This window comes from Elaeis guineensis, chromosome 6 (genome assembly GCF_000442705.2).
Source record: "Elaeis guineensis isolate ETL-2024a chromosome 6, EG11, whole genome shotgun sequence".
Lineage (NCBI taxonomy): Eukaryota > Viridiplantae > Streptophyta > Magnoliopsida > Arecales > Arecaceae > Elaeis > Elaeis guineensis.
The window spans coordinates 7,592,879-7,664,967 of NC_025998.2; the positions used below are offsets into that span (position 1 = coordinate 7,592,879).

The 72,089-nt window shown below is 39.9% G+C and overlaps 2 protein-coding genes and 1 pseudogene across 2 annotated transcripts; 1 reads left to right on the plus strand and 2 right to left on the minus strand.

The window, feature by feature from the left end:
• Positions 1 to 8,215: 8,215 nt before the first annotated feature.
• LOC105047449 (nuclear pore complex protein NUP35) lies at positions 8,216 to 11,391 on the minus strand. Its single transcript, XM_073259041.1, has 3 exons — positions 10,646 to 11,391; positions 9,054 to 9,165; positions 8,216 to 8,589 (listed from the first exon to the last, which is right to left on the minus strand). The coding sequence occupies exons 1-3, from the start codon at positions 11,236 to 11,238 to the stop codon at positions 8,512 to 8,514; spliced, it is 783 nt and encodes a 260-aa protein (XP_073115142.1). The 5' UTR covers positions 11,239 to 11,391; the 3' UTR covers positions 8,216 to 8,511.
• A 21,402-nt stretch (positions 11,392 to 32,793) lies between these two features.
• LOC140858709 (DNA damage-repair/toleration protein DRT102-like) lies at positions 32,794 to 33,330 on the minus strand (annotated as a pseudogene).
• An 18,482-nt stretch (positions 33,331 to 51,812) lies between these two features.
• On the plus strand, positions 51,813 to 53,888 carry LOC140858433 (GATA transcription factor 9-like). The gene is made up of 2 exons (XM_073259042.1): positions 51,813 to 52,322; positions 53,006 to 53,888. Exons 1-2 carry the CDS (start codon positions 51,993 to 51,995, stop codon positions 53,729 to 53,731), a joined length of 1,056 nt encoding a protein of 351 aa, XP_073115143.1. The 5' UTR covers positions 51,813 to 51,992; the 3' UTR covers positions 53,732 to 53,888.
• The last annotated feature ends 18,201 nt before the right edge of the window (positions 53,889 to 72,089 follow it).

A 72,089-nucleotide genomic window follows, 5' to 3' on the forward strand; every position in this document is an offset into this window, starting at 1 on the left:
GTTACAGGCCAAATTGGTGAATTTAATAACTCAGTAGAGGAAAGAGAAGGAGTTTGAGAAGCTGAAGGCCGACTATCAGAAGGAGATGGAGTCGGCTGAGAGCACCGTCACTGAGGAGAAGGAAAGGATGCTGAAGTTGATGAAGGCTCCAAGGAGGCCTAGAATGCTATCAAGGAAGCCGAGGGGGCGCCAAGGAATCTGAGAAGACCGCCACCAATCTACAAGAAAAATTGATAGCGGCCAACACTCAGGCCCAAGAAGCTGCTTCTCGGACATTGATCGAGTTTCGAAATTTCAAGGAGTACGAGGATGAGCTAGCTGAAGCCGGTGCAGATGCGTACAAACTCAGATTCTTGGAACGTAAGAAGCAGGTCTGCCATCCCATGCCCAAGGTAGACTTGAGCTCCATTCAAGCCGATAAGGAATCGAACGAATCGAGTAATGAGGAAGCGGAGGCCGAGAAGGACCATCCCCAACCGACTTCTTAGATTTTTTTGTGCTCTTTTCAATTTCCTGTCATGACTTTTCTCCTTATTTTGTAATAATTTTTTCAAATAAAATGAAACTATCATCTCCTTGCATTATCCGACTTGATCCCTATGCATGTCTTTCTTCTTTATTCATCTAGCAATTTTTTTATAAAATTGCTAAGTAATGAAGTCGATAATAAGCAATGCAGTCAGTTGAAGATGATAGACCGAGCAAGTCACAATCGAACTAAAAGATTTGATAAAATCTTTCAAATCTTGTAGTCAATAATAAAGCAAAATAGTCGGTAGGGAGCAGCCAAACCGAGTAGGTGGGAGCCGAATTAACGAACTTGAGAAAATTCACAAAGTCGTGTAGTCGATTTTTTTTTGTAGGTAAACTCGATCAGACTAAAGTCACAGTCGTAGATCGTTCACCATAGATTGTCCATTAAATAGGAATTCAGAAGTGATTTTTGTTAGGATCAGTAGATCTTTGGCCAGTCGTGTTGAGCTGACTTATCATAATTTATTTTCATCGGATCATATGACGAATTGCAATCTTTGTGCTTATGGCGCTTGGACCGTTGCAAGCGCGATGGCGGTTGTCAAACCATGCGGCTCCGATAATCCGACATTAGTCGATTAACGTAATGATTTCACCTAGATCCTGCATTCAACTTAATGCTGCAGCTTTCAACAGGTGCGCTCACAGTTGAGGGATCCACCCATTGTTAGGAACGGCCTACTCTTGGCTTGTTAGTCGAGTATGAGCTGACTAGCGCTTCGTCAGGTACAAGCCGATAAGAGAGTGGTCATGTCACAGTTCTCCGAGAATTTGAACTATAAGGCACAAATTTACAGAAAAAAAAATCTTTTTATTGATAAAGGCATTCTTATTGATAATACACCCGTAATTCTCAATATTCCAAGTTCGAGGGATTTCGATGTCGTCCAGATTCTCAATTTTATAGGCCCCAGATCGGAGGACTGTCGAGATTCTGTAGGGACCTTTTCAGTTTGGAGACAGCTTCCCTTGCTCAGTGGATTTGGAGATTTTTGCCTTCTGAGGACTAAGTCCTCCATTTGGAAGATTTTTGATTTGACTCGGAGTCGTAATATCGAGCTACCCTTTGTTAGTAGAAGCCATTCTTAGTCAAGCTCGTTCCCAAGTTTCCTCGAGAAAATCCAAGTCAGCTCGTCTTTTATCCGAATTGGTCGATTCCTTGTAGTGTTTCATTCAAGTTGAAGGTAAGCTGATTTCAACTAGAATTATAACTTTAGTCCCGAATGCTAACTTGAATGGAATCTCTCCATCGGGATCTGAGTAGTTGTTCGATAAGACCATAGGACACTGTGAAGCTTGTCAACCCAACTTCCTTTATCTTGAATGATTCTAGTCTTCGGCCTTGGAGAATCATCTTGTTGATCACCTCAGCTTTCCTATTGGATTGAGGATGTCCGACTGAAATAAGCCTATGGATAATATGATACTTCACATAGAATTTTTCAAATTTGGTATTGTTGAACTGTCGCCGTTGTTGGTGATGATCACTCGAGGTAGACCGAATCGATAGATGATGGATTTTCATAGAAAATGATAGTCTTCTGCTCCTTATCTGCACCAATTGTTCGATTTCGATCTACTTAGTGAATAGTCGATGGCCACTATGAAAAATCTCCTTTGTCCACTAGCAGGCGGAATGGATCGAGTAAGTCAACACCCCATTGGTCGAAAGGCCAGAGTGTCGAAATGACCGTAAGGTGGTGGGACGGAAGTCTCTGAATGTTGATGAATCTTTGACACTGGTTACATTTCTGCACCAAGTCATAGCATCCTTCTGCATGGTTGGCCAATAGTATCCTTATCAGAAGATTTTGTAGGACAGCGACTTGCCCCCCAAGTGGTTGCTACAAATATCTTCATGCACCTCTCAAAGTGTATAGTCGACCTTGGAAGGTCGGAGATACTTGAGCAAGGGTAGAGACACTGACCTTCTATAGAGTTGATCGTCAATGATCACATATCGAGTTGCCAATCTTTTTAGTCAGCATGCCTTAATAGGATCAGCCAGCAAGATTCCATCCATCAAGAATTTGATGAACGGGTCAATCCAACTCGGCTTATGTCCGACTTGGACTTGGTAAACTTCTTTCTCTGAGTTAATGCTCGGACTCTCGAGATGCTCGATGAAGATTTTTTCAAGCTCGTGCAATCAAAGATAGCGAGACGAGATAGACAGTCGGCTTAGACATCTCAGAGCGAGAGATGTGAAAAATCTCAAAATAGCAAAATACAATTGTAGAGATTTAAGCTTTTGTAGATACCTGGAAAGAATAGATCTCGGGCCATATATTCTCCTCAGGACTATTCGACGACGAGTTGCGAGTCGATGAATACCCATAGGTACTTCACATCGAGATCTTTAGCGATCTTAAGCCCAACTATTAAGGCTTCGTACTCCACTTGATTGTTTGAAGCTTGAAGCCAAATTGAAGAGCATACTCGTCACCATCCCGTCAATATTGATCAAAATCAGGCTTGTACCGTATCCTTGAGCTTTTGAGGCTCCATCTACGTGTAGAATCCATGTGGATTCTTAAGTGTCCTCTGGAGAGTTATCTCTGACTTGGTCGTTGTTAGTTTGGGTGCACTTGATAATAAAGTCTGTGAGAATCTGAACTTCATCAAAGTTCTTGGACAAAAGAAAGGTCGAACTCGATGAGTTCAACCGTCCACTTCGTCATACTCCCTGAAGTGTCCGATCTGTGAAGCACAGTCCTCAAGGGAGGTCAGTCAAAACTTTCATCGAATGAGCCTGAAAATAAATCCATAATCATTGAATATTGTTATAATTGCGAAGACGACCTTTTCAATCGAGAATATCTTGTCTCAACATTGTGTAGCACCCAGCTTGTGTAGTAGATGGGCCTCTACACTTTATCTTCTTCTCAGACTAGCACCGAGCTGATGGCTTCAAAAGTTATCGATACGTACAAGAGTAATTCGTCATCAGTGCTAGACTTTGCAGGAGCGAAAGAGAGCTAAGATACTGCTTCAACTCATCGAAGGATTTTTGACATTTCTCCATCCAGATGAAGTCCTTTATCTACCGAGGATCTTGAAAAAGGGAAGGCATCACTCTGTAGACTTGGAGATGAACCGGTGGATGCGATACATCCTACCAATCTCCAAATGTCCTTTCGAAAATTTGAAGACTTCATGTCGAGAACCGTCTTGATATTTTTGGAGTTGGCCTTGATGCCTTTTTTTGTCACCATAAAGCCGAGAAACTTCTCTGATGTGATGTCAAAGGTATATTTAGTCGGATTCAATTTTATTGGTGCTTCCTCAAGGTGTCAAAAGCTTCAGCCATGTCGTTGATATGGAGAGCAACTTTAGTACTTTTCACGAGCATGTCATCGATGTAGATCTCCATGCTGCATCCAATTTGATCTTTAAATACTTTGTTGATCAGTCTTTGATATGTTGCTCCGATATTTTTGAGGCTAAAGAGCATGACTTTGTAGCAGTATAGATCTTGTCGATGATAAATGCCATCTTCTCCTTATCCTTGTGCCATCCGCATCTGATAGAAGTCGGAGAAGGCATCCATAAAGCTGCGCAGTTGATGTCCCGACATCGCATCGACTAGTTGATCTATTTGTGGGAGCGAAAAACTATCCTTAGGACAGACTTTATTCAAGTCGCTATAGTCGATGCAGATCCACCATTTACCATTTGTCTTTTTGACCATCACGACATTCGTGAGCCAATCTGGGTAGGTCGCTTCATGGATGAAGTCGGCTGCTAGTAGTTTGTCAACCTCTTTATTGATGGTCTTCTGTCGCTTAGAAGCGAAACTTTTTTTTTATCTCATCGGTTTGTGGTCGAGATCGACATTTAATCGATGGACAATAACTTCTGAAGGGATGCTTAACATGTTTGAGGCAGACCAAGCGAAGATGTTGGCGTTTCTTCTTAGAAAATTAATCAATTTCTTCTGCAGTTCCTTGCTTCGTGAAGATCCGACTTGAATGGTTCTAATCGGATCTCCATTATATAGGTGAATTGGTAGAGCTGCTTTGCGAGTTCTCCTCGGCTGTCGACTTCTCTGTGATCCAGTCCATCATCGATGAGGAGAGTCTCAGCTGGTCTTCTTCCATTAAAAGTGGTTAAGTAGCATTGTCGGACCAACTGTTGATCTCCTCGCTTCTCGCAAGGTCCGTTCCTTGTTGGAAACTGCACGAGTAGATAGTAAGTTGAGACAACCACTCGAAGCGCATTCAATTTGGACCATCCTAAGATGATGTTGTAGGCGGATGGGACCCAAACTACAAGAAAATTAAGGTGAACGATCGACTGTTGAAGTGATTGCCCGACTATGATAGAAAGTTCAATCTCGTCCTCTATTTTGATCGAGTTACCTGTAAATCCAACTAAAGGAACATTGACTGGTTTGAGAAGTTTAGCAGAAAGTCGTCCCATTTGGGAGAAGCAATCATAGAAAATCACATCAGCGAAACTTCCATTATCAATAAGACATCTTTTTACATCATAGTTGGCCATTGTCATTGATATAATTACAGCATCATTATGGGGAGTTTGGACTCCTCGCAAATCCGCTTCTGTAAAGACGATATCATTGTCAGTCCGCTGGTGCTTAGAAGTGCTTCCGCAGTTATCTGCCCTTGGAGTCGCAGTCCCGTTGAGATCATGTTGATCACGCCCGCTGTTAATTGGACGTGAGTCTCTTCCTCGAGTTTCGGACGAGGTGGATCAGAGGGTAGCTACGTAGGTCACTTCCATGCATACTTTCAGAGATACCCCCACCTTATCAGGTTCTCAATCTTGTTCTTCAGCTGGTGACACTCCTCTATGTCATGTCTATGGTTACGATGGAAGCGACAGTAGTGCTTTCGATCATGAGATTTCATCTTCATCGACAGGGGTCGACGAAGAAAATTCTCTCCTTCTATCTCCATAAGAATCTATAATCAGAATGTAGTCAGAGGGCTATAGGAGTCATACGTGCCCACAAAATTTTTGAGCTTCTAGCTTAGTCGAGAAGGTAGAGCCTCCTTCTCGGTGCGAATCCGACTAGGCTCCCTGGAGCCTCCTCCTTTTCTTGCCTTCTTCTTTTGGGCTTTTCCTCAAATTGCATCGATTAGTCATGGCTTCCTTGATGCGGATGTACTTCTACACGCGCTTGAAGAGTTCGACGTAGATCGAGAAGCATCTTGTCCAGAGAATAGGTGAACTTGGAGTTTCGAAGTCCCCGCTTCATTGCCGCAATGGCCGTCGCCTCGTCAAGGTCTTGACCTCCAGGTGGCAGTGTTGAAATGCACCACAAACTTCGCAAAGATTTTCCATCGTACTGTCGAACAGAGAAGAAGCTGTTAATGATTCTAGGCACTTTCTGATTTGTACCGAAATGTGCCACAGATAGTTGCTCAAACTGCTCAAAAGAGTTGATGTTTTCCAACTGCAGTCTCGAGTACCACGCTCACATGATTTTTTGGAGTGTAACTGAAAAACAATGCAGAGAAGGGCATCAAATGCTCCTTGTAGAAATATGAGAGTTTTATAGCTCTCAAGATGGTCAAGTGGATCAATGGAGCTGTCGTACAGCTCAATTTATGATATTTTGAACCGATTAAGAATCGATTCATCGAGGATCCATCTTGAGAAAGACGGACTCATACTGATGCCGAACTCATTGATCGGGTCATGATGGTTGGTCTGGAGTCGTTCTAAGTGGCGATCTATCTCTTTCAGTTTTCAATCAAACTCGTCCAGTCGTTGTTGTGACACATCAAGATGCCGCAAGTAACCTGAGGTAGAACCTTCCCAAAAGAAGATCTAGATGGAGACTGCGACCTTTTCCCCTTGTGCTGAGTTTGTCGAGAGGAACGTGGAGACCAGCGATCGTCGAAATCAGCATGCGAAGCACACCGAGACTTCGAACGCAATGGCCATCGGTAGGTGGAGAACTTGCTCGATGGGAGTGCCGCACAAAGTGGTGGGTTGGAGATCGCGGTCGGTGGCTGCACCTGAAAGGTGCATCATACGATGTGACCTCTTGCAAGCACTGTTGTTGCTGTTGCTGTTGGAGACCTTGGATAGCCTCCGACAAATGTTTCACCTACTGCACAAGGGCAGCAAATCAAGGATCTGCCATCATCGATGATCGTTGAGCACTCGGCTCTCCATGGGTCGTCGAAGGTGCGTCATGCCGTGATAAGCATCATGCTACGACTAGCATCGAGCAAAACCAACAGAAACATTTCGCACCTTTATCTTGGCCATGGAGGTTCTTGAGAGAGAAGATTTTTCTCTGCTCGATGCACTCCCTTCTTGGCACACCAAACTATTGCAGTCTTTCTCCGATATGTAGTTGGTAATCGGCTTAGAGCCGACTAGGAGCTACTCCTGTTGGGAGGTGACGAGAATGCAGGAAGGTGGTGTACCATCATTGGAGAAGGCACACAAAGTCAAGGTCGAGATCGAGGGCAGTGAGGTTGATCGAAGAAGGGTGATGCTCGACTCCGCTTGACGTCGGAGAAGGAAGACCTGCAAAAAATTCCATCAGAGGTGGCTCCGACGAGGACCCTTCGATACTCAAAGTCAATGAAATGCTTGAGAGATAAGAGCAGCAAAATCTCTAGGTTGCAAAATAATGTAAGCATGTGTGCGTACTTGGAGGGTCCCTGCTTATTTCTATTTATAGAGGGAGCAAAATAAATGGTGAGAGAATAGATGATCATGTCAATCATGTCCTGTCGTGCGGTGCCTCACGATATCGCATGGACGTCTTTAAATGCTGACGACAAATGTATCTTCTATTTGGCATAAGAAGATGGCGGATGCTACCGCACATGGGGTATTATAAATGATCCTATAGGCGCATTAAATAAATTCGTGATATCCCATCACGAGACGCTGCTAGCCGTTAGGATATGACGTCTGAGTGACATGCTTTGATGTGGCCTGTCAGAATGACGTGGTAGCCATGTTCGGTCCTCAGCTTAGTCGATTGAAGCCTGTGTTGTAGTAATCGATAAAATAAAGTCGTCGAGGTATCCCGTTGTCCACTGGCATAATCAACCATGAGCCGACTATGAAGTCAGTTACAAACCGAGCGTCGCTGAGTGCAAGTGGCTATGGGTGGCGCATTAACTCTAGTCAGCTTGATGCTGACTAAGAATGAGCTGTCCTTAGTCGACTGGGTGTCTATGATGGTGGTCAGCATCAAGCCTATCAGGTGGGACTCATCAATTCGAGTCGGGTTGAGCGGCAATACCTTAGTCGGTGTACCTCCTATAATCAGCTGAGAGTCGAAAAGGCTTGGTGGTCGGTCAGGCAACGAAGATCTACCCCGATATTATAAGACCAAGAAAGAGCTCCTGATAGGAGCAAGAGAGAGCTCCTGATACAGCATTTGTGCTGGTCTTGGGATGATAGGAGCAAGAGAGAGCTCCTGATAAACTTGGTGCAGCTGTTCTCCTTGTACTGCGCAACTTTGAGGGAAATGAAACCATGAAACCACCATGATTTATGTTGTTGCACTTCTCAGTCAGACATTGTTGGTGCATAGGTTCCACAAGTTTCACCCCAATCATGAGAATGCTGTTTATTTGTGTCCCATTCTTTCCAAGAGCTTTTCTAGCATCATATGGGTTCTGCTCCAGAAAGAAAAAGAGGAAGGAACAGCAAAAAAATTAATCAATGTTGAAAATGGCACTCCTGAGAGAATTCACGTTTTAATGGGAAATGCTAATCTGAATCTGATACATAATCCTTATTGAGAATGACAACAAAAAAGCAGCAACATATTATAAAAGGGTAAGTTAACAATAACCTATGATCTACTGGGGAATTCTGCAAATGGTAGAATTACCTTGATCGGGAGCTCCAACTACTATAAGTATGAATTAGAACACGACATTGCAGCAGTACAAAACAACTGCTATATTCTAGCTCACCACAACATCCTGGTTCACAAGTGGCAAAACTAGTTCCCTGAGAGACATGAAGACAATTCTACACTTGCACAGCAAATTGTTTGATGCAGAACAGAACCAGATATAACATAAGACAGTCCTGAGAAAGGTGGAAGAACTGAGAAAGGCCAAGGATGCACCAATAAGATATTGTAATCACATCATTTCTTTCTTTCAATAGCTTTTATAAGGAGAAACAAGAAGTGCTAATGATGATCTAATGATGGACACCTTTAAGCATGATTTACTAACATGTGTGGAGATACAGAAAGAATTCATGTTTTTGCACAGAAAAAAGGAACAATGCTTACTCTATACATATGCACATACATGGATGGATACATACACAAGCAATTATGCATCTGGTGTGACTAAATCAAGTTGAAGAAACAAATGCACTCTATGTTGCTGCAATAAAGCAGCTTTGCAGGTATAAAATAGTGGCTTATAATGATCAGCAATTTGCATGAAAACATAATTATTATTAGCTAATTGTTTCAAGCAGTGGAGAACAAATTATATTAAGAAATATTATCTACATATCATAAGTATCATACACGAAAAAGAACACAGTAGAATTACCTGAAATAAAATGTGTATCCAGTTAGCATCCCTTGGACCAGGGACATGTTTTAATATTGGACCACATTCCTCAAACTCGCATTGTACCAAGTTGGTATCACCAGGGGAGAATCTGGAAAGGGAATAACAAAGAGCAGCATTGAGTATCATAGATCCTATATAAGTTCAAATAATAAGATATGTCAAATATTAGTTTAGTCAGTAATTGCAAGATTTAGTTAACCCATAACAGTCGAGCATCTTCAAAAAATTTTATCCAGGAATAAGGTGCAAAATGTCTGATTTCTCAAAATTAGTTCAAAAAGTCTCATTTCTCAACGATTAGTTAGTCTTTGCCATTCAAGAAACAGACATTTTAAATGCCCCATGGAAACTAATTACAGCAGCAGCATCCTCAACCTCAATCACCAGGTCCACCACCACGTGCTTGTGTCCAGCACTGCTCCCACAAAAGAAGAGAAATATGGAACTTAATTTGGTTGTGGTTATAAACTTATCTTATTGTTGTTATCCAGGATGGAAAATCCACACATGAATATTAATCAGATAATGACTGCATTAACAACACAAGAAAAGGAAAAGAAAAATATTTTAGCTTACAGTAGGATGGACTCTATGTCAATGCCACTCATGTAAGGGGTAAGCCAGGCTGGGCATTTTTTTAATCATTAACATGGCAAGTGACAGATGAAGATGTATAATGATGCATAGAAAGTGTACGATAAAAAAATGTCATGCAGTCTTCTTAAATTATACAGGGAAAATAACAAATCCCTCTGACCAAGGAACAGAAATAAAATTTATGATACAATCGAAGATGATAACCAACTTTAATTGAGAGAGAAACTGATACCCTCCAAACCAGAATCACCCAGACAAAAGATCACAACTGCAGCTCTTACCATGACTAATGCTATCGAAGGGTGACAATCCTAGACCTCTACTAAACATGAACCATGCCCATTTTAACATTTTATCGGAGAGGTCTTCAGTGATACAATTTATTGATATTTAATGCTGGAGATTACTCAATCAAACAATATATGCCCACTGCCCAACAAGAGAAGCTGGTAGAGAAGTAGAAACACCAATGTATCAATATTAATAGAATTCTGGAACACCCTCTAACCTGATCAACAATTTCTGAAACCATAGTCCCATCAAGTGAAGGAATCAACAATTCCTAATCCAGAGTCCACCAATCCAACTCTCCAAGCAAGCATTCAACAACATATAAAATTTAACCTGGCTATACGGGTTGCTCCCGGTAGAATCCCTTCTTTATCTCTCAAATTATAATTAATCTCAGCAGAAGAATTTCACGTACATTGCTAAATTTCTAATAATCCCAAGTAATACTTAATTAATACTTGATATCTACTTAAATTCTACTTAACCTCAGCAAAAGAATGTTACAGATAAAGCTAAATTTCCCATCATCAATCAGTGCTTAATTTCAAATCAATCTTACCAGAAGGATGTGATAAGTAAAGCTAAACTTGTAATCATCAAACCCTGCTATTACATTAATTTCCAATTGAAATAGACTTGAAACACAAAATAGGCAAAAAAAAAAAAAAATGAAGCCATACCCAAAAACAGTGACCCACTCCTCGTTAAGCCCTCCATTGGGCACGCCGCTACTCTTCTGAACCTCCGGCCTCGCTACCTCCCTCGGTGGCAGAAGCATGAGCAACGCTCCTGGCTCGACCACTCCAGTAACTGGCGAACGCGTCCCCGTCTCGCCTTGCTCTCCACCTCCTACCCTCGGCCCGTAGATCCAGCTCGAGCTCTCGGGGCTCTGCGGCGCCGCCTTCTTCCCCTCAGAATCATTCACCTCTGCCCTAATTCTCAAACCCGAGGGAAAGGAGAGCGATGGGGAGCGGGAAAAGGAGCCGCTGCCGCCCCGGGGCAGAGGGGTGGGGTCCGGCTCCTCGTGCCGGACCGGGATGCTGGCGAGGGCGGGCTCGGGCGAGAAGTCGGCGCGGTCGTCGAGGGTGAAGACAGGGGGTGGAGGGCAGTCCGACGAGGAGAAGAACTCCCGCCAGAGGGCCGAGACTGCAACGGCCTGGCCCGGGGTGGCGACGCGGCCGCCACGGTGGGCGGAGATCGGGGAGGCGAGATCGCGGAGGAAGGGGGATTGCCTCCTGGGTTTGGAGCTTCGAGGCAACGGGGAGAAGCTCATCTTTGATCCACTCTTCGTCCGGCAAGAATTGAAACCTTAAAACTTGGAGAGGAACGGAGGTTGGAGAATTTTCGAATTTATGAGGGAAAATAAATTTGGCCTTCCATTTCTCTAAGACCCCAAAAGAGCCTGGCGGTCGGAAAAGCTCAGTTATGCCGCAGTGGCGGCTATATGATTCAATTGACTAAGTGCCCTTATATCTTATATTTTTAAAAAAAATTACAAAATTCTTCTGAGATTAGAGGTAAGTTTTACACTTAATAATCTTAAAAATCTATGTTTATCTTTCTGAATTTTCATTTTATCCAATACTTTAATCCAAGATTTAAAAAATTATTAATCAAACTATAAACCTTAAATAGAACTCAAATATCACATCAGGAAAAAATTTAAAAATAATTAACATAATCCTAAATGATATAACAGTTATCTAAAAATATAAAAAAATTAAAGAGTAATTTTAACCTTTCATATGAGGTAAATAATTTTACTAACACCATTATTTTTACTGTATGTAAGTATAGATTTTCATATCGGATGGTAAAAGCGACGCAAGGAAACGGGCAAATGCAACTCCGACAAACAGCCTTGCCATACATTTTCAAATGGCCAATACCAGCGCGACTTGTTGGGCACGTAAAGTTTGCTTTACAATGAGCGTTTGTGCAAATTGTGTTTTGGCAAATTGAGATTGTTTTGTGGTTACCATATAAGATTTAAGCCAATTAAGTGTTTAAGACCAACGAGTCACAAACTTTGTGAAGGAAATAGGGGGTACCTAGGATTTGATTTGAGAATGCTATGGATCAGCGTCTTAACAAACCAAAGAATCTGAGATCGCGGTAGCAACATGGTATTAACGTTTAGACTGGAACGGCCATTTTCAACTATGCTTTAATGACACAGCCTGCAGAAAGATTACGTTTGAATATCTTACAAGTCCACCCCATGAAATATGAACATTTGTTTAGCAATCTATATAAATTTGTTTAGCAATCTATATAAGGATCATCAAAACCGTGGACCTGTCACATACCAACAAATATATATATATATATATATATATTATATATATATATATCAAGACTAGAAAAGAGGGATGACTAGGAAGCACCGAGGCTAAACATATGCTCCAAAGATTCGGCAAAATACAGCAGATAACAGCGCGGGTACAGAAGGGTAAAATTCTGTTTATATTTCATCCTCTTTGAAGGTGGCAGTTAAAGTCGGACAGTTATGAATACCATGCAAAGGAGTACCCTCAATGGCAACAAAAGGCCAGCTTGCTGGTTTATTCAATTAAAATTCATCGCATTCTCCAGTAACCACATATTCAATTGTTTCTGGATACGATGTCCACCAAAGAGTTCCCACAATTATGAGAAACACAAGTAGTACAGTAAACCCAAATAAAGCACCTCCCTCCACTGTGACTAGTGTAACATAATTTATAAATTGACAAAGATAAGAGCCTTAAAAATGACCTCAACTCAATTTAATGCAAGTCAAATGCAAATGTCCAAATCAGAGTTTTCTCTAAGGAAGCTTTGGCGCAAACTCCATCCACATCCAATATATCCTTTCATCGAGGCACAGAAAGGCCTGTTTCTGAGAGACAAAAGCAAGAAAAACATTAACGCCATCATTTGGAAATAGAGCATCAATCAAATTGTAACAAACATAAAAACTTAATGCACTTCATGTGACAGCTGATTTGATTAATTATATAGAATTATGGGAGCACATAAAGCTCTTGCAAAGCATGAACAATTTATACCTTTTTTTTATATTTTACTAAGCTAATTGTTTAAAGCCCCTTCCAAATACATCCACAGTATATATTATTACCAGTCATATACAGTGTCATGTAAATGAGAACAGAATTGAGGGATTGACATGTGGGTATTTTATTGCTAGCCATTTCTAAAATAATTAAAGAGTCTAAAAAATTTCCAGCCAACAAAATTATGGTTACACGTAACTGATAATTATTTATTGCTTCAACTTCTGATTACTACTAAGATTTTGCTTTACTAAACATAAAATCAATAATTTTCGGAATTTGATTTTATCCTTCAGACATCCATAGACACACACACACACACATATGACGCACTTTTCATTAAATATCATTAGGTGAATGTTAGTTCTACAAGAAAACTAGACAATGCAGATGCCTATAACTAATGATATCTCTTTCTACCGGCTCTCATATTAGAGCCTATATATGCATTTCATAATATTTTTTGGTAGATGCATTTTGTAATCTTTCAGCACATATTACTGGAACATAACCCAAGGCTTCCAGTAGCAGAGAACAATTTAGTTAAATCACGAACCATTCATTTAGTAAGGGAAACATAACATTCCATTAATTCACTGGAGCAATATCAATTATTCCTACTTGTTGCAATTCTCTGATCATAATCATGTGCTCTTGTACCACCAGAATGATTCAACTTTAAAGCTTGGGATAAGCATTATTGCTTTTAGCAGGATCGCTTGGCTACAAATCCCAATTAACATGCATGCAATTACAATATAAGCTTATCCACTAGTTTGTGATACGTAATCAAGAATAGAATATTGGAACTTGATGATCTCCTTGCACGGCCATGTAGCTCAGTCAAGCATTAAACCAACAACAGCTGATATGCCTCTGTGAGTCCAAAGGGTAACAAAACAAAGGAAGAACAACATCTAATGGAAATGTTAGCAAGAATTAGATGTATCAGGTTTTTCTTTGAGATAGAACTTAATGTACTAGAATTTAGGAATTTTGTTTGGGAAACATCCAAGTCTATTTCATTGTTCTTCTTCTAACACGCTCTCTCAAGACCTAGTTCCTCAAAGGAAAACATTGGAGGAACCCATTATCCTGGATTTATGCTTTCCAAGACCAGATTAATAAAGGTTGTTATATTTCCAACCATATCTATAGGATCATCAACAACAGTTTCATGCTTTTATCACACTTGCTCAGTATTAGCCTATTGGATCTCCAGTTCTCTACTAATTACTTATCCTCCATAGAAGTCACGCTCAATAATCACTTGAAACTCTGACTCTTTGAGTGATACATGCAACAGACAAAAATTCTGACTGCTATCATAGTTGAGTTTACACAAGGAGCTTTCCACCTTGAAATTCATAACACGTCATAGTCTTTCAATAGCAATAACATGGTAGTAGAAACTAACTCAGAGAAAAAGCTGCAGATCATGAAATAACAAAGATTCATCTGTAAACTTCAATAATACAACTAAGAAAAATGCCACCCTCTTTTTTGGCCTGTTCAGTACGTAGGCATTTCAGAAATGCTAATTTACTTGTGAATCCAGTCTAACTCCATACAACAGTGCTCAACTTTCCTATATCATAGAACTGACATGACATAATTGATTTTGCATCCAGAGTGGAGAATTGCAAAGAATGCCTATATGAAGAATGTTGCAAAAGTAAAACCATTTCATGAAGTTGCTTGCAAGATTCCATGAGTTAATGCATCAAATGTAAATCAACATCCATACATCATCTTCTGAGGTAAATTGGCAATTATACTCCATTCAAGTTTTTAGAAAATGAATTGTACGAATATCCTAGAACAAGATTGTAAATCCTGTGGGATGGGGCTGTCTTAATTTTCTTATGGAACGAGATGCATCACCGTCTCACCCATTCCAACACTTGGGACAGAGGATGTTCTAAGACATCCTGATCAGGATATTGGGACGCTAGCAGGACGGCCTATTTCGACACATAGGATGGTACCCCATCCCAATGTCCCACAGAACATTCCACTAGGACTTAAATCCTTGCCCTGGAATGTAGAGTCACAAAACATGTTGAAATAAGCTACCAAAACATGGCTAGCTTCAAGGTTTTTGATATCAACCAATACTACCTAATATAGGGTGTCCCTACCAAACTGATATGGCACCAATTACAGGGGCTTGATACACCCATGTACCAAGACATGGGACAGCTGTTGTCCAAACTCCAACAGCATACAAATGTATCAGTATAGGGACATACAATACTAACCTAACTCATCCAATATGAGGTCTGGTGTGGCGATTGAAAACCTTCGTTAGCTTGCTTCTTGTGCAACTAAGGCAATGTTTGGTAGGTGGTATACCATGAAATAAGGGCCTTATCCCATGGTCATGCTGCCAAACACCTTTTTTCATCCATGGAATAACCTTACCTCAGAAAGTACAAGTAGGTGAGAGAGTTTCCACCATTTTGGTGGAAAAGGCTTATATTGCAGAATAAGAGAAATTATTCCCTCCAATTACATTTTTGCCCCTATCTCTAAATATACAAAAAAGTGAGACGACAATTTCATCCCTGTGATAAAATCCAAATCATCGCAAAACCTGATGCACATTAAATGCATGCACTTATCACTCCAACCAAATGCATAAAATTCCTACTCCATGGAACAATTCCTATCTCTCCAAACATATTGAGATAAGTCTCCCTCATTCCTTCACAATTTATTCTGTAACCAACACTACCTAAGAGATAACCCTGCAAATATGAACCAACAACAAGCTGATATTCCATTATAGGCACTACAATCGAGGATGCTTTTTATGTTATCATGTCCACCTAATTACAAATTTCTAGTAGCCTTCATCTTCAAGCCCCTGGAGAGCTTTTGCATGTTTTTTAAACCATTGGATCGACAGCCAACTCCCTACTTGCTTACATCTTTTGTCAATACGGCCAATAAATACTTCAAATGGTTATCAATAAACTCTCCAATACTTGAGAGCCTCAGATCATATGAGGAAAAGACCAAATTCAAAACCCCTTGTTTCTGTGGATAAAAGAACCAAGTGATTCTAGTCTTGATATCACAATATCTGCATTTTCTCCTTTTCCTGAATATTTTGCCATGCATACAGAATATGTCAACCATTCATGGTGGACAAAAAGCCCTCTAAAAGTCATTCCAACGAAAAGGAAGAAAATCCATTGCATGCCAAAAAAGACTTCAAAAAAAAAAGTCAATGAAAGTGATAAAACTTCACTAGAAATTCAAGAAATGAATATGTCACAAAATGATTCATAAGTGCATTAACAAAAACCAGGTATCATCCAAAGCGTGAAGAATGAAGCCATCTTAGAAGCCAAGGTGCATGCAAAATGGTTCTCATTTTTTCTGTGTTTGATAGCGGGAGCCTCGGAGGATCATAAGGAATCCTAGAATGCTGCGAAGTATGAAGTATTCTAACTTGTCTCTATTTGTTCAACTATGGTAGTCAGATTAAATATACATAAGAACAATACTTAGTTTCTAGCACATAGGAAAATGCTTTATTTCTAAAGATTGCAGTGATGGGCAAAGCTGCCACCCTAACAAGTTATTATGATAAAATATCCACACGATCTTGAAGATAGAAGCATGTCAAGTTTGTAACTATCTGCCACCAAGGCCCACCTTTTGTTTTTCTTATACTCATCCATAAGGATTTCATCCATAGCAAGAGCAATAAATAGTGCAACTTTTGATTGGTCAAGAGATCTTTAAATTAGAATTTCAAACTCGAAGGTCTATAATACAAGGGCATATCAAGAGAATGGGAAAAGAACGATATAGATACACACACACACACACACAATGCTATCAATGTACTAATCAGTAAAAAAATGCATGTAAACCAGCAGCATGACTGATGTAATAGCATATCGCAAATTTATAGGCTCATGAACAAGCAACTGACTTATGAAACGATACAACCATGCTTAACAACAGACATTACACATACAGATTTAGATATTTTTGAGAGTTCTACTGAGATCAATACATGAACAAAGTATCTTCCTATTGCAACTAGACAGCAGTTTTCTCTTAATACAAAGAAATTAATCAGGGCAACCAACATTCTAGACTACATTTGCAACTATGTCAACACAAGGGTTACTTAAGAAGATGCTGACTACAACAAATGGTGATCAATAATGATGTATCCTATCGACTGACAGCAATAAATGAAATATAAAATCTGCTGAAGAGGCTGTTCTTTAAGATGCTTTTTTATTGTCTTCCACATGGTGCTGAGAAATTACCATGCAGTTCCTCCAACCTAGACTCCTACAACTGAAAGAAGCATTCCTGTCCCCGCCCATTTCATCTAATGTCATTCACCTCCAGGGCAAGCCTACGAAAGTCCCTATCTTCTTTCTTCTCAAATGCACTATTAATGTTCGACTTACTGATCAACCCAACTCATCTTTAGCATGTGTTGTTCATCCACATCCATAATCCCTAAGCCCTTTCAACTCTTGATCAAGACATTGGCAATGGTCTCATATGAGCCAAATAAGAGTCGAGCTTCTCATCAGTGTATACTAAGCGAAAACAACTATAACAGAAACAATAATGAATCGCCATCACATTCCCTTCACTGTAAAGACCCCTCCTTCAGATATCGTGCAAAGCCAACCAATCAGATCCCAGTCAAATGTAGCTTCACTATGTTGGATCATATGCACTAAACTTCCCACCAAACAAATATCAAACTGAGTTACAAACAAAACTATATTTAATATATAAAAAAATAAAATTCAGCATCACAACACTCTAAAAGAAAAGTCTGTCAAATTAATAACTCACCAATACTACGAAATAAAAACAGCTAGAAATAAAGAAAGCCGGTGTCTTACTCCACCAAATGGTTAAGAAAGAAATTGGAGGTTAGAGAGGATCAGACTCCGGGGTTGGAACTGCAAAGCGTACCCTGTGACAGCGACCTTGAGCCCGCCCTGGAGTCTATCCCCAGTCGCGAGGTCAGCCGAGCCGAAGACACAGCGCTGTGAAACGGTTGGAGGGATTGCAACGAACCCATCACACGAGGAACCCTAAGAACCAAAAGAAATCAGAAAAGAAAAAAGAAAAAAAAATCGAGTACAGAGCGAAAGAAGTACCGATAAGAAAGATCTTGCCTTGGAAACGAAGGAATTGGGCGAGAGGGGAGATTGGGAGAGAGGGGGCTGCCGGGTTTCCTTATGGAAGACTTGATGAAAAAGAGGGCGGGTCTTGAGATCGAACGATAACGGAAGGCCATAGGATGGGGTTTAGATGAGGAACAACGAGAAGATGAACGAAGAGGGCAAAGGAGGCGAAGGGGCTTGGGAAGGATTTTGCTCGTCTGTCAGCACCTCATTATAACCCAGCTAGGGTTCGCTCCTTTCAGCAGGACTGAGCATGGATCAGTTTCTTCAGAAAAAAAATTTCTCTGATTGGATCTAATTGAATTAAAAAAAATTCAATTAAATATTAATTATTTATTATATATAAACTATTTAAAATTAAAATAAACAGTTTGTAATGAATTCGGATGGATCGTGTCGATTTGAACTTCAATGATGATCCAATATTGATTTTAAATCCAATATTACCTGACTTAAATTTTTTTATCAATTTAATATAAAAAAAATAAATTTTATAAATTACAAATTTTAAATTTATTTTTAAATTTATATAAAATTAAAAAAAAAAAATTCATATGAAAATAATCACATTTGAAAGTTTTCACTTTAAAAATTGTCTCAAATTATTTTTTAGAATAAAGTATTAAAATCTTAATGATGCTGTTCTGAAATGAAAGTGAGTTTGTGAAATACTACATCGGTTGGATTCGATTTCATATGAGTTAAAAATATACGAATCGAATCCGACCGTAAATAATTAATTTTTTATAAATTTCAATCCGATTTCATCCAATTTATGTATTTCAATTGATCGAAATTGATGTTTATTGGGTCGGATTGGGTGGGTTTGTTTGGGTTTGGTTATTTGCTCAACCTTACGTGCAGTCTCGCATTCCCACCCCTTTATTTGAGTAGAGAGTATGAAATGGAATGGATTTTATCCGTTCTTTTCTATATAAAATATTTGAAATAGATAATAATATATCACATCTCAAATTCAATCCATTATAATTTTAATCTATTTTTTAAAAATTATAAATATTTTATAGTATTTGCATCGTGAGTTCTTATCTGATCCGATTCGAATGATGCATCTTACTATCTGATCCAATCAGAGGTGGCCATGGATGGATATGGACATGAAATTTTTAATTGTGGATGAATATGGATATTGACCAATGAGATTCATTATCATCCCTAACTTTGAGAACCATGCATGTGGATAGAAACAAGTGGTTGAAGTGCTTTTAAATTTGTACAAGAAATGATCCAATGTTCGATGCCACGGGAAAAGATCAATCATTCTGTCGCGCAAAAGATAGATGCAACTAGGAAGATTCCATGATATCCGCTTCATAAATATACATGTTGCCCCGTGTTTTGTCACCTGTAAAATTCCCTTAGGATGCCATGCTGCTTGATAGTTTCTTCATCTTCTACCCACAGGTTCTCTAGTTCAACCTAGCCTCCTTGCTATGGAAGAAATGCTATTTGACCAACAATGCATAATGAGTCCTTGCCCGTTGACCTTTCCGAGCTCCTCGGTTGAGCTCCCTGCTGAATTTAATGCTTGCTACGGAGGCTAGCATATACGATGAGATCGCTATTCGAACGAAGCTGCACTTTGCTAACCGTTGAGAAAAATAAGAGAGAGGGTCTTCTCTCTTGTCATTCGGCAATTGAATAGGGGAGAGAGAGAGAGGGAGGGAGGGAGAAATAAGGAGGAAATAGAGTACCAAAAATTACTCTGAGACCTGAAATTTTCCTGTCTTTTGCGTAGTAATTTTTAGATGAAATGACCATGGGGAAGTGATTTGGTGAGTCACCTATATCCAGATCACCATAGTTGCAGATTTTTTTTTTTTTTTTTTTGCCATTTTCTCAGTCTGACCGGCCAAACAAAATTCTCAGCTTTTTTGCCTTTTATGTCATCCCATTGAATTTCATTGTTCTCTTTCTTTTTCTTCGTAGGTGGTTCTAGTTAGACTGGTAGATCATTGGTGTGATACGTGATAGCTGACTGAATGATTCTGGTCAATCCTGATATTTTGGGGAAAGCAACTTCAAATGAAATGAATAAAGTGCCCTGTAATATTTTTATAATGACTAACGATAAGAGACTGTTAACTTGGCTTTGTTTGCTTAGGCTATCAAGCCTCCTGTATTGATAGGATCATCTGGAGTGCGAAAAACTTTCACAAAGTTGAATCCATGGCCTCGTTTAATGAGGTAGACGTTTCTTGATCAACCTATTGTTTCTTTAGTTGGTTTGGTTAAAATGCTGACAATTTCTAAATACCACATATACAGAAGCCAATAATTCTCGCTCTGTCGAACCCGACATCTCCATCTGAAGGTACTGCTGAGGAAGCATATATATGGAGTATGGTAATGGTTCACATTTTCTCAATTTGTTGATCCATATCATGCACTGGTCCACATGGATTGTACTTTTTGCGTCCCTTTTAACACTGCTGCGATTCGCAGGGCCGAGCAGTATTTGCTAGTGGAAGTCCATATGATCCTGTTGAATACAATGGCAATGTTTACGTGCCCGGCCAGGTCCGAACTTCCTCTTATATATGTTTGAGTTACCTGTGGAGTGTCGCTGAGTTGAGAAATATGCATAATGATAGAGTATTAGCTATATCTTAAATACGGATCTTACATGTTTTTCATATGTTTTCGGGCCAACAATGCATACATTTTCCTGGATTTAGTCTTGGTTTGGGATCCCAGGTGCTACACATATGCATGATGGCATGCTCCTTGCAGCTGGTGAGTGGAAAACAAAAATAGAGGACTTATAGTTAAGTTTGAAATTTTTACTCTTTAATTTTATATGTAGTGTTCAGTCAAAAAAAAGAGTGAGTAATTTCTCTTGCCAAAGAACCACAAAAAAAAGATATAGAATTCATTTACCACCAACTTGCACTTGTAATGTGAAAACTGATTTCTTAGAGTGGTCTATCATAGCATTGATTTAGAGATACCTTTTCGTTGAGGTCTTTAGTGCAAGTATATTCTCCATTTTTTTTTTATTTTTATTATTTTGATTTCTTTTTTTGAGATGGATCTGGCGTATAAAGGAAGTGCAAATGCCGGACAAACTAGTTTTTACTTGTTATGTCTTAGTCTGCTTCAGGAATGCAAGTTCCCTTAGGTGAGATTATTTGTTATACCCACAAAGCCTGCCTCTCAGTGTCAAAGGCAGAAGATGGTTCGGTTTTGTTTATCAAAATAATTCATTAGTTTTGATAAAATTGCCAATAATTTTGTTTATCAAAATTTTGTTCGGTGCGTAACTGCCACTGAATCTCAAGTATTTCTCGAGCCTGACTAGATTGGCACCATGCTGAGGCATGGCTAACATCGGACATGACCAAGGTATACCATCATCTTGTATCATATGTAATTATGGAAAATTTGCGACTATAATGGAAGCAATTTCAAATGGCCTTATGAGATATAATTACAAAAGATTTTATATGGAAAATTATGTAATTGTGCCTTTCTTACCTTGAAATTTTGTTGGAACGGCTCAATCTCTTGCCCAACGGATGACACAGGAGAACTCCAATAACATCTGATCTATCTACCCTTCTCAAATACTAGAAGAATATCTACTTATATCGCTAATAATTTTGCTGTTGAAGCATATGACCTCGGTGCCTTTGTTTAATTCCTCTGTTGACTTTGCTTTCTTATTATGTGATATAAAAATTTTAGTTGTATATTTTTGTATCTTATTTGTACGTAGTTAGGGAATATGTCTCTGGCATCCATAGAACCTGCTAAAATATGCAGAGAACGGCATGGACACCCCATCCACTGCAATTATAGATAAATGGGGAATCTAATTTTGTAATACTTCCAAGTGATGCTGGGCATCATAGAGTTTGGTAACCAACATCTATATAATTTTCCGTAATTATCATATAGGATAATTTTTCATAATACCACATGTCAAGTTTTATTACTTTATTTTTTATATTTTTTAAATAAAAAAATAAAAACACAAATAGTATGATAAAAAATAAAAAATATTTTAAATTATTATCTATCTATTTATATAATTATAGTAAAGTGATACATGAGTATTAGGGATGGTATTTTATGTTGACACGTAAGATTATAGGATAATCTCCTACAATGCCACATATCAAAATTTATTTTTTATATTTTTTAAAATAAAAAATATAAATATAAATGGTATGATAAAAAAAATAAAAAATATTTTAAATTATTATAACTCAATTTTATTCTAAAAAGAGAAAGAAAATAAGAAGCAGACAGAGTTGTTATTAAAAGTCAAAACCTTTTGCCATCCTCCTACCCCGCTGCCTCTATAGCTCGTATCTCCATTTATCCTCTTCAAAAAATTAAATCTTGATGATGCCGACCATGGTGGAAAGGTGGAGGAAACTTCTCATAAGCAAATAAAATAATCATTTGGACCTGACTCCATGGTGCCCGAGTCTCCACCAGAAGATGCCGATGATATTTTCAAAAAGATGAAGAAAATGGGGTTCATTCCTAATGCAGTTGCCATGCTTGATGGGCTTTGCAAAGATGGATTGGTTCAAGAAGCAATGAAGCTATTTGGGTTAATGCGTAAGAAGGAAACAATCTCTGAGGTTATGATTTACACCGTGATTATAGAAGACTTCTGCAAAGCAGCAAAGTTTGACGATGTAAAGAGGATTTTCAGAAAAGATATAGAAAAATAAAATATGCCGAAACTTTTAGCTATGTAGTTCTGATTCGAGACTTATGCAAAAGAGAGAAATTGGAGGATTCTATTGAGTACTGCATGGAGATGTTGGATGTTGGGCATTTATCAAATATAGCAACCTTCACTGATTTGGGAGGCTATCTTTAGAAAAAAGAACTCTTAGAGATCCTTTTGATTTTATCATAGGATTAATTGGTGAGAGCAATCTTTAATATAAAATATTATTATTATTATCAATTAAATCCCTACAACATAGAGTTGAGTGCTAGTTATATATATTAAAATAGATGCATCAGCCTCTGTCTGCCACGTGTAAGCCTAAAAAAAAATGAAGATGGAGAAAGAATAAAAAAGGAGTAACCGCACCTCCGCTCGCTGGCGTCTCAGTCCTCCCTTCCCTTGCCCTTGCTGCTGGTGCGTCGCGGGAGCCACCGTCGGGGTTGTCTATCTTGTCGTGGATCCTTTGTGATACCACGATGCACCGCACAATGTGGTGCATCACATACGCCGTCCATCGCATGATGGATGGCTGCATGTGGCCCCGCATGCACACTCGCGATTGCGCACACCATCCATCGTGCAATGGATGGTGCGTGCAGTGCACCACACCATACGGTGCATTGCAGAGGATCTGCACACCATCTATCTCGCTAGCGGTGTGAGCTTTGAGTACAACACTGATGTCTCCCATTCCGCTGTCCGCTGGGACCCCCGCCTAGGCCACTCCACCTTGGATACCTAGAGTCTGTGGCACCACTTCGCAGTAGCAGCTGCTTCAGGTGAGAGGCCATCAACACCCTGAGGGAGTATGACATCTAGGATGGAGTGCGGTGGTGGATGGTGGTGCTGGAGTCGGTGCAGCTGAAGGGGCGGTGCAGATGGTGTTGGGTTTAGGTGATTTTCAGCATGCAGATTTTCTTCTCATGAACATACGCAGTGGAAAAGTAAGATGAAAACTATTTTAATCTTAAACATGCTTGGATCTAATCCTACAATCACCTAAAAATCTTTCTAAGCATGCTATGAAATAAATATTTCAGATCTGAAATGAAATCAAATAAAAACAAAAGAAGAACCGATGATCAGATCATCTACCTGAAATGCTTTTCTTTCTTCTTATTGGATTGGATCCGTCGGATGTCTCAGGTTTCTATCATAGCCACGTAAGCATCCGACTTCTGCTGGTATCCATACGAAGACGGTCTGATCGAAGCACCGAGGCCACTGAAGTACTAGCACCTTACAGATCTCTCTCCTTGGCTTAGATCTGGACTTCTTCTTCAAGATCTAGAAGGAGAAGATCTCTGTGCAAACTTTTTCATGTTGAATCGAGGGAGATGGCTTCTAGGATACCAAGAAGGGATGAGAATGTTTCTCCTCTTCTTCTTCTCTCTCTCTCTAATCTCTCTCTCTTTCTATTTTAGGCGTGTGGACGAAAGGAAGTAGAGGGCATTGAAAAGAAGACTTGCGGCAAGGAAGAATCACCAGGAAGATATCTTCACACTAGCCTTTCACAGCCTCTTTTTATTTTTGATCGACACCAACAAACCCCAATGCCCCAATTAGATAAGGATAGGATCATTTTTCTTATTTGAATCAAATTCAAACAAGAAAGTAGAGCTCAAAAAGGAAGAAAGAGACCCAAAGAGGAGGGGCGCCAACTATTGGTGCCCATTCACTCTTCACTCATGCAAGGGAGAAAAGGGTGTGCGTCTTCATGCACCCCTTCCTCTATCTGGCGTGAAATAGGAGAGGGAAGCCTAATAGACTTCTTATTCTAATTGGGTTTTAGTTTTGAGTTCAATTCGAATTTAATTCGAACCCACTTTGAATTAAATTCAAAAAGCCATCAAATCTAATCCTATTAGGCTTTGAATCCAAGTCCTACTTGGATTATAAAACTCAATTAACCTCAAATTAAATTAAATTAAATTTGATTTAAATTAATTAAAACTGATCCATTATTTAATAAGCCCAATTGCATTCAACACTTATAATTAAGTCTCTTTTCTAACAATTAGCAGTTACTAAATATGCAATTCTTACATAATTAGTAATTTCTTAATTCAAATCATCAATCTAATTGATAATTTGATTATGATTCAAATTATTAATCAGATTAAGCTCTTTTTGTGTATGATCCCTCAGATTCTATTCTATCTGATAGTGAGACATACTATGATTTCCATAATAGTATCATCGAAACTCCTTCCGATGGACTGAAATAATTTCAACTCATCCCAATAAGGATCATTGATCCGAAAATGATCTTATTGAGTTCTCATAATCTACTAATGACATCTAGCAACATGTAATAGCAACCAAAAACAGAAAGATGAACCTCTAGATGTAGTTACCGCATGATCGAGTTCTTCTATCGAGAGTCTTGATAAGATATAGGTCATGAACACTAATCAAATCCTAAGCATCCCCCTCCCCGAGTCTCGACACCCCAACGGCTTTTCTAGATAAACCAAATGTCTTCTCCCTCTCCCGTATCCCGGCACCCCAACAGCTCCCAGCAACAGCCTTTTAGCCCTCAATGTCCTCCGGATCCGACAACCTGTGGCTCCTCTCCCCCGCCTCCTCCTCCGTCTCTGATCTTTTCATCCTATTCTGCTATCCATCGATGATTCTTCTTTATTTTGGACATCAAAAATCAGATCAAAATACGTCAAAAAGTCAAGTAAATCTCTTCAATCCTCCTCTTTCAATCTGCTATGAATTTTAAACTTGATTTTTTGCCGATTTATTGTCAGAAAAATTCTTGAAATCCTAGTTCAACAAGTTCCCCTATTTTTTTATTTTTTTTATCTTTCTGGCACCGTTAGGCTGCCGTCGGTCACCGGAGCTTGTGGTTGTCGTCGTCCGGTCGTCGAAGACTGCCCCTTTAGTTGTGAACGGTGTTGGCCGGGGAGGAGGATCTCCCTTGTGGGTTGTGGCCTTGCCTCAGGAACAGGGATGAGTTCTCTATTTCGTTAAAAAAAAAAACAGAGAGAAAGAGTCCTTGTTTTACCGTGGAAAAAGAAGAAAAAAAAAACTATTCGACCACTGTTGGCAGAATTGGATTTTTTGATGCTTTATATATAAATTTTTTTATTTTGCTTTTTAGATCCTTGAATATGTTGTACTCTCAGCTTCTCTTGTTCTCAGCTCATTGAGTCTTCCAGATGAACTTTTTCTCTGACCATTCTCTATACACATGTAACAAATTTAAAATTAAAAAAAAAATCACTGGAGCCTATGGTTGTCGTCATCCGATCGTCGGAGACCGCTCCTTTAGTTGTGGGCGATGTTGGTTGGAGAGGAGGATATCCCTTACGGCCTTACCTCAGGAATGAGGGATGAGTCCTCTATTCCATTAAAAAAAAAAAGAAAAGAAAAGATCCCCTATTTTACCATGGAAGAAAAAGGAAAAAAAAGAGAAAAAAAAATGATCCACAGTTCACACAATAAAAAAAAAAAAGAAAAAAGATGATCCACACTGTTCTGTTAAAAAAAAGAGAGGATGAGTCCTCTATTTTACTATGGAAGAAGAAGAAGGAAAAAAAAAGATGGTCCACAGTCTACACAATAAAAAAAAAATGGTTCACACAATATAATTACATGAATTTGTTAATTATAATCCAATTGGTTTAGGTATATAAAATTTGACTCGTCTATGTGAGAGTCTCAATCAATAGGTCAGTATTCTTGCATATGATGAAATATATTTAATTTTGTACACCTAGGACTTGCTTTTTTAAATAAATATAATTATGGTCTTTATATCCATCTTATTTTTTTAGATAGCTTGTGGTTTCATTTTATTTTCTTATTATTTTTACTATATCTTATTCTTAAAATAATTAATTAATTATCATATTTTATTTTTCAGGTTTAAATTTTTATTACAATTACAGTAGCTTTTGCTCAAATTTTGTTCCATCAACAAAGCCTTCAAGCAAGTTCTATCTATCAAAAAGCTTTAAATCAGGTTCTATTATTCTAAACTTTAAATTTATTGATTACTAATTTTAGTTAATATTTGTTATTTTATTTATCAAAATGATACCTAAAAAATATCCTTCGGATCATAAAAAATTTAAGAAAAAAAGAAAACAAGAACAATTGATTCAATCATTAAAAGGAGGTCTTGATAAATTTATTATAAGTAAAAAAAGTGATATAGTTGAGAATTCAAATAATATTGCTAGTGAATTTGTCAATAAAAATACAAATATTACTTATGAATTAGATAATGATAATAATATTATTAATAATGATAATACTAATAGCACAGATGATCTCATTAGTGGTGATAAAAATTTAATGAATGAAAAATCAAGTGAATCAAATACTTTTGACATTTATGATCCTAGGATATGGGATAGTCTTGATATAAATTTTAAAGATTTATTAATTAAAAATGATCCTAAAAGAGATATTAATATAAAGTTCCCTCTTGATCAATATAATAGATATTTTTCTTTAACACATTATGATCGAACTTTACCAAATGGAGAGCAACATGACCGAAAATGGTTAGTATATTCAAAAGAGTTAGATAAATTATTTTATTTTTGTTGTAAGCTATTTAAATCAAATGATAATAATAGTAGAAGTCAATTTGTAAGTGATGGCTTTAGAGATTGGAAACACCTCAGTGAAAGACTTAAAGCTCATGAAACTAGTAATGATCACATTCATAATATGACCACTTGGATTGATTTACAGAATAGATTTAAAAAAAATCAAACAATCGATAAACATATTCAAGAGCAAATTAATAAAGAAAAAGAATATTGAAAAAAAGTACTATTAAGAATAGTAGCTGCTGTTAAATTTCTTGCTCAAAGTTCTCTAGCTTTTCATAGAACGAATGAAAAAATTTATCAAAATAGTAATGATAATTTTTTATGATTAATTAAAATGATTGCTATTTTTGATCCAATTATGCAAGAACATCTTAGACGTATTCAAAATAATGAAATTCAATATCATTATCTTAGTCGTAAAATTCAAGATGGGTTAGTAATTGCATTAGCATCTAATATAAAAAATTTAATAATTAAAAGAATTAAAGAAGCAAAATATTATTCTATTATACTTGATTGTACTCCAGATGTAAGTCATCAAGAATAAATGTCTTTGATCATACGATGTGTGAATATTTCAAAAAGATCAATAACAATAGAAGAATACTTTTTAGAATTTTTAAAAGTAGATAATACATCAGGTTTAGGCCTTTTTAATGAATTACAATCTATTATAGAAACTCTTGATTTAAACATTGATGATATGAGAGGACAAGGATACGACAATGGATCTAATATGAAAGGAAAAAATCAGGGAGTACAAAAAAGATTATTAGAAATAAATTCTAGAATATTTTATACACCATGTGCTTGTCATAGTCTTAACTTAACACTTTGTGATATGGCTTCATCTTGTAGTAAAACTAAATTTTTTTTTGGTGTAATACAACGTATATATAATGCATTTGGTGGTTCTACAAAGTGATGAAAAATTTTACTTAATAATATACCTAATTTAACATTAAAGCCATTGTCACAAACACGTTGGGAAAGTCGCATTGAGAGCGTCAAAGCAATAAGATTTCAAACTCCACAAATAAGAGAAGCTTTATATCAATTAGCTGAAATTTGTGAGGATTCAAAAACAAAGAGTGAAACTGAATCTTTAGCAACACATGAGCTTGAAAATTTTAAATTTTTATTAGAAATGATTATTTGGTATGATATACTATTTACTGTTAATTTAGTTAGCAAAAATTTACAATCTAAGGATATGCATATAGATATTGCCATTGATCAATTAAAAGGATTAGTTTCATTTTTTGAAAGATATAGAGAGACTGACTTTACTTCTGCCATGATTTCAGCTAAGAAAATTACAAATGAGATGAAAATTGATCCTATATTTCGTATAAAACGTCAAGTAAAAAGAAAAAAATAATTTGATGAAAATATTAATGTAGATATTGAACAATCACCAGAAGAATCATTTAGAGTTAATTATTTTTTATATTTAGTAGATCAAGCTATCTTTTCATTGAAACATAGATTTGAACAATTTCAATTATATGAAAATAATTTTAGATTTTTATTTGATTTCAAAATATTAATTTCATTGGATGAAGAAAGTTTGAAAAAATTTTATCTTAATCTTCAAAATATTTTAACAAATGGTAATCATTATGATCTTGATGGGATTGATTTATTTTCAGAATTAAAAGTTTTAAAAGTAATTATGTCAAAAGAAAATAATACTGCTATGGATATACTTAATTATATTAATGAAATGAATTGTTATCCAAATACATCAATTGCATATAGAATATTATTGACCATACCTGTCACTGTTGCCTCTGCTGAAAGAAGTTTTTCAAAATTAAAATTATTAAAATCATATTTACGATCAACAATGTTACAAGAAAGATTAAATGGTTTAGCTATGCTATCTATTGAAGAAGAATTATTGTCAAATATTGATTACAAAGAAATTATAAAAAATTTTGCATTACAAAATGTACGTAGATTAATTTTTCAATAATAATTAATATTTAAAATATATTAATTTTTAATAATTTTTTTTTATTTGACTTCAGGTCTAAACAATATCAGATCGGCCCTGCCCTACCTCCTTTTGATTGAAGCCATTCTGGAGCTATTTTTGTTGATCCACTGTCTCCTCCGAACATATGCACATAGCCCTATTTTGCCTCCGATCGATATCCAGCCTTTTGCGCCTCTGTTGTAATCCTTACAAATTGTATTCTTTCCTTCTTTAACAAGATTGGTGATAGGTGTACGTTTTTACCTACTCAATCTCGCCTTTCTTCAAACAAAAAAAAGAGAAAAAAAAGGAAATATGTTCGAGCTATGGACGGGGGAAGAGGGTGGGAGCGCTGGGGCTTTGCGGTGTTTCGAGAGTCGCTTCCCCGGTTGAGTTGTGACAGTCGATGAGGGAGGTGCGATCTAGGTGCAAGTGAACAAGGGCAAATGCCGGAGTGTATGCACGGTGGATAGTACGCAATTGGGACTTGGTGAAATACAAAGGGTAGCGTGGTGTGTTATCCACCGTGGGATTTGACGCGTTCTTGTTGCACCTGGTGCATGCAATATGGAGGCCAATTCTAGGGTGTTCGTTAACCATCGGCCTTTGATGATTTGGAAAGGAAATTCTGCTCTACTCTATTACTTTTCCTTTTTGTCCTTTTATTAAATGCTTCTACGCTTTAGTCCACTCCTTTCTTCTCCTTCTTGTTAGATCCATTGGGATCATCGGTCAACCCGATCCCTTCATGTGAAACTGTTTTATGTGGAAGATATACAGGATTTAATTTCATCAGTCTTTTTTTTTATATATAAAATAGGTCATTCAAACTCATCTAATATGGATACTTACAAAACTAACACTTAATCCCCACATTACAGAGATTTAATTAATAATAATGATAATATTTTATATTAAAAATTATCCTCACCAATTAATCTCATGATGAGATCAAAAAAATCTTTGAAAATTTTTCTTTCCAAACATAGGCTCCCAAACTAGTGACGATTGACGCATTTACTTGACACATGGCATTATTGAAGATTATCCTATAATCTTATGTATCAATGTAGAATGCCATCCCTAATATCCATATATCGCTTTACCATTATTATATAGATAGATATATAGATATAGATAATAATTTAAAATATTTTTTTATTTTTTTATCATACTATTTATATTTATATTTTTTATTTAAAAAATATAAAAAATAAAAAAATAAAACTTGATATGTGGTATTGCGGGAGATTATCCTATAATCTTAAGTGTTAACATGGAATACCACCTTTAGTATCCATGTATAACTTCATTATTATTATATAGATATAGATAAAGCTTTAAAATATTTTTTATTTTTTTATCATACTATTATGCTACTATTTCTTATTTAAAAAAATAAAATTTGACATGTGGTATTGCGGGAGATTATTCTATAATCTTATATATTCACACAAAATACCACTCTTAATATCCATGTATTACTTTACTATTATTATATAAATAATCAGAAAATAAAATATTCCTAAATGGATTAGGGGCATCTCGCATGTCGATCTAGAGAAACGATCCTAAGTGCTCCGCAATAAAAGCTGCTATCCAATCAGCCGCCGTATTCGTCTCTCGAAAAGTATACCTTATGATGAGATCAGCATAATTAGATAGTAGAGCTGCAATATCCCGCAAGAGGGGATGGTTGGTATCCCTCCGAATATACCTCTAGAGCCAAGTCACGACTGTCGTCAAATCACCCTCGATGAATAGGTACTCAGCATGAAGGGATCGACGAGCATGATGATTTTAGTCTAAGCAGCTCGAAGCTCCACAATAGGAACAAATGGGTTCTAGAGCTGGTTGCCTTCGATCGCCATAAGTCTGGAGGTGGAGTTACGGATTATAAAGCCAACTCCTCCTCATCTTCCTCTGACACTATCATCGAAGTTGACTTTGAAGAACCTCAGATAGGTAAGTGCAAGATCGATTGGACCCTGAAAATCGATAGGTAAAAGTCTTGATCCGATCCTTAGGACGCAGCATAGAGAGCTTGCAAAAGAGCATCAACACAAAGAATGAAGAGGTATAGGGATAAACAACAACCTTGCCATAGCCCAGTGGCACAGCACAAGTCAATCGAGGGCATTCCATTGATTAAAATGATAAAAGTGGGTCTGTAGATGCATACCATGATTTAGCCAATCCAACAGGGGTAGAAGCCAAACTCCTCAAGGGCTTGCTCCAATAACCGCCAACTCATGCAATCGTTAGTCTACTCGATATCCAACTTGATTACTATAAGACTGCGATGAGTGAAGGCTCAATAGAGATCATGCATAAACTCCTGAGTAACGAGGATATATTTTTGATCAAATTATCAAATCAAAAACGTATGTTCTCTTTCTTTGTGTTGGAGGTTATGAAAGCATTTGTTGTATAAATATCCGAAAAGAGAAGCAACCAAAAAAAAAAAAAAACTTCTGCTAGATATCAGAGGAAGGATCAATCCATGGTGTCCCCAAAAATTCTAATCTCATTGCAAGATTAAGAACTAAATGATTAAAAGTTTTATTTTTGAATTTTTGAATTAAATCAATGAGTCTAATTTTGTGAAGGCCTGCAACATCTCCTCTCCATGATCAAATCCATGTTTCTATTGGATCTTGAAATACGATTTAGTTTTTAGTAGGTCAATCGAATAAAAAAATTTAGGATAAACTATGTCGGCAGTCCCTGAATTATATCATATTTTTTTAAATGATCTTGAAACTATAAAATTTTAAGATTTAGTTTTTAAATTTTTTAAATCATTTTAATATTATCTTTCGATGAGTTTTGATGACTTTCTCTCATCGATTTACTTCTTTTTTTGCCTTGAATTGATGCTTACCTGGACAATCAAGCTCCATCGACACCCCACATGAATCACAGAGCGCCCAAAAAAAAAAAAGAGAATGACCCATCTTCTTCTTCCTCCTGACCGACCCATCGCCTCCCCCCCGCCCCCCCCGGCGGCTGCCCCGCCGCACCCCCTCTGGCCACTCCGGTGCTCGCCCCGCTGCAAGGTCCTCTGCGACAGGGCAGCACCAAGCCGATGATCCGCCGCCTCGCCTGCTGTGGTGGTGTGAAGCGGATTAGTGGCCTTATCTACAAGGAGACCCAGGGAGTCCTCAAGATCTTCCTCGAGAACATCATTCGCAACACCGTCACCTACACCGAGCAACTCCCCCCACCCCTGCGCCCGCCCCGCCGCACCCCTCCGGTCACACCCCCGCCTGTCCTGGCACTGGTGGGTTGTGTGCTGGTGCCCCCCCGGCCCCGCCCCCCTATATGGGCGTCTCCATCTCGACTGTGGACTGGTCGAGGAAGGACTGGATGTCGTTCGGCCAGGGCGCATTGTCGGAGGCCGGATAGGGGGACTTGAAGGTGGTGCGAAGCTAGGCGGATCTTGACCGCATCGACGGGGTCGATGGACATGCCGGAGATGGAGAGGACGTTGTAGGCGTTGATGGAGCTGGTGTTGACGGCGTCACTGACGGAGGAGCAGGTGGCCACGTACACGTGGGGGAACTTGTTGGTGAAGATGGAGACGCCCATGCCAGTGCTGCAGGCCAGGAGGCCGCGAGTCTCCGGCTAGTCACCGACGGTCGAGCTGACGAGGCGGCCGATGCGCTCATCGATGGAGTAGTACTTATCGATGCGAGGTCGACGACGTCAACGTTGGGGATGGAGCGAAGGTGGGCCACTAGGGCGTCCTTGATCGCACATCTGAAGGCATCGACGCCGACGTAGATCCTCAGGGAGGGGGTTGGTGGAGCGGTGCCATTCTCCACCCCTACGATGAGCTCATCGCCTGACACCATCATGGATCACTGATCTCTTGCTCTCCACTATTTCCACTTGAAGCTTTGCTTGACACCAGTGAGAGTGGGAACCACGGGGGTGTGCGGGTGGCGAGCAGTCGGGGCGGCGGCGGCGGCGAGGCCAGAGAGAAGAAGAAGAAGAACAGAAAAAAAAAATCCATCCAATCAGCGCCAGTGCCTTTGTTCACGTGAACGGAGCCACATAAGCATCGGTAACTATCACATAAAATTTTTGATGCAAGAAAGACATCGAAAATGAACGAAGGATAAAATTAAAACAGTTTAAAAAATTCGAAGATTAAAGTTTAAATTTTATAGTTCAGAAATCATCTAAAAAAATTAGATATAATTAAAGAACTACAAACATAGTTTATCCAAAAATTTATTGGGCCAGGGTCAAAGCTCCTTCACCATCTACCTTCATTGAAATCTTCTACACGGCATTTGATGCTTTGATTTTGATCTCGGTGCATTAATCTCTGATTCAATTTTAAGTTGTTTTGTTGTGAATCCATGGTCTAGAAGCACAGAAACAAGAGCTTTGAAATTGATGGAAAAACAAGAAAAAAAAGTTCGGGGGTTCATCATTAGCCATGCGATCATCGAAGGCAGCATGAGGTTGTTCTTTATTTTAGTAGGTCTGTGTTATCTATGGGCATATTAACATTCTGCGCTGCAAGATCATCCAAATCATTCCTCACAAACACCACTCTCCCATTTTTTCTTGATGTTGTTTGTCTTAATCCCTCAGTCAAGTTCCTCAATTTGTATGTCAATCAGCATTATATTGTCTAAGAAGTTCTCTAGCAATGATTTTATAAAATCTATCACCTCATTCCACTTTGTTGTGGAGGTAATCTACAGCAACAGACCATCCTTCTCTTTGGGATGCATCTAAGCTAACTCAGTGGAATCACCTCAAACTCAGGCACCAGCACAGGATCTTGACTCTGTGTCAACCTTAGGCTGTCAGCTCATTTATTCACATGAGCAAATCTACAACCATCTAGCAACTTTAATTCATACGATAGTAGAAAGATCTCCTATCCTAACAATCTTTCAAAATACGGCTTAGTGGACTAAGGGATCAGGTATAACGATCTCAAGATTTCAGTTAGACTGCCTATGGTTCTGTCTTTATCGAAAAAAGATATCAAAAAGACCCTCAGATAAGTTGAATTGGAGGAGAAAATAGTATACTACTACTCTCTCTCCCACTTTTACTCTCTTTTTCTTATTGTTTTCAAGCTTCAACTAAATTAGGCATCGGGGGATTTCCCATTGAAAAACTCCTGACAAATGTGAACTTTCCTTGCAGGTTCTCTCCGATGCCTAGCTTTTCGAATAGAGTCCAACTCCAGCAATGCATCGGAGATGTGTAGCAACATACTTCATGGTTGCAGTAGACTTGGAAAAGGTATGCGAAATTCATTGTCATGTACGCTCTACAAAGAAACCAGCGAATAGAAATTTCTATACAAACAATTTTATACCGGTTGATGGAAGGAAACACTGGCATAATGTACTGACTCCTGTGGCTGTCCATTCTTACAATTGCCGCAGTTTTCCGGTAAAAAAATCAATCTGCATTCCACCCATGTTCATAATGTTAATCATACAAGAACTTAACGGATAATGTTTACACAGTGCACCGCTATTGGAAAGCAGAACAGTGACTATTTAGTCCCATACGGGCAACATTCTCAAGCAAAAAAGATGCTTACTTTTGACCGTGTATTGTTGTACCATCGCACCATTGACAAAAATTATGACAAAATAAAGTAAATACAACTGGAGGGAAACATTAGTATGTGAAAGTACTATAATTATATAGCCTTTTTTTCAATTGAAAATTGAATTTATCATCTTAATGAATATTGATAGTTTGACAAGGAAAGCAATCCTTCCCGATATAGTACATAGATCATTAGACAATCAATCATCAACATTTTAACCACATGATAAATTTTGTGTCAACTATGCTAAAGATAGCTGGAACCATCAATATAAACCCGTATAATAAACAAACAGTTTTTTTTTTTAAAAAAAAACCTTACGTAGGGTAAATTTAAGAAGAAAGTAATTATATTTCTTTAGATCGTCTCCCTTGCTAATGTAAATGAAAAAACTATTCTTCTTTTGTAACTCTCTCTCTCTCTCTATATATATATATAGTAAATGCAAAACATAAGTGAACGCTGCTGGAAAAGCTTCAAAACTATAATACCTATTTATGCTTTTGTGTTTTCTAATAAACATTTTCTGACTTTTTGATTATTAAAATTTTCAGATCTCAGAGTATTTGATAATAAACTATTTCCTGATTTTATTCCAGCTTGCTAGCTATATATGTTTTGGTTTTTATTTGTAATGTTTTGTTAATTTCATTAACCATAAACAAATATTTCATTAACAATTTTCCCTCTTGAAGATTGTCAAATTGTAGGTGTTCATAAAGATGTTTCAAATTTTCTTTAATATATTCCTTCCACCGCTTTTCCCCCTAAATCTTCAAATCTTGCCTACTTACAAGCTTCTTTCTTCCCTGTGGAATAGAGCTCAAAGCTCGCTATCATATTTTTTTGTTGGAGAGGAAAGCATATTGAATAAAAACAATAAATGTAGATTATGTGAATGCAGCTGTAAAAAGTAAATAGCATAGAACCAGAACATAAATGAGAGTAAAAATATAGTGGTAGAAGGACCGAGCCTGACCCCATGGAAAGAACTGTCCTTGACCCTGCTTCAAACCGCATGAAATTTAATTGTGATGATACTACAGAGCGTAATTTTACTTGGACACAATTAACAAATCATTGTAGTAAACGCCATATTGATAACTGGCTCATAACTCACAAATCATTCATACGGGAGAAAGGAGAAAACAATAAGAATGAAATGTACTAAGCCATTTATTTCCTCCAAGCTTGTCAAAAAAGAAATGTACTAAGCCATTTATAAATTGCATCCAATATGGTGAGCAGGATGCCGTTTGTTGCATAGCAATACGGATACAAATGCCAACAATCCACCAAGAAAACAAACGACAGCAAGGCGGTCACATGCGCTCGCATTGAGCTTTCATGGTGCTCAAGGATAACAGTTGACAGAAAAAAGATTCAAGTTTTATTCTTTAAAAAAAAAAAAAAACTAAGTCTAAATAAACTTGGGTCTAAATAATCTGCATCTCCCTCTTGATGGATCTTGAACCAATTCATTCGTCCCAAAACAACTCACTGTTACATGTATAATTAATTGGGAGTAAATTATATTAATGAAATTGGACGAAGTAATTTCTGTTCCTAAATCCTTACCACCTGTTGCGGCCAATCCCCTGTTGTCCGATCGCTGAGATCGCGCACTTACAAGAGAAGTTCTCACAGATCGGAGATGCCTCCGACGGGATCCTCCGACGGTCAAGTCAGAGAGGAGACTAGGCAACAGTGGAAAATCAGAAGCTCAGCTCGAGAGGGCTAGAGAAAGCTGGAGCAAGCTTGAGAAGGCTTGGGAGAGCTTACCAAGACTGTTGCCTTATTCCTTTTTATAGTAGAACGCGGTATGGTCCCGCCATTAATGGTGCAGACAACTGGAGAGTTGTCACATCGTCGGGGGCTATCCAATCGCCGTGGACTGTCAAATCATCGTGTGTTGTCATGATCAACCCATGTCCTTGGCAGGACAACGCCCCAGGACGGTCGCACAGCATGTCCTTGACAGGACAACAGCCCATAGCGGTCGTACGGCGTTTGGGTGGGCTAACCGACTATACATCGGTATTTGACTGCCGGAACGTCGGGTGATGACCTGGAAACACCGTCGGCTGGTCTGGTGCCTCGCTGAAGTCGGATGTCGGCTGCCACCCTCGACAGTGAGTCGGTGATTCGGGCTCGGCCGCTCGATCGGAAACAGTGTGGGTTTGTTCGGCCGACATACCTTCGACCTGATATTGTCGGCAGCTATCATTGACAGTCGTCCGTCAGTCCGGTCAGTAGAGTCAGGCGTCGGTCAGACCGGCCTGAGGGTAAGTCGGTGTAGAGGGATCGATCGATATATCCCAACAGTTGCCCCCCCCCACTCCTGAGTTAGATGTCGTGTTGGCCAGCGTCTCCACGTGGGCGACGGCTTCGGGCGAAAGGAGTGGTTATCCATCACGTCATGCACCGACTCTGGCAACCGTACCAACGAACGGTCCGGTGTCAGACGTCCCATTGGGAACGTGAACTGCTGTCCCCTTGGGAACAGGAACCGCCGTCTTCTTGGGAACACGAACCGCCATCTCTTTAGGAACATGAACCGCCGTCGGTTAACGAATTTCGAGACACGATTTTTCTGCCACGTGTCAGGGGACTATTGGGTCGGAACCGTTCATGCAGATGGAGGCGACGTGGCTTGATCTGGTGGAGGTGCATCGAATCGTCGGATCGAGGAAGGGCCCAGGCACTACCACGTGTCAGCATCCGGGAAGCCCTCGTCCGGCGTGCTTTCATCTCGACCGTTGAAGGGCCTTATATATACGTGGCCACTTACATCCAAAACTTCATTTTTGCTGTAAATCTGCTCCTGATGCTGAGGCTCTGTCGAGTTGTCCCCCAGTCCCAGGTAGTTGTCTCCGTGCTCTCCTTTCGAAAGCTCTTCTCGGAGTTTTTCTTGTTTGTCCTTGTCTTTTTGCACCCTTCCTCCTTTGTCATTTTCTTTTTGTTCTCCTTTCTGGGGCTAGCGTCATGGCTAGAACCTCTCCTCGAGGAAGTCAGTCGGGGAATCCGACCGACGATTCTCGGTCGACCCCGGAGGTGGAGATTTCTTCACTTTCGGGGGCAAACGTTGAACGGCTCAAGGAGCAATACAGTATCCTGAAGTAGTTCGAGCTCTTCGCCCCTGGGGCTGAGGGTCGGGTTAACAACCTGCCTCCGGACCAGGTGGCCTTCTATGTCGAGGACCTTCGGGCAGGTCTTCGCTTTTCGATTCTGGAGTTCGTCCGGAACGTTCTGGATTATTACGGGCTTTGTCCGGCGCAACTGCATCGAACTCAGTCCGGCTGATAATCAGTTTTGCATTGCTGTGTCGGCTTTTACCGATCTATCCTCGTATTTCTCTCTTCTGGGCGTTCTTCATCCTCCGACCCCACCCGAAAGCCCGAAGGTGGTGGTTCTTCAATCCCTGGAAGGGTCTTTCGTTCATCACCGGTCTTCCATCGTCGATTCACGGGTGGAAGAACCAATTTTTCTTTGCTTCCTCTTCACTTCCTTGGGGGTTTCCTTTCCGCTGGGGCGACCTTCGGACTCAGTCGAACGAAAACAGTCGGATAGAGGATGGAGACCAAGAGAACTTTCACCGACTGAAGGATGTGTCGGTGTCGAAGCAGAGGGAGCTCATCATCGAGCAAGATCTATACGAGCCGGCCTAAGTTCGGTTCTCCATTTAGGTACATCTCGATCTGTCGGTCGTCCTTTATCTTTTCTATCCGTATTTGGACTTACGCTGATCCTTCGTTGAAATTGCAGGGATGCCACCGAGAGTGAGGCTGACCGACGCCGACATTCGGCAACATGCGGCGAGGAAGAGACCGGCGCCCGGGGTCGGACCATCGCAGCCTCCCAAGAGGCCTCAGATAGCATCGCCGACCAACCTTGCGGCGGCGGGAGCGCAGCCCGATGCCGAACGTATGTCGGGCTACGAGTCGATCATCGCTCTGTCGGCACCGGTGGTGCCACCTGAGGCACCGTCCGAGGAAGGGGTGGCTGAGGGGGCAGCCGAAGGAGCGTCGGCTCCCTCACCCACGAAAGAGGTTCGGGCCAAGGTACGTGAGCCCGAATGACTTGCAGCGGCGGCCGTCGCAGCCTCGGGAGGGACCCAGTCGAGCTCGAGCTTCCCGTCCCTCTCTGACTTCCGGGCCTAGGCGGCCGAATGAGGGAAGGCTCCGATGGCACCGGGAGACGACACAAGGTCAGCCGGCCGAGCCATGTCGTCCGACGTTTGGGTCCCTGAGGGAGCGTCGGCCCTGGCCAACCATGACTTGGTCAGGAGGTTGTGTCAGGCAACCGTTCTCCCGACCAACCGGGAGCTTTTGAGGGGTCGGCTGGTGTCCGACATGATTTCCTCTTTCTACTTGACCATGATCCAGGTGAGCCCCTCTTCTTTTTCTTTCCTCTTTGTTGTTATTTTTGTCATTTCATCTTTCTGATGACCCGCCTTCGGCCTTCTGTTTGCAGCTGATCTACAATATGTCCGAGCTGGAGATCGGGTACCGGAGGTTCGACGACGTCCGGGCGGCCTGGAAGAATAGGGCCGAGACCGCCAAGGCTGAGAAGGCGACGCTGGTCGACCAGCTGAAGTTGTCGGTCGACCGCGAGGCTAGGCTCAAGGAGGAGATCTCCCGACTCACCGACGGCCTAGCCGCTTCAGAGGCCGAACTTCAGTCGGCTCGCGAGCAGATCCAGCGCAAGACCCGCTCCATTCACCGACTGCGGCGGGAGTGGGACGGCTGCGTCAGGGAGCTCGAGGTCGAGCGCAAACAACTTCGTGTTAGCCTGGAGAACCTGGCCAAGGCCGAGGAGAACTTGTCCTCCGCCCAAGCCGACGCCGACATAGCGAAGGCGTAGGTGGAGTCGGCCAAGGAGGCGCTGAGCCAGGCGGTGGAGGACTTCTGTGGCTCAGATGAGTACCGAGAGGATCTTCTAGAGAGCAGCTTCACCTCCTACCAGGTGGGGTACGAGGACGCCCGAGATGCGATCCAGAGTTGGCACTTGGAGCTCGACCTGAGCGGCGTCGTCCCTCCGGGGTCGGAGGACCCAGTCGCAGAGGGAGATGCCGACGCCATGCCGAAGGACCCGATGGCTGCAGAGGAGGCCGACACTGGACCGATGGAGGTGGCTCCAACCTCTGGTCTAACTCCGACCTGAGAGGGCACACCAGTTGCTCCTGAGCTGTTCTCGGTGCAGGAAGTCGACTCCGATGAATAGTCGGAGTATCTGCCCTCTATCTTTGTATTCTTCCTTTTATTTCTGTTTTATCTTTGATATTTGTAATCGGGCTTCGTCCCAATTTTGTAATCCGACTTCGGCCAAATTTTGTAAGTTACCACAACTAAATGAAATCAAAGGCTTTTTAAACTTCTCCCCGCAAGCGGTTCAAAGTGTATTCCTTGTCGAGCCATTCCCGATAGTGTAGGTCGTAGCTCCAACATACCTCGTTAGGACACTCGATAGGATCCAGCATAGCCGATCGAAGTAGTCAGTAGCGTACGCCCCGCCAAAGGCAGAGCAAGCCCCAATCGCAGGTCGGCATCCCGACTATCGTGCTGGTTGCATAGGATCCGATGGTCGAGTGTCGTCCCGACTGTAAGTCGAGTGTCCATCGCCCGGGCCTTGGTCGGGTGCGCACGTGGGGTCGAGTGTCAGCCAATCCCCGAATGTGGCTTGTCGACAAAATCATCTCGTAGAGTCTGATAGTCGAGTGGCGTCCGACGTATCCAGATAGGATAACAATGACAAGTCGAATATCCATCGTCCGGTCCTTGGTCGGGCGTGTACGTCGGGACGTATGATAAACGGTGACAAGCCGAATATCCTTCGATCGATCGTAACCGAGTCAGTATGTCGTAAGTGCGACGTAGTTCATCGACGCCATCATACCATAGAATCTGGTAGTCGAGTAGGGTCCGACGCATTCGAATAGGATTACGATGGCAAGTCAAATATCTGTTGTCCTGCCCTTAGTCGGGCGTACGCATCGGGTCGTATGATAAACGGTGGCAAGCCGAACATCCTTTGACCAGTCGTGACCAAATCGGTATGTCGCGAGTGCGACTGCGGTCGTCTTGGCATTTTATCCTTTCTTAGTCGAAGCTAAGTCGGCAAGTTAGCCAGCCGTATTGGTCGAAGCCCTTTGCCTTCAGAGGCGGGGGCCGTCGTAGATATTCCATCCCTTCGATCTCCGTGGTAAAATCCGATGTGTCGTCGGTGATTGAGACGTAGATCGAGCGACCGAAGCATAGATTCGACGATCGAGATGTAGATTCGGTGATCGGCGATCGAGCCGTTGGTTCGACGTAGATTCGACAATCGAGCCGTTGATTCGGTGATCGACGATCGAGCCGTTCGTTCGACGATCGGCGATCGAGACATAGATTCATCGTAGATCCAACATAGATTCGGCGATCGACGATCAAGCCGTTGGTTCGACGATCGTCGATCTAGCCGTAGATCCGTCGTAGATCCGTCGTAGATCCATCGTAGATTTGACGATCGGCGATCAAACCGTTGGTTCGACAATCGACGATCAAGCCATTGGTTCGTCGTAGATCCGATGCAGATTCGACGATCGGTGATCAAGCCGTTGGTTCAGCTATCGACGATTTAGCCATAGATTCATCGCAGATCCGGCGATCGATGATCGAGCCATTGGTTCGGTGTAGACTCATCGTAGATTCGACGATCGAGCCGTTGATTCGACGATCGACAATCAAGCCGTTCATTCGACGATCGACGATCAAGATGTAGATTCATCGTAGATCTATCGTAGATCCGGCGTAGATTCGACGATCGAGCCATAGATTCATCGTAGATCTGGTGATCGACGATCGAGCCGTTGGTTTGACGATCGACGATCGATCTATAGATTCATCATAGATCCGACGATCGACGATCGAGCCGTTGGTTTGGCGATCGACGATCGATCCATAGATTCATCGTAGATCCGACGATCGACGATCAAGCCATTGGTTCGACGATCGACGATCGAGCCGTTGGTTCGGCGATCGACGATCGACCCGTAGATGCATCGTAGATTCGTCAATCAACGATCGAGCCGTTGGTTCGACAATCGACGATCGAGACGTAGATTCATCGTAGATCCGACGATCGATGATTGAGCCGTTGGTTCGGTGATCGACGATCGACCATGTTGGTCGAGGCCCTTTGCCTTCAGAGGCAGAGACTGTCGTAGATTCGATGATGGAGCCGTAGATTCGACGATCGATGATCGAGCTGTTGGTTCGACGATCGACGATCGATCGTAGATTCGATGATCGACAATCGAGCCATTGGTTCGACGATCGACGATCGATCGTGTTAGTCGAGGCTCTTTGCCTTCAGAGGTGGAGGCCATCGTAGATTCGATGATGGAGCCATAGATTCGATGATTGACGATCGAGCCATTGGTTCGGCGATCGACGATCGACCGTAGATTCAATGATCGACGATCGAGCCGTTGGTTCGACGATCGACGATCGACCGTGTTAGTTGAGGCCCTTTGCCTTCAAAGGCGGAGGCCATCGTAGATTCGATGATGGAGCCGTAGATTCGGTGATCGACGATCGAGCCATTGGTTCGACGATCGGCGATCGACCGTAGATTCGATGATCGACGATCGAGCCGTTGGTTTGGCGATCGATGATCAGTCGTGGATTCGGCGATCGATGATTGAGCCGTTGGTTCGATGATCGGCGATCGATCGTGTTAGTCAAAGCCCTTTGCCTTCAGAGGTGGAGGCCGTCGTAGATTCGTCGATCGACGATCCAGCCGTTGGTTCGGTGATCGACGATCGAGACATTGGTTCGGCAATCGACGATCGGCCATGTTAGTCGAGGCCCTTTGCCTTTCAGAGGCGGAGGCCGTCGTAGATATTCCACTCCTTCGATCTTTGTCGTAGAATCTGCGCACGAGGAGCGGAGAGAGGGATGTAAGAATCACACCTGCGATGCGTCGGTCTTGGACTCCATCGTCGGGGCGAGACCCGTCTATCGGTGGGGGGTCCTGTTGGGTTCAGCAGGGGCCCGACCTTTCTTCCGCTTCTCCTTCTGGCCTGTGCCCTCGGTCAGACGTCGGTCGGAAGCTCCTTCGTTCACGCGCATGTATTTGTATGCGCACTCCAGCAATTCGGCGTACGTTCGGGGAGGGTCTTGTCCAGAGAATATGTGAACCGAGACCCTCTTAGCCCCCTCTTCATGGTCGAAATAGCCATGTCTTCGTTGAGGTCCCGGACCTCAAGTGTGGCTGCGTTGAATCGGGCCACAAAGTATCGTAGAGTCTCATTTTCTCCCTGCTTGAGGGAGAAAAGACTGTCCGAGGTTCGTGGCAGCTTCCGACTGGTGCTGAAATGGGCCACGAAAGAATGTTCGAGCTGTCCGAAGGAGTGGAGTGGATACTTTCCGAGCGAAGGTCAGAGTACCAAGCCCTGGTAGCTTTGCGGAGTGTGGCGGGAAAGCCAATGCAAAGGAGGGCATCGGTTGCCCCTTGGATTGTCATGAGAGCCTTGTAGCTCTCCAGATGGTCAATTGGATCGGTGGAGCCATCGTAAGGCTCCATATGAGGCATCTTGAACCGACTAGGGATCGATTCGTCGAGGATGAATCGAGAGAGAGGTTGGGTGGTCCGGAAGTCGACGTCGTTCGATGACTTCTGACCATCCATCTGGAGCTGGACAAGCCGACGATCGATTTCTTCGAACTTGTGCTCGTAGTCGTCTAATCGTCGGTGTTAAGAAATCCCAGGGGTCGATCCTCCCGATGAATTCGAGAGTGATGTGGACGGTGTCCGCGATCGCTTCTCCTTCCTCACTCGCTCCAGCTGGGAAGGAGAGAGACGTCGAGACCGATGGGTGTCACGCTGTGGCCGCCTCCCCCCTTCTCGGTGGGAGTGATGAGACGGCTGCTCTTGAGGAGGAGATGGAAGTGGACGCGGGCGTCGGCGGCTGCTTCTGGACGGCATAGGGTGCGCCGTCGGTTGCTCCACCGACGGTCGCGGCAGCTGGGTCGGTTGTTGTTGAAGGTTTTTGACCGCATCCATCAGAACGGTCATTTGCCGCATTATCGCCGTGATCTGTGCCTCCGTGGTCACCACCGGGTGCGGAGAGCTGGGCTCCGCCATGGAGGATGAAGGAGAGGCCTCTTCCCGGCGGGAAGAGCGCCTCGCTGACTGGGTTGCTCTTGATCATTGAGCTCTGATTTTCGTCATCTTGAGAGGTCTTTGAAGCTCTAGGGAGCTTGCTGTCTTACCTCTGTCGAGCCCCCTACCTGGCGTGCCAAATCTGTTGCGGCCAATCCCCCATCGCCCGATCGTCGAGGTCGCGCACCTGCAAGAGAAGTCCTCACAGACCGGAGATGCCTCCGACGGGGACCCTCCGACGGTCAAGTCAAAGAGGAGACTAGGCAACAGTGAAAAATCAGAGGCTCAGCTCGAGAGGGCTAGAGAAAGCTGGAGCAAGCTTGAGAAGGCTTGGGAGAGCTTACCAAGACTGTTGCCTTATCTCTTTTTATAGTAGAATGCGGTATGGTCCCGCCATTAATGGTGCAGACAACTGGAGAGTTGTCACATCACCGGAGACTGTCAAATCATCGTGGACTATCAAATCACCGCGGGTTGTCATGATCAACCTATGTCTTTGACAGGACAATGCCCCAGGGCGGTCGCACAGTATGTCCTTAACAGGACAACAGCCTATAGCGGTCGTACGGCGTTTGGATGGGCTGAATTCATCAGTATTCAACTATCGGGACGTCGGGTGATGATCCGGAAACACCGTCGGTTGGTCTGGTGCCTCGCTGAAGTCGGATGTCGGCTGCCACCCCCGACAGTGAGTCGGTGATTCGGACTCGGCCGCTCGGCCGATCGGAAACAGTATGGGTCTGTTCGGTCGACATACCTTCGATCGGATATTGTCGGCAGCTATCGTCGGCAATCGTCCGTCGATCCGGTCAGTAGAGTCGGATGTCGGTCGGATCGATCTGAGAGTAAATCGGTGTAGAGGGGTCGATCAGTATATCCCAACACCATCAAAATATCACAAGGGCATCACAACAGCTTTAGAATATCTTTCTTGATGAGGAGTGCCAACATTGGGATATAGCCTACTTGACACAATCCTTTTAGATTCTTTCGGACAAAGATTACGGAGACAAAATGGAATAAAAAGACGATTGCTTTGTGGTACAGACTTGTGCACAGCAAACATTTAAGCACTCGATAGAAGGGATTTTGCTCTGGATTCCAGATGCGAGGAACTGAACTTCTGTGCAGCTGCACGTACTTGTTTGGGAACGGTTAAGTATTGAGTCTTCAAGACGTAGGATGTGTAAGTAGTTGAAAACAACCACACATAGGGGGGCAAATGGGTTGGGTCTCCCCACAATCTGGCCCAGCCTCCATTTCATTATACTCAGCCTGATCCGTATTTAAAAACCTTGGATTGGATCAGCTTCAAAAGTTAGATCCAATCTATGTCTTGGTTCAGGTCTGGATCTTGTATTTTCATTCCGATGCGGACTAACTTGACAGGCACGTCTTTCGGATCTAACTTGGGTCAACAAAAATGGACCCAACCCGACTCGTACCCAAATTATATAAACTTTCTTCTCCAGCACTCTAAATATTTGTTCTAATTCTAGACTCCCATTTAAACCAATTTCTCTTTTTCATCTTAACAACTATATCTCCTTTTATTTATTCAAACTTAAATTATATTTAAACATTCATATTTTATTATTTGTTTTGCTTAAATCTTATTTATAATTCTTTCAAGTATATCAATATATGTATGTGTGTATGTATTTAAAAATAGAATTTCTAAATTTAAAAATGATCTATTACTTGGTCGAAATTAACAGTTGTTGCATAAAATACAAGTTTAAATGGGCTCATTTTAACTTTATTTATTTCTTTTAGTAATTTTTTGAGCCATAGAATCTTATATTTCATTTAAAAAGAATAGCTAGACGTTTGATTCGAATTGTAAATCTAACTTGATTTGAATATTTTAAGTTGATTTCAGGTCATACTTGAATCTGACTCAATCCAAATGGCCCATTAGATTCAAAATATTGAAATGGACTCAACTAACCCGATTCAATTAGCTAATGGATTAGGTTCACATCCAAAATCATGACCCGAATCAAGCATACTTTGGTTCCCCAACTGATACCAGCCCTAAAATATTGGAATCTTTGGTGCAGACCACGATATCAACATTTAGTAGGAAAATGGTAATAGCCGAGAAAAAAAAAAAAAAAGGAAAGTGGAATAAGACATGTTTAATCTGATTACATAATTCTCGACTGCACTCACCCTCATCTCCAAAAATTTGCAAATAAATGTTGCAATTCTATTAATGGACAATTGCTGCATTTTTCAGGGACAATCTTCACGATGGGACCATGGGATATCGCCCTGGAAAAGCCTGGCCGCATATCTTTATCCAATCCGATTGGGTACCAAAGAGAGAACTGGGTGTGATGCCAATGCACGACAGGCGTTTTTTCTTTTTTTCTTTTCCATGGAGCATATGGGGCTGAAAAGAGTTTTGTGGATCACTGAGATCTCCCTTGAGAGTGAAAAACATAGAAGATGATTTATGGATAAGTTTCATGTAAAACAAGTAATGCGCCAATTGTTGCTTATTGGCAAAAAGATGTTGCATATGATGGAAATTTTTAGATGCATTTGATAAATATCCAACCTAACTACTAGCTTTGTTGCTTGATTAAAATTTAAAATTAAGATAATACTATAATTCTACGGTGCGCCTATATGCCTATGAGAGTGTGTTTGGTTTCCGATTGGAATTGGAATGGCTTAAATTAGGAATCAGAATGGCTATATTTTGTGACATATTTGGTTCATGATTGGACTAGGAATTGGATGCTGACTCCAAAATTAATTTTTTGAAAAAAATTATTAAATAGAGATGTGTCTTTGGAAAATCAAGTTCCCAAGTAAACCTTCGATCTAATGAGACGTGAATACTTGGAGAGAGTTGATGTTGGAGTATTTTAATTCCTTCCTAAATTAGGAATGGGAATGAGATTCCCATCAACCAAACATATAGATGAATACATATTAAAAATGCTATCTCGTTTTAGTAGCACCAAAAAAATCGGAATTTTTCTATCCATGTGCCCTTCAGCCATTCCCGATGATCATACCTGTGATTTTTTTTTTTTTTTGAGAGTAAAATGAAGTGAGTTACATGTAGGCCCTACCCACGTAGTTGAAGGCTTACAAAGGACCATACCTGTCATGTTATCTACAATGACTTTTCTCATATGGCAAGGAAGTTCAAGCAGTTGATTCCTTAGCTGTTAAAGAGAACTAGGATGTTTTCGAGGCATAAATTAATTAATGTATCTTTAAAGCCAATGCACTTGATCACAAAATCCATACAATCTGAAGTCCATAAAGCAATGAGCTCGCTTGGCATGATAGCAGCTGCACATGTTCAAATTGAGGCTAGCAAAGAACCTGAAGGTCTGGCCAATGCTAGCGAACGTTGTCAAGAGAATGCTAACTGAGATTATGCTTTCCAAGTAGAAATTTGCATGTCATTACCTTTTCCTAGAAGGGTCAATGTAAATTTTTTTAAGTCATACGTACACTATACGCATTAAGCCCTAAAGTAAATTCGCTAATGTACAGTTTTACTTCTTTGAGGATAGCTCGAGCTCAGATAGTAGATCATATATTGTAATTGAAAACACAACAAAGAAATCCATATGTTGGTCATCCCCGATTTAGGGGGGAGAGTATTTATAGAGTTTCGGTGTTTATAGAGCCGCTCGAATCAACTTCTGATAGAAAAGAAGAGGAACAAGCGGTGGCAGCCGCAGCAGCAGCCATATCTCCTCAGTGGCTACCTCCCTTTTACTAGCAGCTAACAGGAGAAGCTGAGGAAAAGTATAATGATTGGATTTTACGTCAAACCGAAATTGTCTGTCGGCATAATTCTTATCGAGATTTTTTTGTTTTTCCTTTTTGAGAAACTTATTAAGAAAAAATTGCATAAATGAAATACCCTTCGCATGATTGAAAAACCGAATGCCTCAGAATTTACCAGCAAACTGATTCATATTGATGCTTTTCAGAAAAGCCTGGACTGTGTAAGATCTTGTTATATCCCCTACATGTGCATCGAAAGTGCCGAAGAAGCTTCAGGGATGACTTCAATTGGACAAAGGTTTTTGAACCTAACATATTTCTGAAGCATCCAACGATCGTCTAAATTGGAGCGCCTCAATGTCCAAAACATTTGATTATTGGTATAATCCCTTCTATACGCCGGTCTTCATCAAAAGAGCTTGGTTTGCAGGTGACCTAACTCAAGAAATCACAAACCCCACTTGCTGGGACAATCAAATCTACTCCCTCCGACTCAAAGTCGGCCCCCCAATTCTACTTTGGCAACAAATGTTGGACCATCAAAATAAGACCGTCACAAAAATCATCGATTCGACTATAGCATTTACAGGATTCATCACTCCGACATTCAATCGGCTTCACGGAATATGATTAATGGCCAACTATTTATCGATTAGCCGACTGCCTGTTGGTAACTTTCGATTGTCTTCTCAAATAGCAACCAATCCAATCGATCCGATCCACTACTACAATGACTCTTCGATACAAAATATGAGAAATCGATGGCCGGTCGATATATCTGAATCACCGACTCTTAGTTAGTACATCAAAATCACCGATTTCCAATCGGTATATTGGAATATAAAATTGTGATACCATAATTATGGGTAACGACTGCATACCACAGCCGTTAGTGGGTATAAATTGCCCACTGACTCTATGATTATGGTCCGATAATAGAGGTAACTATAGCCCGATAATAGAAGTTAACTACTCTTTAGTGCCATAAAAAGTGAGACTCCACGTGCTCAACGGTTACATCTAAATCGTCTATAAAAGGGAGGTAAGAAAACATACGACAGTAAGAAAAATTTCTGGATGAAAACTCTATCAAATTCTATTCTAAATTTTCTATTCACCACTCCTCACTGACTTAGGCATTAAATGATCCACGCTGGATAAAATTTCGATCAATAGACTTATTTTGTAGGTCGCTCTTCATTGAAATCAGGCGCACACAAGGATTGACCGTAACAGCCCACTTAATTTCTTTTTGTGTAATGAAAGGAATAAAAAAAGATAGAAAAAGGACTCAAGTTTCATCCAACTTGCCTAGATAAAAAAAACTGGGGACCTGAGGCAGGTTTGGAGCAATGTTTAGAATTATTTATCAAATCAAGTATTAAGTAGACACAATTTGCACTGGAACTCAAAAATATTTTTCCCTCGTCAACAGATATCCACACACACAAAAGAAAGTCTCCTTCAGAATTCCACATTATCTCGAACTGACATGATCTATATACTACAATGCAGTAAGAATGCATGGATTCAAAAACTTGGAAAATAATCACCAGACAAAACTTCATGGAATCTGCAATACACCAAGGTAATTAAGCGACAACCATGATGCTTTCTCATCTCTCTGCACCGAAACAATCACATAGATATGATCAAAAGAAGCTTCTCCTGTGAGTGACCTCATACAGGAATAACTGCTCCCAATATCGGTGACCAAAAAGGGACAGCTCATAAGAGCAGCCTCACATGAGAGTGTACTCTGCAACCCAACAAAGCTATTAAATTATGAAAACTAAGTTGGGTAATGGGAACAAGATTTTGCTAGGTGAGACCCTGGTTCAGGCCTCACTATTGCATCGGATGCAATTGGACCGCTCAAATCCCATAGTGAATAACATGCCACGTGACCCCTTGTATTTCATCGATTTTCGATTGTGCGCTCTCCACCATACATGTACTCTAAGATTTATCCTGATTTATTGCATCTGGTGCATGCGATAATTTCTTCCTGATCTTACGCATGCATCCAACAAGTCTCAGCATAAGTAGCTGCTCCGTAGGATTTTTTTTTTTTTTTTTTTGGTTTAAGAAAAAGTGATCAGTTGCTAGCCACTGGCCAGTCTTCAAAGCGAGGGCAATATCGGCAGGCAAAAGCTATACAGCGGTGAGGTGCTCCGATTCTCAGCCAATAACTTCCGGCATTGCCGCCAAAAGACAGCCTTATCCACCTGGACTCAAAGGACAGATCACGTGCCTCCCGCGTGATACTATCACTTGAGAGCGGGACCGCCGGGGGCTCCTGGGCGGAGCCCACGGAGCACGTGCGAAGAAGCAACGTGGAGGAGGGGCGAGAAGCAATCGGATCCGGCCACGTGTGATTGACCACTGCTCCTCATGGGCTTTTGACACGGGCCCGGGTGGGTGGCGCCACACATGATCGCTGACACCCCATCACGTGCTCCCCGCGGGCCCACCGCCCAGTTATTAATTTCCCCACCCCCGGCTCTCTCTCAATAATAATGAAAGATTAAAAAAGCCATAAAAAGAATAAAACCACGGGGAAAAAAAAAAAAACCCTCCACGCCAAGCAACGCCCTTCTCTTTTCCCAGCCTTTCCTTTTAATCCAAGCAAAAAAATAAAAAGTTTCCCATCACAATTCTTTACCATCACGACCGTTCATATCATAAAGCTTTGATCAACGATCAGCTTTTGTGGTACTAGTTGTTACGTTGTATTAGAGTAACACCGAACGGATCCCGAGGGAATAAATTGAAAACTTGGGACGTCATGTTGTCCCATTCTGCGACACCGATAGACCTAGGGATCCGAGACGAGCGACCCGGGCCTATCTGACGAAGTCCCCCGCTTGTGCCTCGCCTCCCGGATGCGAGACACGTGTAGACCGGACGAGAATCCGACGGTAGACTCGCTCTCCGCGCCGACCTTTTCCGCAGCCCCTACCTACGTGGACCAAGCGCGCAAAAAATTAAAATTAATTAATCGATTGATCAGCTAATTAGTTAATTAAATCAACCCGGCAAGGGCTACTGTAGCTTACACGTGGCTAGATCACGGCCATCCAATTAATCCCGGTTGAGCTGTAACCGTCGTGCTTAAACGTGGGTCAGCCAATTTTAAAAGGCCCGGGTGGAAACGGGAGTAGATGAAACGAGTGATTAAAAATGAATAAATAATGGATTAAAAATAAAAAAGAAACGCGACTTCCGATGAGAGAGAAGGAGAAGAAGAAGGGGGCAGAGGAATCCGGCTGCAAACTTGGACGCTAATGCACGAGTCGCAGCGACAAATTCTGAGAGATCGATTCCTAAGGAAAGTTGAATTGAACGCTAATTGAAATTACCATGCCTCCTAATTTCTGTTAATTTAATTAAATTACAGATCTATTAATGACGGAGTAAAGTCATTCCTTCGCGGCAAATTACGGTTATGCCTTAAGCCATGCACTCCTGGGACACCGACCTGAAATTTAATCGCAATCCCGGAACTGCCCCTCCTTAATTACACCACGGTTATAGAAATCTTCTTTCTTGGTTCCAAAGCACCTGTTAGAGCACTAAACCACGAAATTCGTATCGTTTAAGACAAGGACAGGGTCGTCATTCTCAAATCGATTCGTCCTATGATCAACCGTCTGATTTAATCAGACGATTGAGTGTGAGACAGGGTACAAGGAGAGGAAAGGGCAGGGGTGTAAATTGGAGTGAAAACATGGGGCGTTCGGGAAGGGGGGGGGCGCAGTATATGAGGGGTTTCCTGGAGGTAAGGATGCCCTTCTCCTTTTTTCGACGGTAATATAATTTTTTCTCACCCCACCTTTCGCTTTATTTACTCCACCGGATCCTTCCCTCATTTCAGCTGTCCGCCTCTGACCTTCAAATAAACCCTAACTCCTCTCCAGCTCTCTCGCCCCTTCTCTCGTCTCTCTTCTCTCTTCTCGTCCTCTTTGATCGAAGTTTTAGAAACCCTAACCTTGATTTAGGCTTCGAGGAGTTCCAATGGAGGCGCCGGAGTACTTGCATGGCGGTTACTACAAGGCGGGAACCCCCCAATTCGCGCCAGAGAAGAAGGTCGGCGGTGGTGCGGGGGAACATTTCGTGGTGGAGGACCTGCTCGACTTCTCGAACGAGGAGGATGAGGCCGGCGTGGCGGCCGGCGGGGACGACGCGGGGTTCGACGCCACGGCCGGGAACTCGACGGACTCCTCCACGGTCACCGCCGTGGACAGCTGCAGCAACTCTTTCTCCGGTTCCGACCCGCATTTCTCCGGTGACCTTGTCTGCCGGAGCTTCGCCGACGCCAGCCTCTCCGGCGACCTCTGCGAGCCGGTAATTCCGCCTCTTCCCACTGTCCTCCCCGGCCGGGGGACGGAAGCCCTCAATTAAGCTTTTGTAATAAATTTTCCTCATTTCCGTTCGTTATCCCTTTTATATTTATCATTTTCTTCTTAAAAATTCAAATTACTTAATTGTAATTCTCCAAGCAAGCCAATGAACCGATTATTTTTTTCAAAAAAATACCCAATTAATTAAATATTCTGATATATTTTTTTTTTCTGAATTGCCAAAGTGTCTATATATATATTTTTGGTACAAGCTGGAGTTTGTAATTATCTTTCGTTTTCAAAAAGTCTCCTCGTTTCTTATTTTTTTTCTTTTCTGAAAAATTTCAGGTGATCACTTCTTCTGTCCATTGCCCAATTTTTCATTTCAAATTTTTTATCCTTTTCTTTTATTAATTTATAGGAAACAGTTATCTATGTACATTAAATTACCGGGAAAAATTTTTAAATTGTGCAGTTTTCTTCTTTCTTGTCTTAATTTAATTCAGCTTTAATTCGGGAAAAATAAAAATCGCGCTAAACTGGCAGAAGGGAAATGCAACGCCCGGCTGCGGTAGCTTCCCCGGAAAAGAATTCGGGGGGGTTTCCGAACCGTCCAAAATGGGAATGTTAGAAGAAGGGAAAGCTTCCGAATTCTAATTTTTTTTTTTTAACCATTTTTGTCTACAGTACGACGAATTAGCCGAGCTCGAGTGGCTCTCCAATTTCGTCGAGGAGTCCTTCTCCAGCGAAGACCTCCAGAAACTTCAGCTCATCTCTGGAATCAAATCTTCCTCCTCCTCGTCGGAGAACCGGGCGGAGATCGCCCCCACCGTCGGCGGAGGAGCCGCCCAGCCGGCCCTTTTCCGGCCAGAGGCCCCTGTCCCCGGCAAGGCCCGGAGCAAGCGGTCCCGCGCCGCACCCTGCAGCTGGTCTTCGAGGCTTCTGGTTTTGTCTCCGACGACGACGGCGTCGTCGCCGGAATCGGAGCTGCTCGTGCCGGCGGGAAGCTCCTGCGGGAAGAAGGCCGCGGTGAAGAAGAAGGACCAGTCGTCGAGGCCCGCGGTGGCACCGGCGGCGGACGGTCGGAAGTGCCTCCACTGCGCCACCGACAAGACGCCACAGTGGCGGACGGGGCCGATGGGACCCAAGACGCTGTGCAACGCCTGCGGGGTCCGGTACAAGTCCGGCAGACTCGTGCCGGAGTACCGGCCGGCGGCGAGCCCAACCTTCGTGCTCTCCAAACACTCAAACTCTCACCGGAAGGTCCTCGAGCTCCGCCGCCAGAAGGAGCTCCAGCAGCAGCAGCTCCTTCAGGCCGGCAGCTCCGCCGTCTACGACGGAGGAGCGGCGGCCGCCGGCGATGATTTCTTGATCCACCACCACCTGGGCCCCGATTTTCGGCAACTCATCTAACTGTTAACAGAGCTCGAAATATTTCCCAAAAAAAACGAAAATCTCATTTAGGAAGAATTTCAGTAGGGCTAACTTGGAGGAATTTTCGTAGAAACTTTTATTAGGCTCCTACTTTTGGGTTCTGAAGCAGTTCTCGTGTGTTTGAATTCTCCTTCAATTTAATTTTTCTTTTGTTTAATTTTCCTAACCTCGGAAATCTAGAGAGAATTCTAGTATGTACTCCAGAATTTTCTTTTACTTACAAAAAAATCAAAAAAAATATAAAATTGGGAAGGCGGTGCTCACATTTCTCAAGCTTGGTGCAGTTCTTTTTCTTCCTTATAATTTTTAGGTGTTGGATATTTTTACGAGGTGGGCTGCACAAAAATCTTTGAGTACCACCAAACAAATGCGTGCTGGCCATCCGATGCACGTGGTCATTTGAATCTATCCATAAAACTCATCTTGTGTGCCAACTTTTGAAAGGGTAGTGCTGGTACTCGCTGATCCCTAATGATCACAACCACCCGATTGGTGGATGGCATCTTCTCTGAGTTACTGGAAAGCAAATTCTCTGGTGCTCTGTTTCAAGGTTTGTCCTTGGGGCGACTTATTAATAAAGCAAGCCAGCCATTGGTAAGTTATACATAGATTGGCTCTGGCTTACATGTTAACATGCTTACTCAAACTAGTCATTTTATAAATTGAAGGGCATGCTTGATTTAAGATGTGGCTCTTTTACATATATGGCTTGTGAAACAAGTTATTTTATGGTCATGACCAACCTCACTCATTGCTTTGTGGGGTTACTTGGGAAAAAATAATAAAAATAGATCAATGAAAGAAAAAGAAAAACATGAATATCTTCATGTTTGGTTCATGACAATTGCAGTGACATTATTGATAAAGTGATTAAGATATTGGACTACTTCATTGTCATGTTGAATTTCTAGATTGAAAAATACAGCCCGGTTCAGACCTAATTTTTCAACTTAAATTATACCATAAAATTAGAAAAGGAAAAAAGAAAAAATAGAGTAACCAAAAGCCAAACAATCAAATAAGTCTAGTCATATTATTGGCTCATTGTTGTAGCTCCTATGTTGAGTTTGAACGACTATATGTATTGGAGCTTCACCATGTAGATATCGAACACCTTTCGTTATCTGACAAATTGAAGCTTAAAAATCTTGCTCATGGCTTTACTTATTTTCAGCCCCACTTAAAGAGAAGTGAGTAAAAGAAGAAAAAAAAAAAAGTGAAAAGATGAGAAATTATCCTTGGGCAGCCAGGGAAAAGAAATTACTGAGGCCACCCACGCGGGTCCATCTATAGGCTGCATCAATCAAATGGTAAGGAATCCTGAAATGACCATGTACATCACCACAATAGCAGCACTTTGAACCTGGAAGGTGCAATGTATTGTTGAAGCCTAGTCGTACTCCTTTGCTTCATTTTTATGTCAGGAGTAGGCGCAGCTCAGTGTCCGTGGGAGCATATTGCCCAGTCCTCCCATCGTTTTCCGTCGTAATCCTCCCTCGTAGAAACCTTCCATCACTCAATACCACGAGCTCTCTCCCATATTAAATTGGCCCTGCAACCAAACTTAGGGAGATGGGCAACCAATAAGGGTGTCACATGGGGGGATAGCCGAGGACGGACGAACGCTTCAAAAGGTCCATGATATGAGTGACCTCGGGATACCAGACACCTTGCCCATCCATAGCTTTTCTACAAGTCAAAGAATTTTTCCAATATCCTCTAATACGTACCCTCCACATTATTTTATAAAGTATATAAGCTTTAAATATTGTGAGATTGTTATAATGTAATGTGGCAGAGGGAAACATACGTTACGGTGGTCACATGGCTATTTACCATACATATATCCATTGGAGTTACGAGCTAACCATTTTAATGTTTCATTGGTGGCGTTTTAGTCTTCTGGATGATATGGTGCGGCTCACGTCCGTGGGGCCTAGCATGTGCATGGGCATTCATGAGTCCACCTTTGCTTGCCTGGATGGGCATCACCGGCCATGTTGCTCGTTTGCTTCAATTTTGCTGCTCTAGGCTAGAGTTCTTGGACCAGTCATGTGCTGGCCGCCCCATATGATATGTGGGGTGGCATATCAAGATTTAGTGCTAAGATTCTAATGGCTCGCAAGAGCTACCAATTTACCAATTTGAGCCGCACTCTAAATTGGTAGTTCTTTGAAAGAACTGCCGATTTAAGGAGTTCTGAGTCCAACTAATTAATAAAAGATCTCGGCGTACAAGTCAGAAACCAATTTAACTTAAAAGTTCTATTAAGTTTTGGATCCAATCATTTGTGTCAATCTAGATACATCGCAATAATTATTCTATTTAGGACTAAACCTTACACATGATTGACGAGTGTATGCAATTCACGTGGTCTATATTCAGCTAGAGGGAGGGTCATAGGTAGATTGGCACGTCTCCTTCTCCAACTCAACTCAAGATCAATTTTGCAATTTCAAGCTTTTTGAATCTATAAATGGGGAGGGAAGGGTGCAAGACTGGGTTCTTAGGTTTCAAACCCACAAACTCTGAATCTAGTAAAGTTAGGTAATCAAATCAATATGGCTTTAGTGTTACACAGAGCCGGTCCTAACATGTTTTAGACCTGGGGCCAAATGAAAAAAATGAGGCCTTCTTTATTAAAAATTAACATACTTTAAACATTAATTATCATTGAAAAATTAATCTACATGCAATAATTTGTTATAGATATGTTCGTTAAGCAGTATGTAAAACCCATCATTAATCTATATAATTATTTTTCTTGTTATAATATTGTAGAAAGCTATCCTTGCACCCAATTAGAATATCAATGCAGGGCCTGGGGCCTGGGGCGGTCGCCCAGTTCGACCTGCCCCAAGGCCGGCCCTGGTGTTACAAGAAAAGATTACTCGGTGACTACTCAAGTCCAAGGAAATTTACATCTACACTCTTGGATTTTCATGTTTGAAGACTTGTTAATATTTGCAACTAAAACTCCACTTGCTTCACACATAATGTATCATGCTCTCTTGAGAAAAAATCACACGATCATGGCATAAATATTTAATGAATATTCACATTGAAAGATGTTCATCTTACTAAAAGAAAAAAAAAAGGACTCAAGTCCAAAAAAGATGTGCAAAACAAAGCGTAAATGATTGTAATTATCTTTTATACAAGGGCCTGTCCTGTGCGCAATAACTGATGTTATGCAGCAAAATAGTCTAGATCAGACTCTATTAGAATTTACTCACTTGTAGAAGGAAAAAATCGAGCAAGTCATACGATTTTGTCCAATGACAAATCAATTGGATTGTCAATTATCCCCCATTTGTGATTAAGCAATCCCTTTCTTCCTAAAGAAAATTATCCACCTTCTTTTCACGAAATCTCTCTCTCTCTCCAGCATTAATTCAAGAAGGCTGTCCCATTTTTTCACGCTTCTATGTTTTTTTCAAGTCATAGTCACTCCACGACAAGAATATCCATGCTTCACATCTCCAATGGCAATGCCCATAAGCTACCTTACAAGAGCTCCTATTCAACCAAACAAATCCAAAACCTTTCATTCCCTTCTTTGATGGTTGATTCGTTGGACGACTGGTTTACTCAAGTGACCAAGTAAAATCACGACTTGTTAGGCTTTTCTTCATATTGGAATCACTATTTTTATCCCACTAGCTTTGAGTAGGCCAGTGAAGCGACCCAAAAGCCACCCTAAACTTGGTCCTAAAATGATCCAATCCGAGCCCAGCCCCTTATCAAGCCACCACCTAAGGGTGGCAAAATTCGATTCGATCTGTCAATCCAATCCGCATTCGATCCATTTTAAACAGGTTTGAGTTTGAATTAAATATGTTTGAATCATCGGGTCGGATTTAGATTTCAGACAGCTGACCCATTTAACCTATTTAATAATCGAGTCAGATTCAAATTTCAGACAGCTGATCCGTTTAATCTGTTTAACCCGCTTAATAAATGAGTCAGATCGAGTTGGAACCCGTTTAAATAATGACAGTTAGGGCTTCAAGAGCTTTAAGGATCAGGAGTTTGGTCATTCTACTCATTCGGCCGATCTGTTGTTCGCCACTTCCTTCCTCCTTTCGGCTGAGGATCCCCCAACGTCTTCCCCACCATCGCCACTGGCAGTAGGTAGTCGTCCGCTACCAGCTCCTCCCCATTCGCAGTCGTATTGACCAGTATTATCTCCACACCTCCTACCACCTTCACCACCTCCCCCTTCTTCAGGTGTAGGGTTTTAGGGGTATTTTTTTTTTTTATTTCACTTTCAGGTGAGAGCATCTTATTCCATTTGTTTCGGTCCGTGTTTGTTTTCGTTTGAATCTATAATTTTTTTCTACATATATGGTGTTTTTATCTAATTTTTGACTGTTTTCTTGGGGTTTTGTTCAGCAAATTATTTTCTACTTAAAAATCTCATGTTTTTACGATTTTTGATGAGCTTTATGGGGTTTTGTTCAATAAATACATCGATGTGGATGATGTTTTCTAATGTCTTAAGGTTTTGTTCGGATCTGCTGATTTTTTGATGTTTTGAAGATTTTTTTGGTTGGAGATGGGTGGATCTGATTTTGGAGAGTTGAAAATTTAGCTAGTTCTAAAAGGCAAGATGCCTACCAGATAGGTTGTTTTAAGCAAATTAAGGTATAGACCGATCTGATCTTATATTATTTAACAATTCCAAATTCTTTATCAAAATGCCACAGCATATATTTTAAATCTAATTTATACTTTATCTTAGCTCTTTATTTATGATTAATCAGTATTTGTAATAAAGAGTTAGGCATTTCTTCACTTTCAAAGAGTTTTTTGAGAAGTAACTCATGAACTAATATCTCTGTATGTAAGACCCCTTTTGTATTCTATAAGACGGACAGTCTTTTGAACCAGCAACCTTCAGATAACTTTAGCTTCTTTTTCTTCTTTTTTTTTTTTTTTTTTTACCATTAAAAGTTATACTACAGTTTAACCATACAAGTACATGCATTGACTTATTAGGTCCAAGAAACGGATGGATCTGCTAATTGCTCAGATAACTTTAATTACTTTAACTTAGAGTTAATATTATATTTTATTTAAATTTTTTATATATATTATTATTATATATTTTTATTGAGTAAATTTTTTTTCAAATTTTATATTATTTAAAGTGATCATATGTTAAACAATAATAGTATTTATTCTTTTTTAAGGATAATGTGTTTTCAGTTTGAAATAGTATATTTTATCTTGAATTAAACGTACCGGATGTTTGTGAATTATGATGTTTGTCTTATCTAAAAATAAGTTAAATAAATTAGATCGGATCGATTAAACAGATTGTTCATCTAATAAATAGCTTAAACAGATTGAGTTGGATCGATTAAACAGATTAACTATTTAATAAATAGATTAAATGGATCGGATGATCTGTTTATTGAATGCGTCATATTCAGATTTAAAAATCTGATCTATTTAATAAATAGATCAGATTTAAATTTGATATTTTTTGATTTGATCCATACCTCATTCAATTCATTCATAATATGATCCAATCAAATTGCCGCCCCAGTTATATCTGGCTTGTGCCGCGGAGAAAAACATTCTTGAGACGATTCCAAAGTGTTCTTTCAGGCCACAACAATTCTAATACTCTCCGTCTCCAATCTGAGGCAATGCCGACGACCAGAGACAAGCCAGAGGGGGTTGAGACGGAGATGGCGAAGAAGACGTCACCGTCAGTCTCCATGGATGACGGAGAAGTCTTTCCAGCTCCTCCGTTCCCTCGCCTTCGTCTTGCTTATTCCGCGGACGACGCCGGGTACTATTTTGCCTCTTTTAGTGCGTATCCAATCTCTGTTCTCGCTCGTGATTATGCTTTCTACATTGAACATGTTGAGATTTATGTCTTAAATTCTGAAAAAAGATGTGGTTTCATGGTGGTTGAGTAAACATGATTGCTTGGAAGAGATTGAAACAATAAACAGTAGCAGAAACGAGCACCAATACGGTACATAGAATCGTTATTTTGTTGTCATAATGTTGCTTGATTTAGTATGAAAATTTTGCGAATACTTTCTGTAGTTTGTGCATGAATCATGAAACTCTAAATTATTCTTGATTAATCTGTTTAACAGAGGTAATTCAGAGAACCCAGTTGGTCAAGGAAAGTTTGAGAATAATTCACAATTTTTTTTTCAGTAATTTGGAGAATATTTTTATTGTACAAAGAGAAGTTAAGACCCCCCCCCCCCCCCCCCAACAAAAATAAAAAAATAAAATAAAAAAGAGTTAATAGATTAATGCTTGATGGCATAGTAGCATTTTACTCTACTAGCAATCAATCATCTTTTCTTTTTCTTTTTCGATGAAAGGGTAAAGCTTTATTGATACACTTGCACTTTGTCAGCATTTATTGGAATAATCGTGTCCTTAAATTATAGGTTTTACCAAGCTTGGAATCTTCTCCTAGACCAGAAACTGACTAGTGTTTCACAAACTGGAATTGGAGGAGGTTGGCTGGGCTTATTTCTTTCAAGATATGAGAGTCTTGGGACTTCCCTTCAAAAAAAAAGAGAGTCTTGGGACCTTCCATTCTATCCTATTGGACTATCTTTTGACCATAATTGTGTTTTAAATTGAAAAAAGTTGGACCATCATTTGTTGGCAACATAGGATGGTCCCTTCCCCCTTAATCATCCTTTGCCTTATGGAAGCCTTGTATTCTCTCACAATCAATTCTACTGATCTAGTTTTTCTTATGTGAATATTTCTGCAGATCTAGTTGTTGCAGATGTTATCATTGTAACCATTGTTAGTATTTAGATCGGCATTATAGGATCTATTGGAGTGATGATCAAGATTATAATTTGTGGTGATGTATCGGCATTTTCGATTAAATTATTGCAGCAGCTTGAAATACAGGATCATAGCTATTTCCATACCATAAGAACATACAACATGCACTTTTTTCCAAAAAAGAAAGTAAGAAATTGCAGAGAAAATATCATCATCATAAACAACAACAATAACACTTGCTCAAAATAAAAAGTATTATTTTGAAGGCTATTCTTCCCTTAGTTTTGATAATCTTGCCGAGGCCATCCCTTAACCTCTGTTATTTCGCTCATTTCCTTTCATCGTGGTCACCTTCTGGATGAGCTTGACCTGTACACTTCCTGAAATACCTCTGAGCCATCTCTTTCCTCTGCTTAGTAAGGCATCCACCAAACATGCCTGTTGTCGAAACTTGTGAAGTAGAGGATCTGTTTGTGATCTGAATTATTATCCCTTCTGTTTGTTTTTTTCTTTAAAAAAAAAAAAAAAATCCTCCAAGGTAGATACCCCCTGGACTAAAGCCAAAAAATATACTCGAGCCATATATATATATATATATATATATATATATATATATATATATATATATATATATATATATATATATATATATATATATATATATACTAGCTTAGAACCCCATGCGATGCACGGTATGTAATTATTTTTTAAATAAAATTTTTATAAATTAAAAATCTAATATAATATAAAAGATATCATACATGATATCAAATATTCTAAATCAAAATATAAACTCAGATACATAGATCCTCTTGTCTGATTCAAGATTTGCAGCACATTTAAGTCCCCTCATCTTCAACATATGTAAATACGTAATTCTCCATTATTCTAATTTACCGCAGTTTGGATGATTTTATAAATTATTTTATTTTAAAAATATATTTTATTTTATTGGGCTATTTATAAGTAGATTATAAACTATTTATAAATTATTTTATTTTATTTAAAACTTCACATCAAGTTCTAAACCATATTATTGTAGGCATAAGAAGAGCAACTCTGAACAAATACATGAGATAGCATAAACGAAGATAATTGATAACTTCAAGAAGAAAATTTTTTTTATAAAAAAAATTATATTTATACGTAACATGCATGATAAGCTATTAGATAAATTTTATGAAGATCCGAAGAGCCAAATTTCATAAAATTCTTTCCGAAACTCATCATTTTTTTATTATTATTATTATTTTTAATTATTTTTTATTTTTTCTATCCCTTCTTGTCCTTTGATTCTCTCTCGCTAAATTCCAGCTAAATCTCAACATATGCCTCCAATTTTACACTATGAGACCCACGATATCCATTGATTTCCAATCGGATCCTATCATAATTTCGACGTTCATAATTCCACGGTAAGTTTTATTTCGACATTGCTTAATGGCGACGGCCCCACCACTTGAATCTATCGAAATATAGAAATATATAATATTCTAGTAAGAAATAAAACTTACTGTCATATCTTTTTCTATTTTTTTTTAATTTTTTTTGAATGATAACTCTTCCAAGATTCTGCATTTTTCCATCCCTAAGTTACTTCCCCACTCTTAAGTTGAGTTCATAAATAGCATACGTTAGCATATAACTAACACAATATGATTTCTTTCTCTTTTGTTGAATTAGTTTTTAAATATAAAATAGTATATAATAAATTATAATAAATAATTAAATTTAATAATTAAATTTCTATTGCATATCAAACAATGAGCCCAGACTTCAAAGGTTTCACAAATGTGAATTAAGCAACCCCATCATATCTAGCCACCCACGCCACCACTCACCCCCGCTGCCACCACCTCCTCATTTCCGTCCTTCACTGCCTCCTCTTCCACCTCCGTGCTCTTGTTGCCGCCCCACCTTGCCGTGGCCTCCACCTCCACCGCCTTATCTTTGTCGAAGAATCTCACCGTCGGAGCATCCAGAAGCTCGCCGCCGCCTCTCTCTCCTCCCTTGACCTCTCCCCGCGAGTTTCAGCTGTGACATGGTATACGGAGGCCTCTGTGTTGAGGCCACATGACAGATGGAGGCCCTGCCATCGCATATAACCTAGAGCTCCAAAAATCCTAAGTCATGGCAGAGCTCCTCCCTCCCCGATCGGCCATAGATTTCTTCGACGATTCCATCGAGTCTTAGCCACTATGGTTCAAGGCCACCTCCTTCCTTCGCTCGGACTTCAAGCTAAAGTCCTACATCGCCGACCTCCGCTCCTTCGTCCCCCTAAAATGCTTTGTTGCCGAGCTCTGCGCCCAACTCGTCGCCCTCAAGACTGAGCTCGCCGACCTCATCAACCATAACTACATCAATTTCATCAGCCTCAGTACCCATCTCATCGACGTCGACTCCACCATGTGCACATCCGTGTTTTTTTGCTATATTTTTTTGCTGTTTCTATCCTCAAGTCTCGATCGGGTGGGAGGTTTGAAGCGAACGAAGCTTCTCCCGAAATTCTTTCAATCCTCCCACGGTCCCACTCCACACGGTTTCGCTCCACATGGCAAAATAATTTTTATCCACATGACAAATGGAGACAACCCAACGCTGTTGCTCCATTTTATATATATATAATGCCAGCAGTCGGAAGTTCCGCATCTGTGTCAAACATCCATCTATCAAACTAGTTCTGCTAAATCAAATCATAACATATCATGTTTTTGTATAATCCAGCTTAAATTGACAAAATAAAACCTTGATGAATGATCTCATAGTAAAGTTTAACTTATACATAATCACATTATTAATATATAGCAGTAAGCACGCATAAGAGGGACTGTTTCATACAAACCGTTATACTTTGTGTTTCTTGCACGTTCCTGTGCTTAAAGTTTTGTATTAGTTCTGTAATTCAATTGCATGGGTAAAACTGACAGCCTGCGAGCTAACCAAATCAACAGTTTTTCATCTATTACTCCACAAGACTCGAGTTAGTTTATACAAATTGTTGGAGATTTTTGGAGACAAATAGATCAAACAAATAGGCACATAAAAATAAAAGCATCAAAAAAATATAGAAACTTACGTAGTTCGGCCGAAGCCTATGTTCACGAGCGATGGAATGGAGATGCATTATTTTAAGATTGGAATACAAAGAGAAAAACTCTCAAACTCTAATCTCTTTACACTCTTTTCTCACAATCTCTCATACATCACCATGCACCACAAAAACCCATAACCTTACCCTCCTATTTATAGAGGTGTAAGATCTCCAACTAAATAGGAAATAATGTAATCCTTATTTAGTTGAAAAATACATGGTATAAAATCTCTATCTTGACAAAAAAGTCTGGACATTCGAATTGAAGTCAATAACTCAACAATTTCCATCTTGACTTCAATTCGAAGAGTGCAGAGTTGCACCATCTCCAAAATTCCAGAATGGGCTATACACAAACACTGATGGAACCAATCATAATATGATGCAGGATCATTTTTTTCTTTGAGACGCCCGATCGTACATCCACCGTGTTTATTCCTCCAAACTTTAGTTCCTCGCAGGTTGTATATGTTAGAATTAGGTAACAACTTTGCCTTCCAAACTTGATGAGATCTTTTCTGAATGCGCATAATTTCACCTTGCATGCATACTCTAAATCTCTTCGACAACAGGCAACCCAGTGAAATCAAATTTTTATTCAAACCGGGGATATGATGCATACATCCTTGAGTGTCATAATTGAACCATCAAACGACTTCATCCGAACAATTTCTATACGAACAACCCATCATTCAATTTTATCTAGTAGATGCATCGTACCACTCCTCACAAATTTATATGTAGAGAAGCAATCCCTATTATGAGTGATATGATAGGAACTGGTAGAATCAATAACCTTGTCATTATGCTCAACACTGGCATTATTGGTTACTACATAGACATCTCCATCATCCAAGTTACGAACAACTATTGCATCCCCCTTTTGCTTGTAATTTTGGTCATCCTTCGAAATTTTTTTAGCGTCGAGCCTTTAATTTTAAACAATTTGCCTTAACATGCTTCTTTTTCTTACAATAATAGCAGTGGATTACTTTATTTTTATTTTCTCGAACTACCAATATAGAATCGTTATTGCCATTCTCACCCCATTACAACAAAAATAGTTTATAATGACTAAATTTTAGTAATACTCTAAAAAGAGTATTACTATAAATACTCTTTAGTGATGATTTCAAAAAATATTATAAAAGATATATAATATTGTAGCACTTTGTCAAGAGTGTTACTAAAAGTTATTATATAGTTATTACTAAAAGTTACAAAAATAGTGATGAGATCTTATAATTGTTATAAGAAATTATATTCTATTGTAATAGCTTTAAAAATTATCATAAAAAAATTATAATATTATGATGGTTATTTATAGATATTACTAAGATTTATAATGTTACAATGATATCATGTAAGAATAATATTTTATGATTAAATAGAATTTAATTGGTAATATTTATAATTTTATTATTGAACATTAATTATTTATCAATGAAATAAATTTCATCATTTATATATTATTATATAACTAATAGTTTTTATTATTAATTATTTATAAATTAATTTTATGATAAATTAGTATTATTGCAAACTAATTTAGATTTTTTATGATGATAATATTTAATCACTCAATATATATGTAAACTTTTTAAAAAAATATATTTTATATATTTAATAAATTTTAAAATTAGTATAATTTTAACAAAATGAGTCAAGATAGTTTAATAATTAAATAAAAATAAATCTTAATATGAAATTTATTATCAATTTTGAATGCATAATATCACAACCAAGTAATGATCTATGATGTAATTACTAAAAAATCTATATGAAAATAAATTTAACCAAAATTTGGATCTAATTCAATCTAATTTATATTAAAATATATATATTAAAAATTTAAGAATCATTATATAAATTATATAATATAAAATTTTAAAATATTATATATTATACTTCATTATTTTTTATTTACAGTATAAATAAGAAGAATCATAAATTATTTACTTTTAAGAACCATCAAAAAAAATATTTATGATAATAGAAATACATTAAAATTATTTATATTTAAAAATATTTGAAACAATAATGTTTTTATAAATATTATAAAGAATAAAATAAAGTAATTTATATTTTAAAAATTATTATATTTTAAAATATTTAAATAATAAGATGTTTAGATTATTATAAAGAATAAAATAAAATAATTTATTTTTATATATTTTTTAAAAAATTTATTTTTTGTAAAAATAATTAAGCATTAAAATTAAAATATCATAATATATTTGAAATAAGTATATTTTATAATACGAATAAGTTTTGAATATGTATAATAAATTATAACTCTATATTATAAGTTAATATTATCATGATAGCTAAGTATTAGATAACTATCCAATAGGTCTTATGTTTGATATTCGATTAACTATATAGGTGATTAATTAAAATTATAAATTGGATCAAATACAAAAATATCATAATCGAACATGACTTCAATAGAATGAGAGGATAATATTTTATTATAAAAATATTTAATATTAATTTATAAAAAATATAATATTATTTTTAAAAAATATTTGATTTTAATTATATTTATAGCGATAGTTATAATCATATTAGCATAGACTTGCTTATATCAATGCTTATCAAAATCGTAGCAATAGGTGATAATAGTTTTTAGCGACGCCACATGTTGCTGCGATTTACAACCATTGGTATAGGTTTTACTAATAGTTTTTTATATTTTTTGCCACAATTTTGACCACTGCTATAAATCTTTTTTGTTGTAGTACATCCACCCAACTGCTTATCAATCTGCTCTTTAGATAGTAAAGCTGACTTAATTTCCTCTACCTTAGTCGATTCCTTACGATGATAAAAGAACGAATCCCTAAAACTTGTCAGAGAAGGTGGTAGAGAATACAAAAGGATGATAGCGTGATCTTTATCATCTAACTTCACTTCCAAAGCCTTGAGGTCAGTAATAATCTGATTCAACACATTTAAACATGATTGAATAGATGTATCTTCCTCCATACATTTATATGAGAGATGGACTTTATCAAATATAAGGATTTCAACTTATTCCATAAATCTATAGTAAATTTTTTAGATGAGATCTCTCTAACCACACTGTCAACAAGACAGAAACAAATAGTTGAAGATGCTCGACGGTTTATATCTTATATCTGCTTTTTGTTCAACATCAAGTATATCTCTTTCTTTCCTAAAAGAGCTAAATCAAGTCCATTATGAATCAAAATATCTTCTATCCTAATTTGCTAGAGATTAAAGTTACCAAACTCATAAAATTTTTCAATTTCAAACTTCCCAAACATCTTGAAATTGAAATAAAGGTGTCTTATAGTCTGAATTTTGCAAAAATAACCTTAAAAAAGGATTCAGCATGTCCGAAAATCTTAGAAACCAGTATTAAAATTCAAAAAAATTGACCTAAAAATATGTAAATCCATAGGTCAAACGATTGATGATGTGGCAGTAGTGCTAATGTTGACATGGTTGTGGTGCTGATGTGGCCGAGGATGTGCACCTATGATGATGCACAAGATGCTGACGTAGCTGATGATGTAGCTGTGCTGACGTGCTCGATGATGCAACAAATGCTGATGTGGCAATGATGTTGATGTATTCGATGATGTGGCAGTAGACATGGCTTTGCTGATGTGGCCGATGATGCAACAAATGCTAATGTTGCAGATGACGTGGCGGGACATATTGACTGAAATTCTAGCCTTTGATCAATGCATTAGAGGGCTTATCGATTTTTGATTGATGCGAAATTTCACCTCTCATCTTTTTTCGACATCGAGAACATTGCTATCTAGTCAGTTTTTCAATTTGAGGCCTCAGGATACGTAAAACAGTACTGATAGCCTTTATATGCGTATAGAAATCATTCGCCACGTGCATGAACTTCGATCAATCTTGTCCCAAAAGAATAGAAAAAAATCAAACGATGCTCTGATACCAGTTGTTGGAGATTTTTATAAATAAGTAGATTAAGCAAATAGGTATATAAAAATAAAAATATAGAGAAAACATAAAAATTTATATGGCTCGACCGAAATCTACATCCACGAGCGATGGAATGGAAATGCACTATTTCAGGATTGGAATACGAAGAGAAAAACTCTCAAACTCTAATATCTTTACATCTTTTTTCTCATAATCTCCCATGCACCTTGCACCACCATGCACTACAAAAATCCACAGCCTTACCCTCACATTTATAGAAGTATAAGATCTCCGACTAAATAGAAAATAATGTAACTCTTATTTAATTAGTCGGAAAACACATGGTATAAAATTTCTATCTTAACAAAAAAAGGTCCGGACATTCGAATTGGAGCCAATAACTTAGCACAAATATATTTATAAAATACCATGGGTTGAGGTCATGAATAAAAATAACTCATTGAATGGGGTCGTGTAAGAGGGGAAATGCACTTATGATCCAACTAGTGAAAGGAATCTTTTCTTTAGCACCTAAAAGGAGAGCCCGCGTAAATATCTGATGTTTAAAATCTTGATTTGCTTCTCGTGAGTGATAACAAGTTGCGAGTTTGACAACTCGGACATTAATTCCTTGCTTTTTACAACAAATTCAGATCATTTCCATGGATTCAGTTGAGATACGTTGGAGATATATACTGACCTCCATCTTACTCCACACGCACTTCTACAGTTTCCAGTTGCAACATTGGCCTTAGCTGTTGCAATTTGTTCATAAATGCAAACAAAGTCTATCTCCAGGCAAGATCCATCTGTATTTTTCCCTTTGTGAAAGGCCTCACTCATTGAAAGAAAAGGTCCTGTTAATATCGTATCTTACTTTTGCTTGTTAACACACGCACCGACCTGGGGGTTCTTCCCCCCTTGAACCTTCGCCTCCTACCTTGTGGTAGCCATGCGTTTGCTATAAAAGGGAGGGAAGCTAACTGACCAATCCATTAATGTAAAATTAAGGCCAAGGAAACAAAAGAAGGTTCAGTTCTTCGAGGAGCCATGCAGTGTAAGCTTTTCGGTAGAGAAGGAAAAAAGAACCTCCTTCCACCTAAGGTATTCATTATATTATATGTTATATTTTGTTATTGCTAATGAATCATGGCTTAATTAGTATCAAAATAAGCTCAGGGAATTCATCACTTATTCCTGAGAATAAGAGAGTTAATCGCTTTCTAAGCCTCATCTCTCATCTAGTCTTATGAAAGGTGGTGGGTTTCAGGCTAACATGATCTCATCTCTCTCTCTCTCTCTCTCTATCTGTCGATCTATCTATCCGTATCTCTCTCTCTCTCTCTCTCTCTCTCTCTCTCTCTCTCTCTCTCTCTGTGTAGCATGTTATTTGATCATCCATTACACTGCTTGTTGCTTACTGCTGGCAATATCTTTTCTATCTTTTAGGAGGATCAAGGGCTACGGAGGGTGCAGTCTGACATCGCAGTCAAGACTGATAAAATTATCGAAGAATTGAAGGGGGTCATGAACACAAATGAAGTGGAGATGGTGGAGTGCGAGTTATGTGGGATGTCTGAGGAGTGCACCCCTACCTACATCTCTCGCATCAAAGAATTTTTCTGTGGCAAATGGGTCTGTGGGCTTTGTTCGGAAGCAGTAAAGGAGCTGGTGAAGCGAACTCCTGCGTTGACCATGGAGGAAGCTGTGGAGTCCCATATGGCTCTCTGCAAGAAGTTCAATAGTACAACCAGACTCAACCCTAAGCTCTCCTTGGCCAGTGCAATGAGAGATATTGCAAGGAAAAGCTCGGAACGAAGGACTTCCAGGGACTCGCATGGGTCCCAGATTTCTAGGACCGTCCGCTGTGGAGCTGTGTTGGACGTAAAGCTCAAACGGTCACCAATCCAGTGATCTAATGCTAGCTTATAGTTATGCTGAGCTTCTTCTTCCCAGTTTCTCTGTACTGGAGTATGGAATATTGACTGCTTGTACAATTACGGAAGCTATACATATAGGCTTTTGACAAAGTCCTTAAAAGTGTTTTTCTTTTTTTCCTGCTGTATTCAGTGGAAATTTCCTTAGTGGATTCTGTATACTCTGTGGAATGTACTACTGCTCCCATAGTTGTTCGTGTATGTCATTGAAGAACTTACTGAGATCAAGGTATGTATTGACTATTCATAGAAGGTACAAATCTTCTACTTCTTTTAATCATTTATGTAAAACTTGGTCTGAAAATTAAGGTATGTCATGGTTATTGTTGGGATATACCGATTGATCCCTGTATGCCAATTTATCCTCGGTCCGATCCGACCGACGTCCGACTCTACCCACCGGACCGACGGACGACTCCAACGATGACTCCGACAATGACTGCTGACAATGGCTGCCGACAATATCCGACCGAAGGTATACCGGCCAAACCGACCAATACTGCTTCCAATCGGTCGAACAGTCGAATCCACGTCACCGACTCACTGTCGGGGGTGGCAGCCGACGTCTGACTTCCACAAGGCACCAGATCAGCCAGCGGTGTCTCCGAGTCACCATCCGACGTCCCGGTAGTCGAATACCGATATATGGTCGGCCAGCCCGTCCGAATGCCGTACAATGGCTATGGGCTGTTGTCCTGTCAAAGACATGCGGTACAGCCGTCCTAGGCATTGTCCTGCCAAGGACATGGATTAATTCCAATGACTTGACAATCCACGACGATTTGACAGTCCCCGACGATTTGATAACTCTCCAGTTATCTGCATCATTAATGGCGGGACCATACTGCATTCTACCATAAAACGGGATAAGACAGTAGTTTTGGTAAGCTTTCTGAAGGGCTTTTTAGCTCTCAAGTTCTCTTAAGCTTTCTCAAGCTCTCCCTAGCTCTCCCCTGCTGAGTCCCTGATTTTCTACTGTTGCCTAGTCTCCTCTCTGATTTGATCGTCGGAGGATCCCCACCAGAGGTATCTCCGGTCGGTGAGAATTTTTCTTGCAGGTGCGTGATCCCGATGATCGGACGATGGAGGGATTGGCTGCAATAGTTATCTTAATTTTTTAGCCTCTTCATGGCATTATTTTTAAACAGCAGGCATGCTGATAATCAATAATGCTGGTTTAAATGAGACCATGTATTAGAAATTGCAGATATTTGATCCAATAAACACCATGCAGGAAGACTATCCAAGGTATTAATTATCACAGAAAGTCATCTTGGTTTAGTGTTTTTATGTATTGCTATGGGTTTGAAAATGTTTCAAGCTTCCAGCTACATGTTTAAAGCATTTTGTCACTTCGGCTTCGGTCAGCTGATGTCCACTTATTAGCTGGCTCATTATCTTATGTGGTAACCATTCTTTTGCAAAATATTCACGCAGCAACAGCAGAAGGAGGTAATGACTGAAGTATTCTGTATCGAACATGAAATTAAGGAGTAATTAAAGTGCACGATAAATAAATTAAAAAAAAGTGTGTGTACGAACCAGGATAAATTGTAGCTAAACAACTAGCAGCTGGTTAGAAGGATAAATAAAATACTTTTTCTCTCTAAAATTACTTCGATTTTAGAGGGAGCAAGAAAAGGCAATGTTATGCTCCATTCCATTTCCGCCACCTTCGACCAGGAGAGGCCAACCCCTCTCCCTTCTTTTGGCAAATCCACTCTTTTGCCTTGATTTCCGATTGGAAAACCACTTTTTGTGGCCAAGTGTCCAGCTAAAAAACTACCGGAGGGCTGTGGATGGGTTTTAGTTGCACCACCCCATGATGTTTAGTTTTCTGGATATGGATCCTTTGCAATACCATGATGTACCGTATAGTATGATACATTATATATGTCATCTATCATACGATACGATGGACAGTTGCACGTAGTCATGCATAAGTGCACATGAGGTCGCACACACCGTCCATCATGTGATGGACGGCATGTGCACTGCAGAGGATTCGCACCCTGGTTTTTTCCATTCGCATCACTTGCATGTGGATGGATTGACCGTAGAGCTATCATTTTAGGAACCTTTTTTTGGACGCTGATGTCCTCCCTTTATGGATCAGTTGGGTTGGACCACCAGATAAAAGGGCTCAAACCAAATCATGCTCCACTTTGCATCTCCTTTTGAACCTTCGCTAACTAATTAGTAAATTGTTTAACCACACTATATTCTTAGGTGCCAATTTTGCGAGAAATTATTCCATGGACCAGATCTACGTGGATCGGAGAAATATCGGAGCATATGCATAATGGACAATGTGCAATCGAAAATTGATGAAATACAAGGGATAATGGGGCATGTCATCCACCGTGGGATCACGGTCCAGTAGATCTGGTCCAATAATAATTAGGCTAATTTTGCACTATAGATAATAGATATTGATGCGTATCTGGATGGATGATCCATCTCAAAAATGGATGGATGTTGTTCATCGCCATGGGCACAACCATCTATTTCTAAGATGGATGATATTTTGCCCATCTCAAAAGTGAATGGCTATTGTCCTTCTCTCATCTCGCAATAATTAGCACACCACCCCAATGGATGA

Excerpts from the sequence above, each read along its gene's own strand:
- LOC140858433 (XM_073259042.1), top strand. The coding sequence starts at position 51,993 with ATGGAGGCGCCGGAGTACTTGCATGGCGGTTACTACAAGGCGGGAACC. Across the intron at positions 52,323-53,005 it reads CCGGCGACCTCTGCGAGCCG|TACGACGAATTAGCCGAGCT; the intron begins GTAATTCCGCCT and ends TTTTGTCTACAG.
- LOC105047449 (XM_073259041.1), bottom strand. The coding sequence starts at position 11,238 with ATGAGCTTCTCCCCGTTGCCTCGAAGCTCCAAACCCAGGAGGCAATCC. Across the intron at positions 9,166-10,645 it reads GAGTGGGTCACTGTTTTTGG|ATTCTCCCCTGGTGATACCA; the intron begins GTATGGCTTCAT and ends TTCCCTTTCCAG. Across the intron at positions 8,590-9,053 it reads GGATACACATTTTATTTCAG|TTCTTCCACCTTTCTCAGGA; the intron begins GTAATTCTACTG and ends GGCCTTTCTCAG.